The sequence below is a fragment of the Emys orbicularis genome, chromosome 1 (assembly GCF_028017835.1).
Source record: "Emys orbicularis isolate rEmyOrb1 chromosome 1, rEmyOrb1.hap1, whole genome shotgun sequence".
In the NCBI taxonomy this organism is placed as follows: Eukaryota; Metazoa; Chordata; order Testudines; family Emydidae; genus Emys; species Emys orbicularis.
In genome coordinates, this window is record NC_088683.1 from 286,053,014 (window position 1) to 286,125,102 (window position 72,089).

At 42.0% G+C, this 72,089-nt stretch overlaps 2 protein-coding genes across 3 annotated transcripts; both read left to right on the plus strand.

Moving 5' to 3' along the window:
* The first annotated feature begins 18,850 nt into the window (after positions 1 to 18,850).
* OBI1 (ORC ubiquitin ligase 1) lies at positions 18,851 to 53,498 on the plus strand. Its single transcript, XM_065423727.1, has 6 exons — positions 18,851 to 18,922; positions 35,918 to 36,053; positions 36,793 to 36,884; positions 39,084 to 39,332; positions 41,850 to 41,938; positions 51,944 to 53,498. The coding sequence occupies exons 1-6, from the start codon at positions 18,851 to 18,853 to the stop codon at positions 53,496 to 53,498; spliced, it is 2,193 nt and encodes a 730-aa protein (XP_065279799.1).
* Positions 53,499 to 64,751: 11,253 nt separating this feature from the next.
* POU4F1 (POU class 4 homeobox 1) lies at positions 64,752 to 66,706 on the plus strand. Of its 2 annotated transcripts, XM_065420496.1 has the most exons (3): positions 64,752 to 64,874; positions 65,693 to 65,963; positions 66,027 to 66,706. In XM_065420496.1, exons 1-3 carry the CDS (start codon positions 64,752 to 64,754, stop codon positions 66,704 to 66,706), a joined length of 1,074 nt encoding a protein of 357 aa, XP_065276568.1. The 2 variants fall into 2 exon arrangements, with proteins under 2 accessions (XP_065276568.1, XP_065276560.1); XM_065420488.1 differs by having other exon boundaries at positions 65,693 to 66,706.
* Positions 66,707 to 72,089: the final 5,383 nt, after the last annotated feature.

Below are 72,089 nucleotides of genomic sequence, written 5' to 3' on the forward strand. Positions count from 1 at the left end.
TTTTCATCTGCTATGATGCTACCTAAAGGGACATCTGGAGAAGGGCCCTAGAATCCTTTAATTGTGGGTCTGTTCTGGGACCAGTCCTATTCAACATATTCATAAATGATCTGGAAAAAGAGGTAAACAGTGAGGTGGCAAAATTTGCAGATGATACAATATTACTAACGATAGTTAAGACCCAGGCAGACTGCAAAGAGCTACAAAAGGATCTCTCAACACTGGGTGACTGGGCAACAAAATGGCAGATGAAATTTAATATTGATAAATGCAAAGTAATGCACATTGGAAAGCATAATCCCAACTATACATATAAAATGATGGGGTCTAAATTAGCTGTTACCACTCAAGAAAGAGATCTTGGAGTCATTGTGGATAGTTCTCTGAAAACATCCACTCAACGTGCAGCAGCAGTCAAAAAAGCTAACAGAATGCTGGGAATAATTAAGAAACAGATAGATAATAGGACAGAAAATATCATGTTGCCTCTATATAAATCCATGGTATGCCCACATCTTGAATACTGTGTGCAAATGTGGTCGCCCCATCTCAAAAAAGATATATTGGAATTGGAAAAGGTTCAGAAAAGGACAACAAAAATGATTAGGGGTATGGAATGGCTTCCGTATGAGGAGAGATTACTGAAACTGGGACTTTTCAGCTTGGAAAAGAGACGGCTAAGGGGATATATGATTGAGGTCTATAAAATCATGACTGGTGTAGAGAAAGTATATAAGGAAGTGTTGTTTACTTTGTCTCATAACACAAGAACTAGGGTCACCACATGAAATTAATAGGCAGCAGGTTTAAAACAAATAAAAGGATGTATTTCTTCACACAATGCACAGTCAACCTGTGAAACTCCTTGCCAGAGGATGTTGTGAAAGCCAAGACTATAACAGGGTCCAAAAAAGAACTACATAAATTCATGGAGGATAGGTCCATCAATGGCTGTTAGCCAGGATGCGCAGGGATGGTGTCCCTAACCTCTGTTTGCCAGAAGCTAGGAATGAGGGACAGGGGATGGATCACTTGATGATTATCTGTTCTGTTCATTCCCTTGGGGGCACCTGGCATTGGCCACTGTCAGAAGACAGGATACTGGGCTAGATGGACCTTTGGTCTGACCCAGTAGAGCTTATGTGTACAACTCCTGCTGTGCTTATTCTGTGAAGTACTTTTATGTATGATTTTCTTATTGAACTTTATCCATGAGAAATTCTTGGGCTAGGTCCCAGCAAGGAATCTGTTTCATTATTCCTGATACCTCTTTTCTTGGTCTTAAATAGGATACTGTATAATATGTCATACAGATATAATATGCCACATATGTGAATGTGTTAAATGCTACTGCTATGTGATAAATGATTTCATTGTACTTTTAACTCACTCGTGCCCAATCCATCTCCCACAGGATTTAATCAAATATTCCAAACTCCTGAGCAGCTTTAAGCAGCTGCTATTTATTTAAAATCAACTTGCCAGAAAAAGGTCTATTCTTTATCCCCCAAATATGGAATTTTTCCCCACATGACACCTGTGTAAGGCACAGCATGGGTAAAATTCTGCCCTGTACCAGTGACCAGTTTTCTGTGCATAAAATGTCAGGATTTTGAAGTCTGAAAATCTTTTAGACGTGTACAACTAAAACCAGAAGTTTTATACTATCAGAGATTCCCAACTTCCCAATGGGAAGCACGGTTCATGCTTCTAAGCTCAGGAATGGCATGAAACAACAAATTTAATTTCAGGAAATTTTACACCTAGAAAAACAATCTTAGGTGACTTTACAGGTGCTGGAATTCTAAAAATACTGCAAATAATATTGCTTACAACTCTTAAAACATTTCTAAAATAGTTTCTCTGTGGCACATACAGAATACATGATTGGCTTGTGTGGTACAAATGTTTTGTCAACACTTATTTGGGATGACCTTCATAGTTTGCTTGGGGCCTCATCACTCGTTAGTAATGTGCCCACTTTAAATGCACGCTGATAAACCTTTATACCATGCCATCACGTATTCTGTATACATCCGAGCTCTCAGCAATTTGGGCAGCCATAGCTATCAGCGTCAGCACCTGTTGCATGTTCGTTCACCATCAGCAATCTGACTTTTTGATGTTGTAACTTTATATAGTTCCATGATTTTAATCAAAGAAAGCACCATGTTATCAAAGGGATGCTTTTATCTTAATCGTTGATCTCTTAGACATAAATACGCAAATGTTAAGGCTCCTAGTAATACAGACTATTGTTTTTCAATGTATGGTAAAACCACAATGAAGTCATTGCAACAGACCTTAAACACTATACAGCTGATAGGCAGGTTACATTAGCGTCACCAGAACATAGTATAATTTCTGTTGGTTTAAATGCTGTGGAAGAGCTATACTGACATTGTGTGGACTGAATTCACTTTCCTTCTCATAATGCTTTTCAACTAACTTTAACATTTCCCTGTTATCAAACATACCCTAGTGCAGGGATCGGCAACCTTTGGCAGGCGGCCCATCAAGGAAATCTGCTGGTGGGCTGGGACGGTTTGTTTACCTGCAGCATCTGCAGGTTCAGCCGATCGCAGTTCCCACTTGCCACGGTTCATCTTTCCAGGCTAATGGGGGCTGCGGGAAGTGGCAGCCAGCACATCCCTGGGCCCACGCCACTTCCCACAGCTCCCATTGGCCTGGAGTGCAACATATAACTGCCTGTGAGGAAATCAGAGTGAAATCCAGACCCCATTGAAGTCAAATGGCAAATCCATAGTTTCAAAGCTCAGTGGAAATCTTTATATTAAATTCAGTGAGCTTTGGATTAGTCCCCAAGGACCCATTGCAGGAAAACACTTGCTTTGCTGGATTAGGGCCAACGACAGCGGCGTGTAAAACTAAAATTAATGTAATTTTTGTAATCACTTAATTAAATACAAGTTTTTGGACAGTTTCTTGGACATTCTCCAAACTGGACACTTCATCGCCCAATATAACCAACTAACAAAGGAACGGTGTACAATCTTGTAAATTGCGACTGTGGTGATAAGGGCCATATATTCACCTGGACAAACAGACAAATATGCATCTTTAAATCTATGAAATATATTGAAATAATATATGAAAGGCTGAAAAACAATTTATGACATTTTATGGCCTCGGACGGAAAGGTCAAATTTTCAAATCTGAGATTTTTTTCTGTACTTACCAGCCCATACTTAATGAGTATATGAAAATGTCAAGATTTTACTTCTTGGAAACAAACTAATTGTAACTATTAGTCAGTGTGTAATCTTTTTCCAAACACCTATCTATAGTAGATGTTGCACACACACCAACCTCACTTATTTAAAAAAAAATTGAAAACTAGAGGAATTGTATCATTTATAATATGTAGGTACTGTACATATGTTGGCATGTTAGCAAAATACAGTATCCATATTTATACTTATAAAGATAGATGTGGTCTCACAACCTGTCTATTAACATATGGTATCCATGGCACCAGTAGTGGTCATTTAATGCAACCCTTTGTCTTTGTAATTTCTGTTTTAACTTTTGTAAACAGTACCTAGTTGCTATGGCTGGATACTCTATATAAATAATTAAATAAATATATTAAACAATTTATATGAAGTCAAAAATCAGGAAATCCCCATTTCCCTATTTAAATCTGCTTGTGTGTACTTCATTACCTTACTTTATTAACTTGCCAATATAGGCACAGTATCTGCATACTCTACGAATGACCATTCCCCTCTTTTTAATAATATATCTATTTAAGTCTGTGCCAAAACTCAGACAAATAAACACAAATTGCAACATGATGGTATAGATCCTTTCTTTAAGTAACAGTCAAGCGAGGCCTGTGATTAAACTCACAAAGTTATTATTTTTTCTTTATATTAGAGTGGTGGCTAAAGGACCCAGACACATCATAGTCTCATTTTGCAAGGCTCTGTACTTATGCACTTCCTTAACACTGAGCTTGTGAGTAGTCCCATTGACTTTAATGGAATTACTCCTGAGCTTAAAGTGAAGCACGTGTATAAATCCTTGTAGAATTAGTAGCTAAAATAAAATAGCTATACTTTTATGGAATGTATAAACTACAGAATGCATCACTTACAAAAAGTGTGTTTGTATGCTGGACTTTACTCATCTAAGCACTACAGAGTCCTAATAAAAAGCAAACAGAATAATACTATACTCTTAACCCTTATTCTCAGTAGCATCAGTCAATGCAAGGAAAAGGCTATAGCTTATCTATATTTAATTATAAGCAAGGTTTCTCCGATTAATTAAATCATTAAATATGCAGATACATTTCATTGTATTAAATATTAGTTACCTTCTAGTATATTAAGGAGTAGAATATAAAGTATGGATTAAATAAAAAGAAACATTTCTTTGTGTATTTCTTGCACTGTACACAACCACTCACTTGTTTCCCAGGAAACAAAAAAGATTTGCAGATGTTCAGCATAAATCAGTGCATAGTCTGCAGAACAACTTGCAAAATTTTAATCTATATTTAATTTATTTAGGGATTGACCTATTATACTGTTTATTCCTGAATTTATAAAGGAATACATCAGATATCCTGTGTTGAAAGATGGTGTATCTATTAAAAGAAAACTCAATATTACTTTAGACAATGAGCCAAAAAAGGAAATTTTCACCAAAATAACTGCAAACTATTTTTGTAATGTGAGGGTCAACTGATCAATTTTTTTTTATGAAACTCCATCGGCTGAGAGGCGAAGAACTGCACAAACAAATTGTATGTCTATGCTCAAAATACAATGCTCTTCTTACAGCGAATTTCTATACTGCAAACTTTATTAAGAGCGAAAAAAAGAGGAAAATGAAGTCAGATGTCACTCAAGGAAATTACAGTTCTATGGAGGATAGTTTAGAGACAAGGCTTCGAGTTGCCATGCTGTGTTTTTCACAGCTGCCTACAGTTTTTGTCATTAATAATCAGTAAATAAGACCTGCAGGTGGGCATATAAGGCACCCTGAGCCAAGAAGCTGTAGCTAGGGCTTCTGTCTGTAAGATGGGTGGCCAGGCTCATTTGCACAACGCTGCTTATATTTCCATGCAAAAGTGCAACCATGCTTAGCATAGCTTCAGGGAAGCTGCCACAACACAGAGAATGCTAATTACTGTAACCAACTGGCAATGATGCATCCAAAATTAAATGGTCTGTGACTGAGCAGATGAACAATTTTTATAGCCCTAAGTTCAGGGAACATAGATATTTTGTCAAATTAACAGACCGTCTAGTGGGTCTCAATAGGTGAGTTGAAGTATTTTAAGAGACATGCCGTTTGGTTACCAATGTAGGTACAGTTCCCCTGCAGTTTTATGAAGGGGTCAAGCTGCAAATTCATAACTACAATGTTCATATTCGGTTATTATTAATTATTATTATTTGAATCTGCAACCTTGTCCCCACCCTATTCAACTGTCCATCTTCAGCGAAATTCCCACTGATACCAGCAGAAGTTTGAGTATGGAGGGCTGAATAAGTCCCATGGGGACTGACTCTGCGAGGTGCAGAGCACCTCCTGTGAGGTGCTGAGCACTCTCAGTTCCAAGTGAAATTATTGGACTTCTATTGAGGAGAACCTGACAAGATCAAGGCCCTTGGTTAGCTGAGTATAAATAGGTTTTGATAAGCTAATGCATGCAGAAGCCAAACATAATTGACAGAAGGCCCCGTTCTTTGCTGATCTCTAAACTGATCACATTTACAAAGATGGATCATCCATGCATTTGAGCATAGAAGTGTCCCTTATTTCAGCTTCCTGACACCCAATCTCATAACAATATGCACACAGAACAGCTGCTATTATTCTCCCTTTGCTTGCCAGAGCCTCTTTTCTTTTCAAAAAGTTGCATGGGGAAAAAAGGGGGGTGAGGGGGAATCATGGAATACAAACCACAACAAATCTGAATTTAAAAAAAATATTGCCTTTTGGAAAACATTTAGTGCCTTAACATAGAGGAAAAACTCCAAAAAGCTGTTTTACCGTCTGATGTGTGTTTCTTTTAAAAGATGCTATGTATTAGGTGATGCTTATGGGTGGGGTGGCAGAGCACCTTTTGCAGTAGGCCTCATTTCTGGATTTCAATCTCTGCAGAATTATAAATAAACACGATCCTGGCCACTTTTAAGAAGGGTTGCAACATGCACATCTTTGTCCTTCTCTTCCCAACTGATAAATGGCCTCATCCAAAGCCCATTGAAGTCTCCCATTGACTACGATGGACTTTAAATCAAATGCTATGTATATCATCGCAATCACTTGGTCTGGTGCAGAGTTAGGTTCCAATGCTGAAAAATGAACTAGGCAAGGGAGAAAGGAGGTCTAGTGGACAGGTCACTGGACTTGGACTCAGAAGACCAGAGTCCAATTCCGGGGTCAGCCACACACTTTATACAATACTAGACAAGTCATTTAATCTACCTACTTTCCACCTATAAAGTGAGTCTAATACTTCCATACTTGAAAGGGGAGTTGTAAGAATAAAATCCACTAACGAGTGTCAGGCACTCAGATATTACAGCGCCAAGGACCATATAAATACTTAGATCAGGGGCGGGCAAACTTTTTGGCCTGAGGGCCACATCGGGTTTCGTAAATTGTATGGAGGGCCGGTTAGGGGAGGGGATCGTGGCCCGGCCCCCACCTCCTACCTGCCCCCCCCCGGGACTCCTGCCCCATCCAACCCCCCCCCCATTCCCTGATGGCCCCTCTGGGACCCCTGCCCCATCCCCACACACCCCCACTCCCTGTCCCCTGACTGCCCCCGGACTCCTGCCTCCGCATCCAACCCCTCCTCTCATTCCTGACAGCCCCCTTGGGACTCCTTCCCCATCCAACCCCTCCTCTAATTCCTGATGCCCCCCCCCCGGGACCCTTGCCCCCATTCAACCCTGTTTCGCCCCCGACCACCATCCACACCCCCGCCCCCTGACCACCAACCCGAACTCCCCTGCCCTCTATCCAACCCCCACTCCGCTCCCTGCCCCCTTACCGCGCTGCCTGGAGCACCGGTGGCTGCTGGCGCTACAGCCACTGCCGCCACCATGCAGCACAGAGGACCAGGTCAGGCCGGGCTCTGCAGCTGCGCTGCCCCAGAAGCTCACAGCCCCGCCGCCCAGAGCATTGCGCCGGCGGCGGAGCGAGCGAGCTGAGGCTGTGGGGGAGGGGCCGGGGGCGAGCCTCCAGGGCCAGGAGCTCGGGGGCCGGGCAGGACGGGCCGTAGTTTGCCCACCCCGACTTAGATAAAGAGACAGAAGCAGACCCTGTGTCTATATGGAGCCCTAAACTCACCCACAGATGTCTTTGCAGGCCAGAGATTTAGTATGTACAGTGATACAAGTCCTGCACATACCTTATAGCTACATACATCCAGATTTACAATGAGCTAGCCAGTCTTACAAAAGCGCTCAGCATCCAGCAGCTCCCACTGAGAACAATTTCAGACAGAAAGCAAGTGGACAGTGTCTCTACCCACGTGGGCTTTTCCTTTGATGACGGTGAGTGAGTAATGCACTTTGAGTCTCTGACCTCCGGTCATCACACAGAATGGCCATTTGCTTTGAAATTAGCACTTTTTCTGATCAAATTCTCCATTAGCATTCCACAAGGCTTCTTTGATGGGTTAGTTGCAGGGGTATACACAATGTAAATGTTTGCCGCTGCATCATAACAGGATACAGATAAGAGAAAACAATGCAAGTAATGTCCCATTCGTTTTATGAAGTCTGAACACCAAATACACTCTTTTACCTTCAACAGTCAATTTGATTTATACTAACACACAAGCGAATTGGTCTGAATACACTCTGGCACGACCTGGTCTGCCAGCAGCACAAGCTGTGTCTTGTTAACTTAGGGATGGGGAAGATGCCTCTTTACATTTAACCATTGTAAGGGGAAATGCATGCACACACTCGAGGTTCCTTCCCTTTCATCATGCTTGTCTGTGCTCGGTTGATAGGACCGGCTAGACTGCAGTGAAGTCTTGAATAGGTCCTGGCTCATGGAATAGCTGGACCCTCTCACACATCTCTGCCTTCTTCCTCCTCCTCACTGTTCATGGCAGAAATCTCTGTCTTGGGCTCCTCCAAGGTGGTCTGCAATGTGCAGGTGGGGTTTCTGCCAAGGATGGCATGCAGCTCATTGTAAAAGTGACAGGTCTGTCGTTCAGAACTCATTTGATTGTTGGCCTTACGGTATGCCTGATGCAGTTTCTTCACTTTCATGCAGCACTGCTGCTGATCCCTTTGTTCCCCTTTGCCTGCATCCCCTGTGCAATGTTTTCAGAGATGTTCACATTTCTATGGCTTTGCTTGCACAGACTCTTCTCCCCGCAGGCCCAGGAGTTCCATCACCTCCAGTCTATTCCTGGCAGGCACCCATCTAGTGTATGGAGCCGGCATGACTGGTTGGGGAGTAGCACACAACAAGGAAGAGCAGCTAGGTGTGCTCACCAAGGTGGGCAATCAGGAAGAGGCATTTCAAAAATATGCAGGGTGTTTTAAGTAGGCAGTGGCTTCAAGTCTCCATGATCCCTGGGCAGTGGAGTTTACAACTGTGACCAGAACAGTCACTGTTGCGGGGAATGGGGCATTGAGGGACAACTGCTGGTGGACTGGTAGAGTCAACATAGGTCACACAACATCTACACTCCCACTGGGTCAACCTCTGTAGGTCAATCATGGCTCAATGCAATTCAGGGACGTGGTTTGACTGTGTAACCATAACGGGGCACTTATGGAGCCAAATTTTTGTGTAGACACATGCATAAGGTCGGCACAACCTAACTTTATAGTGTAGACCAAGTCATAGTATCTTCTACAGTTTTCACGCTAGACTGTCTCTCCCCTCTGCTGATTGGCTGTTTTTGCCAGCCTCTTGTCCTTTGTTTTTCCATCAAGCTAGTCCCCTTTCAGCCTAACCCCACTGGAAAGATTTAAATAACAACAACAAAAACATGGAACTAACATGATGTTTGCAAGCCACTGCTCTGTATGTTTCTACCATTTTGTCTGTCTTGTCTGTTCAGATCATAAGCTTTTTGGGACAGGGATTTTTTCTTATTCTATGTTTGTAGAGTGCCTAACACAATGGGGTCCTTATAATGATTAGCCCTTCGGTGCTACCATCATAAACACGAGTTAAAAATAGTCTGTAATGGATTTTTTTAATTTCACAAGTAACACATCTCTTAAAGCCCACCTTCTTCAAACCTGTCATCACCATGACACAGGATACACAGCTAACTGGAACTGGAGAAATGAGAGAACTAGCTAGTACTAATGCACAATAAGCATGGAGTCTAACATTACATATTAACTATTAAACGCCTTATAGGAGTGAGGGAGGGTTGTGTCTGTTTAATCCAGTATATTAACCATAGCAATTAAGAAGAAACACCATAGTACAAAATCCTGTGCTAAACAGTACCACACAGGAGGGTCAGGGGTCTGAAGTAGCAGAGCTCAGTGTCACAACAGGCGGATGGGAACTGGAATTAATTTGGGTCCATAGCTCCTTATATATCTTCAGGCCGAAGGCATGGTTCTGCAAGCCCCCAGTGGTCACTGCTTTCCAGAGATTTCTGACTCTGAGCTGAGCGTGAGGAGGTATACAGACAAAACTCTTTTACATTTTTAACATGAAATCAACTATAAAACCCTTCAGAAAGCTGCACAAATTGATATTAAATCAGGCCAATACAATCCATGTGCAGGCATAGAAGGCATAGACACATTTGCTTCATGAATTACAAATATAGAAAATGAATACATTCTATGTAGCTAAAAGTTACTGCAGTAAAGTTTATAATATAGCATATAAAGTACAGTGAATTAAAATAAGTGTAACCCTTCAAATGTTTAACTTTCATCATATAACCTAAACTAACAGTTTAATATGCAACTAAAGGTTTAATTCTCAGAGCTCCAGAAGGTCATCGGTCAGCTTCCACAAATGGCTGAGTTATCGACACAATACTTCAATGTGAAAACTCCAGTTGGGCTGTTTTGCAGGTGCCTGCAACAGAAAGCCCAGGAGAATTGGAGGCATCGTTTGAATAAGCCTCTCCATTGCTGCACAGCTTTTCTGCTTAGTCTTTTGTCTGCCAGAAAATCCATGTACGCAGTCAAGGTTACTCATTTTAGAGCAATAGTGAATAAACCTCTGCTTTTTTTTTTTTTTTTTTTAATTAACTCCTATCGAAACCCAGGATGGACAGACAGCTGGTTCACTTTTCTCAGTCAGGCACAATGAACTCAATAAATAGCACAATGCACATACCAGATCTCATTAGTATCCTTCTTATTTGGAGGGGATTTTTCTCATACTCAGATTAGGTGGAACCAAGGCACAGAATCCGATTCTAAGTCTGCCCGGTAGGAGGAGGGATGCTCTGAATTGATCTCTGATGCTTCCCCACCCCCGCCTCCCACCCACACACACTCCCATATAAGCAATACTGATACTCTCTGAGCATACTGTCTCTGATGCTTCACACACTCTCTCACACACAGTGATACCCCCTGCACATACTGTCTCTAATATATCAGGCCTAACCATTACAGGACTCCTTTCTTGAGACAGCATGAGGGACTAGTGCTGTTTGAGATTAAGCTGTACTCACAGTGGTGTTTAGGAAACAAACAAGTCTGAGCTCCACTATAGCAGTGGTCTTCCACTTTTTTGTTTTAAAAAATCAGGATTGCAGTTATGCTGACATGAGGAAGTTCCACAGAGACATTTGAGTAAAATGTATGGTAAGTGAATCGAATATTTGGTTTGGGGATTAAGACTCTGAAAATTAAGTTGGATCAAAGGACCTGGAACAGTGTTTTTCAATCTTAGAAACACAAATATTAATCAGAAAATGATTCATTCTCTGTATTACACCCACCAGTCCCAGTGAAAGTATGAAATGCTGTTGTGGGTCTATATGACTCCACTTTACATTTAAGGTGTGAGGGGCTCAAGGACATATTGTTGCGGACAATTTGAAACTGTAGCTTAGTTTTTCTGGACAGAGGTTTGTGTCAGAATAAATATGTCTTAATGTAAACAGTGGGTAACTGATCTTTATTTCAGGTAATGTAGGTGAGCCTAGGGATTTTTCAGAGATGCAGAAGATATAGTCACTGCCCAAGCGTGAATTGACTGTTCAAGTCAGATTTCATGGAATCATGATTTGGCAGTATCACATGCTTTTAGATTCATATAGATTAATAGAAATGAAGGCCAGAAGGGACCATTGTGATAATCTAGTCTGACCTTCTGTATAACACAGGCCATAGAACTTCCCCAAAATAATTCTTAGAGCAGATCTTTTAGAAAGACATCCAACTAGAGAGGAGCCAAACATACTGAATAAGGGGTCTCAGATCCTCCCCCATAGGTTTGTGGCTGGGACAGTAGCTGTATCCTCACCAGCCTGAAACAAAGCATGTGCTCTGCAACAGAAGGGATAGATAAGAGTCCAGGCTGATGAGTGTAGACCTCAGATCAGTTCCCCGCTATGTTCTTCAGTTGGCTTCTGTACCATCTCTTTTAAGGTTTATTAAATTAAATGAAAACCAAAAAAGAGAAGAAAGGGTTAATCAACAATGTGTGAGCTGATTTAAATACAATTGCTTGTGTTGCACTATCACTAAGAACCAGCAGGATGTGCTATCAGCTGGCAGTTTCACACTTTATGCTAAAATATCTCTTCTCCTTATTGAAGTATAATCTATGGATGAAATCACAAAATAGCTCAACTACCAGCTGTGAATTTAGGGCCCGACCCCTTACTTACATGAGTATGCCTTACAAATGCAAATATTGCATATGCAAGCAGTGGGATTATTCACATGACTCAGGGCTGCAGGCTGGGACCCTAAAGGTGTTCTCTGATAACTTCTTTCACCTAAGAATTGTGTGATGAGAGTGGCCTGCCGTTTCCCATGAAACAGGATCAGCCAGGTTATAGGCTTCGATTTCTGAACCTGATCAATCGGAGTAGTGGGCAAGCACCTCTCAGGATTGGGCCATAAATCTGCCAAAAGATGGCACAGGGCAGCGTGACTGCATCACTGACTAGCTACTCAAATTAATTTTAATAGAACTTTTACAAAATAATTCCAGCATAAACCACAATGTATGTGAGTGAGTGTAAATTAATAGAAAACTCTCTTTCAGGAATGAAAAATAAATGTAATCTGAGATCAATATTTATGAAGCTGTGATTAACTGACTGATGACCAAATGATTACAAACCTCTGTCTGAGACATCTACTCAAATGTATTAGCTTTGATGAAAAAAAATATTGAAAAAATACAAACTGGGTCAATGAAAGAGTGCATTCCTAATCAATTTTTAATAGCACTTAAGATTTTATGATTTTTTTAAACTTTCCTTTTAATAATTAATCCAAAAAATGAATCTAATTTAAACAAGGTGGTAGAAGGTGTTCTGTATCTGTTTGATGGTGTCCTTAATGAAGACATTCAATTAGGATTGGCTTTTTATTATAAATCTGTTTGGTTAGATGGAACATTCTGATTGGCTGATAGACTTTTGAGACCTGCTGAATAAGTGAGGTGAACCACACAGCGCGGCACAACTGTCTTGTTAAGATTCTGTGCTGCTAACTTCACCTTCCTGTAGCTCAAAAAAATGCACATGTTCTTCCTAGCTTTTGCAGAAGTTTTTTTGAGTGTCATGGTGCTTTGTCTTGTTCCTCAGTAAATCCCAAGGGACAGACCTTCAGCTGCTGAAAACTGTCAAAGCTTTATTGACTTCAGTGGAGCTCTGACAGTTTACACCAATTGAGGAGCTGTCCCTAAGAGCATGATGATTTCATGATAACCCTATATTTTCTGGGCTGGATTCTGATGCTCACACAGTGAACAGCACCTTACTCCACCAATAGTCCAATAATGGGATTACTTGCAGAGTAAGGCCCCAAACCTGCAATACATAAGCATGCAAGTCGTTTACTGAAGTCAAGTTAGTCTTTGTAGGATCAAGGCCTAAAGCATTATTCTGCATGAATAAAGGTATCAGAAACTGGCCCTCTTCTGTGTTGTATTGCCTATTACACCACGAAAAACTATAAGCAAGATCGTACTCCACCTGAAAAAGAAGAAAATAGGGGCAGATTTTGCCAACCTGACTCACACTGAGTATTACCTTATTCCATGATAGGGTGACCAGATAGCAAGGGTCAAAAATCAGGATGGTAGGGGAGGGTAAGAGGGTCCTGTTGAAGACAAAGTCCCTAATATTGGGACAGTCCTAATAAAATTGGGATGTCTGGTCACGCTATTCCATGAGTAGATCCATTTTCTTCAGTGGAACTATTTGCCTGTGAAATAATGGCAGAACCTGCCCCATCATTTGTAATTATTTCTGGAACTTCCTTTCCCCCAAATAAATAAGGATCTTACATCACTCCTTCTTTTAATGTAACATCTACATCTAGGGCAGGCTTTGACACACGCACAAAACCAGGTCTGAATAAAGGGAACTGACTTCTTGTCCCTCCACTTGTAGGGCTAGATTGAGTTCTGACACCCATACATAGTCCCACTGACTTCACTCATAATCCTGTACCTTTTATTACTCTTAAGATAAAATCTTATCTATAGCAAGAAAAATGAAAATACATCACAAGGACACAATCAAAATATCTAAAGACGGTCATAAAATGTAAGCCAATTTGGATTCTTTTCCCTACTTTTTTTTTCTTTTTCTTGCAGCATTGGGTGAAGCGCACCAATACTTACACAGTGTTGCCAACCCCAAGCATTATAAACTCCTGAGTCAGGCCCCTCAAAATCATGACATGTTCTTATTGTGGTCAGATGTTTGCTGTGTGTGTTCTCTCTGTGTGCTGTACTGACTCTGGCCAGATAGCTCGTACAGCAGTATCCGATCGAACTGCCCAATAACCACAGACTCGGTTCGTAGCAAAGGAACTTGATCAGGTTTATTGTTGACGAAGCATGGTATTGGTGCCTTGTACTTGCTACAAATACACTCAATGCATGTGTGCCCGTAACAATGGACGCAGCTCAGTTAGTGGCGGGACTTTCCACTATCCCCTCACGTGGCCAAAGACACTCCGTCTGAGATACCTCTTTATATACTGATACAAACAAGTAACATATTGCCCCTCTGATGTATCTAGGTGCCACCCTCTGACGTATCTGGGTGCCACCCATTGCCTTGTACCTGTTGGTTTAATCAAAACATCCCTATCCATCATGCTGTCATCGTGACCTTATCTTTAAGATGGGGCAGCATGTTCCTGTTATCTTTGGGGAATGTGCTAGTATCGAGGTGTTCTGGTACCACCTTTTTGGAATGTGTTTGCATATATATTCTTGTACTTAGCACTATTTAGGAATATGTGTTTCTGCAATATCAGCCCTGTTCTTGCCAGATTCTGTGAGCAGGGCCTGCCTATTGCTCACAACTTAACTTTGCTTTATAGCAGCAAAGCTTTGGCCCTTACTTTAGCCCAGGCCTCGGGCCTCATACCAGTCTCAGGCTCGCTTTCAACTATATTTATAAGATTTAAAATGTAATGCACTCATGGGTCTTTTTATTTGCCTGTTGGTGATCCAACACTTAGAGTTCATATTTTCAAGCTTTTCTCTATAGCCATAAAGGCTAGAAATGTATTTTTGTTTTTAAAAGGAAGCTGATACTCACAGGTAATAACGTGATCCCAGGAGCTAGGCCTTTAAGAAAAACACCAAAGAGTGTGAAACCCATGACCAAATCACAAGAGTTGGCAACACTAGACAACATGTTTATGAAGACAAAGGCAAATTCTGAAGTCTTGACTTTAGGCTTTCTGCTCACCTGTGTATCCTGTGTCCATGGAAGAGGAAGTTCCGCCTTCACAGACCTGGAAGAGGAGGGGACAGGAGGAATTGGGGCTGGGGAGACAGCTGGACTCCTCCCAATTCCCCCTGCCAAAAAAATTACCTGTGAAAGAGACTATCACAAATTACTAAATCAGATACATGCATGTCATGTTTGTATAGCCCCAGGCTTTATCCATCTGTGCTGCTTCCCCCGTCTAGGGTGACCAGACAGCAAGTGTGAAAAATCAGGACAGGGGTGGGGGGGGGGTAATAGGCACCTATATAAGACAAAGCCCCAATTATCGGGCACTCAATAACAGGTTTAAAAGTAGCCATTCTTCAACAAAAAAACTTCAAAATAGACTTCAAAGAGAAGCTGCAGAGCTAGAATTCATTTGCAAACTTAACACCATCAATTTGGGCTTGAATAGGGACTGGCTGGCTCACTACAAAAGCAATTTTCCCTCTCTTGGTATTGATACCTCCTCATCAATTATTGGGAGTGGACCACATCCACTCTGACTGAATTGGCCTTCAACATTGGTTCTCCATTTGTAAGGTAAATCCCTTCTCTTCATGTGCCAATATATATTTATGCCTGTACCTGTAATTTTCACTCCGAGCATCTGAAGAAGTGGGTTTTTCACCCACGAAAGCTTATGCCCTTATCTCTTATGAATCCACTTGAGATCTGCAGAGAATTTCCTACTTCTTCTGTGGGGGATAGGGTGGAGAACACGGACCCTCCCAATACCACCACCCATGGAAGAATTCCTGTGACTCCTCTGCACAAGAACAAAGAGAATGGAACCCTACTTAATCAAGTCAAATTCTGTCTGAGGGCAACATTTGTTTGGTTTTAGTGAAGAGTAAAAATGGAAAATGAATTGTCCTATGGTTTCCTTGTAGTTCTCCCTCCCCTCCCCTAAATCTGTGTTCCTATCCCTCCTTCTCCATCTCAAACTACCCTAATCTCTGCTAAAGATTAGCAGGTTTGCATTATCACTTAGTATTAATGACTTGTAGTATGAATATTTATCATGATAATTATTCTTATGTTATATACAAGTATGTCATTATTTCACTAATTTCTTATTGCACCTATCACAGTGGCTCAGGCACTTTCATTACAATAAATAAAATAAAATAAAAATAAATTAAAACACAAACCAGGTCCAATAAAAACATTTAATCAAATGCTAGCTGAAATAGAGGCACCTGCCATTCTCCCCTGAAGAGATAATGTTATCAACTCACTTTTATCTGTTTAAAAGCTTGATTTTTATTGGAAAGATATTTCCTATGGGCAATGGAACACTGATCATTCTTAAATATCTAGTTTTCTGTAATGCAAAGCTTTTAAACAAAAATGTGGGACTTACTACTCAGAAGAAGCATGCACTAGTGGAAAGAACAGCAGTGTAGGAGCCAGAAATTGCTGAGGTCTAATCCTAGCCTTATCAGTGACTCACTCTGGCCTTGAGCAAGTCACAGAACCCCTGTGTTCTCAATTTTCCCATCTGTAAAATGGGGTCAATAATCCCTCCCCACTTCACAGTGCTGTATTGAGGATAAATTATTTAATGATTCAGGTACTGACCAATGGTTATATTTTTAGTCAAGCTGGTTGAAACATTACGCATAAAAAGATTTTTTGTGTCAATGTGTGAAACTTTATTCAACATTTAAAGTTTTTGTGAAAAATTGCAGACTTTTGGAATGTTTTGGTTTTTGCAAAGAAGCGGGAAGCGGCGCGGGCTGAGGGATGTTAACAGATCTCTTATTTCGGATGTTATATTTAAAGCTGGTTTAACTGTAATAATAATCTTAGGTTTATACAGTCTGTGCTGTGATGATTATCAGAGTCTTTTCCCATTTTCTTCCAGGTCTTGGGTGTTCATGCCAGGGATAGCAGCAGTGTATTCTCCTAGAAGACAGCAACCTGCCTCAGTTAGTTATAATTAGAGACAGGCCTAGTCTAGAAAACCAGACTTCCCAAAATCTGGGGAAAGTTTACATCTAGATCTGAATGTTATGGCTTGGGCCCATCCCTCTAGTAATGGGCCCAAACCAGAACCCAAATCCAAGCAACCCTACTTCTGGGGAAAGTTGAGATTTTGATCTGAACTTTGTGATGTAGGCTGTTTTCTCTCTCTTTTGCAGAGTTGCTCTTACAGTGTTATCTGGTAGGGAATCTGTACTTTGGAGATTGTGGGCCACATCCTTGAATCCAGCTGTGCTGCACTTGGAGTAGAAACTGGTGGGGGAGGAATGTGACTCTAAAACACCCTTCTGCTCCTCTGATCCAGAGGCTGGCTGGGGGATTATCTCATCTTAATTTAGAGCACCCTGAAGTATGCTGGCATTAACAGTCCCATACATACCTTCAGATGCCATGGATCACAAGAAGCTCAAGCCACATTGCCAGTCCCTCCTCAAAGCACACCTTTTATATTAAAGCGGGGACCACAAATGGATGGTTTAGAACCACCTGCATTGACTTTGTGACACCTGGGGATTCCCTTTGGCCAGGAAAATTCCCAGTTAAAAAAGGTTTCTAGGAGATTTACACTGAGCATTGCAAATCAACCACAAATGGGGGTGGCAGGGGTATCAAAGATCTGGCCCTGTTCATTTCTCTAAGGTCTAGTCCTGCAGACACTTACTATTAGGCATAACAGTTTACTATTCTAAAGCCTGCTCTACACACAGTTTTTGTATTAGTATAACTATTTAAATTAGGGGCAGGGGTGATCTTTTTTTCAAAATAGCTATACCAGTACAAATTATAGTGTGGATGAAATTATAAAGATGCCATATTCCAGTAGAATTTATTCCCCTTTCCCATATGGGATTAGCTATACCAGTATAAAGCACCTTTACTTTAATAGCTATACTGGTGTAAAGCACCTGTATACTAACATAACTGTGTATACATTATGGGTGTGGGGGAAGAAGGGCTGTACTGCTTTAACTAAACTAAACTTTTGTGTGTACATAAGCCCTAAATTATCCCACTGATTATTCTTGGTGATGTTTGTCAGATCAGATCCTTAGACTGTAAACCCTTCAGGACAGGGATCATGTCTTCTTTTGTACCTTGTACAGAGCTGAGCACCCTCTGGGCAACTAATATTAATAACTAAAATAAAGAAAATAATAATAGTTGTTTATAATACTACTATACTAATAATAGTAATAACAATAATGCATTAAATAATAATAGAGTGAAACGGGTCCTACACTACATTGCTACACCATTTTAAACCCCAATTAATTGGCTATGATTTTCATTCTCCTTGATCTTAGTTGTTGCATCTTCTGAGAGTTATGGAAAGGTGGGGTAACTAACTTTTTCCAAAGGTTCCTTCTTCAACTCCCCTCAAGGAATAGGTTAAAACCAGACATTTTAGAGATAAATCCCCATACCACCACAGCAGAGTCCTGAAAGCTGGCCAGGAATGCGATTTATACTTGGGAGGGTGGAAGCCTCTCCACCTCACTGCCCTTCTGTGGGATTGGAAAGAGACTGCTGACTCGCTGTACATGTCTACTGCTCTGGCTTTCTATATAAGCCTGGGCCAGGGGGGCAAGATGCTGAGAGACTCCTGCACAGGCAGAGAGATCCCACAAGGAACAACAGAGGGAGGAGAAATGAATCCTCCCTAGAAGACAGCGAATGCTGGTGTATTAACAGGACGGGACAGCAGCAGCAACATGCAGCTGTGTACGCGCTACACTCAGGAGGCCCAAGCCCCCTGTTCCGCCTCTCTTCTCCTCCAGGGGAACATTTCAAAAGCGCGATTTCGGTTTCCTGTGTTGCGTTGCGGGTTGGACTCGCTGGCTTGCCGTACTCCGAGCTAGAGCGTGGGGGTCTGCCTCTCTTGCCGCTGCTGCTGGCTGGTGCCGCCGCCTGTGGAACTTCCGCGCTCGCGGGATTCGAAACGCCACAATGGCTCAGAACGTTCAGAATGTGACATTGTCTCTGACGCTGCCCATCACCTGCCACATTTGCTTGGGAAAGGTAATGGAGCTGCTGTTGCTGGGCAAAGCGAGCGGGGGTAGGGGAAGCCGGCTTGCACCTCCTCCCCCAAATGTGCTCGGGGGCTGGGGTGGGGGAGGCTCACCGCGGGGGGAGGTGCTGCTCTAAGGAGCCTGGCAACAAGTGCAGCCATGATCAGGGATTGGGCATGTGTCTGGATTTAGCGTTGTCCCTTTAAACAGGCTGCAGCTCCTAAAGTGGCTCCGGAGAGAGACAGAGGGGAAAAGTTGGGGATGGGTGCTTATGCCAAGGCGGGGAGGGATGACCGACCCACGCTGTGTGGTGTTTGCCGAGCCGGGATCGTGACTAGTGGCGTTTTATTGCTAGCAATTTTTATTGCCACCTTTCGGATTATGGGAAACGTGCGCTGCGCTTGTTAAAAAAATATTTCCAGCGCTGCGAGTTAACAGAGAGAGTGAGAGGGGAAATGGCCCTTCGGGTGAGTGGCCCTCCAGACACGGTTTATCCCTCCCCCTGAATGTGGATAAAAAGGCTTTTTCTTGCGAGTCTGTTAAGGTATTAGGACGCTTTAAAGTGGCGACTAATGTGTTCTTTGAGGCTGGGAAATGCATGTTAAAGAATGACTGTCTGGAACAAACATTTCAGGTGCTGGATGTGGAACAGAGTAGATCAAACAATGTGGAGCCAAATTCTAGTCCATGCAGCTGAAAAATGTTCCATTTTCCTAATTGAAGTTCTCTTGGGCCAGAATCTCTTCCCTTGGCCCTCGAGATTGGGGAGGGCTACTGCTGAAAGTTGGCATATTTCTTCAAGAACTCATTTTCATGACTGGTTGCTTTCCAAATTCACTTTTCTACTTCCTCTCCTCCACCCCAAAATAAATAAATAAAAGACTTCATGTAGAGAGACTAGCACTAGGGTAAGAAATGAATTAAAATAGTCTTTGTGCTCAGGACTCTGACACTAGTTGGTTAGTGGGGTCCCCTTCTCTAAATGACAATGATTTTTTTGCAAGGTGTCAGGAGGAGGAGATGTCTGACACACAAAGTAGGTACAGCATAGGGCAGGCATAGTCCTGAGCCACATGCAGCTCTTTTACAGTTAAAGTGTGGCTCATGGAGACCCCCTTCCCATTCTCCGCCTAGCAGCCAGGGGTGGGGGGAGCTTGGGACTTCTGCCCTGTGGCGAGACATTGGACTAGGTGCTTCTGCCCTGCAGGGAAGGGAGTCTAAAGAGCCTTAGCCCCGTGTGTGTGTGTGTGGGGGGGGACCTTGGTGCAGTTGCCCCGTGCCCTGGCAGGCACTGCCCCGTGGGACAGGTTGTGGCTCTTGAATGTCTGAAGATTATTGTATACAGCTCAGAGAGTCAGTAAGTTTGGACACTCCTGGCATAGGGGATGCCCAGACTCCAACTGCTCACACTTGTTAAGTGTCTCAATTCTGATCTGGAGAGAGAAGAGAGTAGTTCATTCAGTGTCCATGTTGGCTATTCATTTCTTGCCTTTTCTGCTGAGCCTCAACAAGGTCTTGTTGGTCTTATGGTCTTGCTTCTGATTCTATGGATACCTGCTTGCAATTAACTGGAGGAGACCATCAACAAATTTGTAGGCTGTGGTACGGAATGGCTTTTCTCCAAAATCTGCGCTTTGTTCTTTAGAACAGTGATTCTCAAACTTTTTTTTCCGTGGACCACTTGAAAATTGCTGAGAGTCTCGGAGGACCACTTAATGATCTTTCCAAATGTTGTTTGTACCATAAGCTAACTATTGTAAAGCGCTTTGGATAAAAGTGCTATATTAGGAAAAAAAATAATTATTTTTTTGTTCTACAAATAAAAGCACACAACTCATATTTTAATATTAGTAGTCTTACCTTTCTAATTCGATGGATGTGCCCTCTCTCCCCTGCCGCAGCAGCAGCCCCCGAGCTGGGGCTGGGAAGGGGGGGGGTCTTTCCCTCTCTCCCCTGCCGCAGCAGCAGCCCCCGAGCTGGGGCTGGGAAGGAGGGCAGGGGTCTCTCACCTGCCACAGAGCTGAGGCTGGGAAGGAGTGCTGTCTCAGGCAGCAGCTGCAGCCCTGGAGTTGGGGAAAGTCGCTTCTTTCTCTGGCCACCGCAGCCCTGCATGTCCCAAATTCCCCCCACTCCCTCTTCTCACCCCACTGCCCCCTCCCACGTACCCCTTATTCCCCCCCCCGACCACCACCTCACATGTGCGTCTTCTCCAGGGTCCAGGCACCTAATTAGTGGAGACTCGCCTGTGCAGCTCCACTAATTAGGTGGGTGGCCCTTCATTCTCTCGTGTGCGGCCGCCCAGGTGCTCACCTTAGAGGGAACTATCCGCGGACCACCTGAATGAAGCTTGCAGACCACTGGTGGTCCACGGACCACAGTGTGAGAACTCTGCTTTAGAATCTTTCCACAATACTTTAAGTTCAGTACATCTTACATCAAGATAAATGTGTTGACATTATAAATGGACCTGGTAGTAACTCCTGCGGTTGAGGATGTTCAGTTGTTTGTAACTTCATCAAACTTTAGCCATTTTGGGTGAAACTTTCCATACTAAATGTTTGCTCTTAGCTGAATTTTTCTGGAAAACTTTTTTCAACAAAAAACATTCAGAACCAAGAACAAGATTAAGGGGAAAATATGTTCTTTTGCTAATGTAGTACAAATTCTTACAGCTGTTTTTTTGTTGAAAAGTTCTTGTGCCTGCATGCTTTTGAGCATGTGCTTGAAATTTGGCAGGGAGTCATCCTGGAGTCAGAGAGGTGCCTTTTGCTGTCCCATGAAAATTGTGCAGGGTTTGGATGGTATGTGATAAATAAGACATGGAGCCACACATTCAGTGGTGAAGGTAAAATGAAATATTGAATGAATAGCTACTCATTAACTGAACGCCATCCGTTCTGTGCACGGAGTGAGCAGAAGTCCTGTGGGGAATAAATAGTGTGTGACCAAGTAATTAAAGATTGAATCATAATATATATGCACAGGGGGTGGGGTAAGAAATGAATTAAAATTGTACAGGTGACTTTAATTCTGGAATTTCATAAGTTTTGAATACCTGACATTGCAACCTTAATATTGTTTTAACCCGAATGTTATAGTATATTTAAGTTTTATTTTAACTGTGAGCTTTCTGGGTCATGGGCTGTCTCTTTGTTCTGTGTTTGTACAGTGCCTAGTACAATGGGGTCTTCGGACTAGGGCTCTGAGGTGCTACAGTTATACTGTAATATTGATAAAAAGAACAGGAGTACTTGTGGCACCTTAGAGACTAACAAATTTATTAGAGCATAAGCTTTCGTGGGCTACAACCCACTTCTTCGGATGCATATAGAGTGAAACATATATTGAGGAGATATATATACACACATACAGAGAGCATGAACAGGTGGGAGTTGTCTTACCAACTCTGAGAGGCCAATTAAGTAAGAGAAAAAAAACTTTTGAAGTGATAATCAAGATAGCTCAGTACAGACAGTTTGATAAGAAGCAAGTGTGAAAATACTTACAAGGGGAGATAGATTCAATGTTTGTAATGGCTCAGCCATTCCCAGTCCTTATTTAATCCTGAGCTGATTGTATCTAGTTTGCATATCAATTCCAGCTCAGCAGTCTCTCGTTGGAGTCTGTTTTTGAAGTTTTTCTGTTTTAAGATAGCCACCCGCAGGTCTGTCATAGAATGGCCAGACAGGTTAAAGTGTTCTTAAAACTACAATACCCACCTGCTGAAGTAAAAAAACAGATTGACAGAGCCAGACGAGTACCCAGAAGTCACCTCCTACAAGACAGGGCCAACAAAGAAAATAACAGAACACCACTAGCTGTCACCTTCAGCCCCCAACTAAAACCTCTCCAGCGCATCATCAGAGATCTACAACCTATCCTGAAAGATGATCCTTTACTCTCACAGATCTTGGGAGACAGACCTGTCCTCGCTTACAGACAACCCCCCAACCTAAAGCAAATACTCACCAGCAACCACACATCACTGAACAAAAACACTGACCCAGGAACCTATCCTTGTAACAAAGCCCGATGCCAACTCTGTCCACATATCTAGTCAAGTGACATCATCATAGGGCCTAATCACATCAGCCATACCATCAGGGGCTCGTTCACCTGCACATCTACCAATGTGATATATGCCATCATGTGCCAGCAATGCCCCTCTGCCATGTACATTGGCCAAACCGGACAGTCTCTACGCAAAAGAATTAATGGACACAAATCTGACATCAGGAATCATAATACTCAAAAACCAGTGGGAGAACACTTTAACCTGTCTGGCCATTCTATGACAGACCTGCGGGTGGCTATCTTAAAACAGAAAAACTTCAAAAACAGACTCCAAGGAGAGACTGCTGAGCTGGAATTGATATGCGAACTAGATACAATCAACTCAGGATTAAATAAGGACTGGGAATGGCTGAGCCATTACAAACATTGAATCTATCTCCCCTTGTAAGTATTTTCACACTTGCTTCTTATCAAACTGTCTGTACTGAGCTATCTTGATTATCACTTCAGAAGTTTTTTTTCTCTTACTTAATTGGCCTCTCAGAGTTGGTAAGATAACTCCCACCTGTTCATGCTCTCTGTATGTGTGTATATATATCTCCTCAATATGTTTCACTCTATATGCATCCGAAGAAGTGGGTTGTAGCCCACGAAAGCTTATGCTCTAATAAATTTGTTAGTCTCTAAGGTGCCACAAGTACTCCTGTTCTTTTTGCGGATACAGACTAACACGGCTGCTACTCTGAAACTTGTTTTTGATTGAGTTCTTCAGATTGGAGCCTCACTTGTGCCAATTGGTTATCAACTCTGGTGTTGCTAACACAAGAGGGGAATGCTGGGGGGACAATCCAAAGCTAAAGCACAAGGCAATTTGGTCAGTCGCTTTCATGCCATTTCACCAAGATCTCCTTCCCAATGGCTCTATAGTGGTCAGCCATTCTAACCTACTTTCCCACAAATTATATTAGCCCCAGAATCTGACTAATCCTCCTAACTGTCTAGCATATGTTCCTACATTTATGACAGACTGTATAGACTGAGTGCAGTTCAAAAGGCTTGTACTCTTGGTCTATATTCATGTCTGTATGAAACGATTAACTAGGGTAGACTTGTACTGCAGTGTTCTGCAATCTCAGTTAACAAACTTGTTCAGTTTCAAAGCTACTCTAGGACAGTCTTGATTGGAACCTGTTGCAAAACAAGGACACACACCGTAACTCTGTGAAAACCTTTAAAGTACATACACAAACATGTACACTTCCTACTAATTAGATATCCAGTTTCAGGAAGTGGTCAATTGATTTGGGTCATAATCCAAGGGAAAATCTGTGGGCCGCTTATCACCAGATCTTTGCTCCAACGTCAGCAGCTTTCAGCTCAGTTATTGTTCACAGCGGAAGTTAATGCTGCAAATGCAGGTGAAGCCAAGGACAGACACAACTATAGTTTTTTCCTCGCATACTAGCGGGCAACCCAAATTGCTGGAAAATAGAAAGAGACAGTTAAAGATGCATATCCAGCATAGTTACTTGATGTCACCAGAGGACTCCCAGGTGGCCAGCCCAGGATCTCAGTCATCTCCCTTCCAGGTGTTTTCAGCTTTCGGGCAGCAGTGTGCTGCAGGAGATGGCCATTTTCTCCCATTTCTGCTGGGTGTTTCAGCTTGGTTCCTCTTCTTGGAGATGCTGGTGTGGATCAATCAGATGTTGATCCAGGCCTCTGGACATTTTGAATCTTCGACAACCAAAATGAGAGGTATTCTCTCTCCCTGTATAGTTATCACCTTTTGAGTTCTTGCAGCTAGGACTAGACTTTCCCAGTCTCTTAGTGCAGCATATCTTCTCACACCAGCTTGTGTAAGACAAGTTAGGCCATAGCTGTTGCTACAACCATCTTGGGACATACTGTGAACACCAGCTAAATTGCTTCAGTCAGCAGCTTACCTCTGCAAATTGCTTTCCATGGGCCCCTCTGCCTGCTGTGCATCCTTTAGCCATCTTTGCAGTTATGCTTGCTCAAGTTGCAGTTTCTACATCTGTGTTCTGCTAGCTGCTAAAATGTTCAGTTTAAAGTTCATCTAGTTATACAAAGAGCCTCTATATTCTTTGCTCTTTTAATTTGTTTTAGCAGTCCATTGCATAATGCAAAATCACTGCAAGAACTGTTGTTTTCCAGCATGGCAGAACAGCTGTATAACTTTTCCATTTCTGTTCTTGTTTTAACAACAATGATGGGGCCTCTTTTATATGAATCAGTTGACGCTGTGCATTATTGATCAGTTACATTTCTGATTATTCCACTCTGTGATCAAATGTCTTTATAAACACAATTTTTGGTTTCAGTTCCTTTTATTTGCTCCCTCTTTCAGCACAGGTATATTTCACTGACTTGATAGTTTAAGCATGCTTGAGTGCAGATATTAGCCCTACTTGTTCACTTTGTCACTAAGCTTAGAAATCAGTATGATTGCAACCCCTTTTTCTCCCTAATAGGATTGCTCATGAGATTACAATATTTTGCCCAAACCTGTATCACTTATAGCCGACTTCCCTTTATGTGTATAACTTCTTTTAATCAGAATATTAGAGTCCATCAAGTTCCCTATTTTTCAATACTGCATCTGGCAACATCATATATTTTAATGTTTCGTATTCATGTTTTGTTCATTCAAAGACAGGGGGGGGGGGGGGGGGGGGATCTCCCCTCCCCTCCCCCCACCCCCATTGTCTCACCAGTATGTTCTTGTGAAAAGCTGCAGCAACTCTAAGTTTCCTCAGGCTATCTGACGAAATCATGCCTGTTAGACCTGGAGTTTTTTGTCTGATCCCTCTGTCCTGTCTCTTCTAAACAGCCTTGTTGCCTGCAAAATTCATAATGGTGACTCAGACTTTGGGGCCTTAATTGCTACACTGGTTTCAAAGTGACATGAATGTATGTGCACAGGATTAGAAACTTCCAGTTAGCTGTGCAAAAAGCCTGTCTAATAAGGTAATTAACAGACATTTTGCATGAAAGAATAGTAGGATCACCCATCTCTCTCAATCCTACCCAGATAAGCTATATTAAAAAAAAAAAAAAAAAAAAAAAAAAAAAATCATTGAACAGATTGAGGAACTGGACCTCTGCCCAACGAGGTTTAAGCCACAAGTTGTATTTGAATTATACATTTTAGCAATGTCTAATAGTGTTATACAAAAAATGTTTTTGGATAACAGATCTTGATATTGTAATAGAGCTTTTATTGTTGCGCATATGACTTTGTTTAGATATCAAAGTACTTCTAAAAAAACGCTGAAATGAAAGCAGTGTTAAATCAGGAGCACAATGCCCTAGACCGTACTAAAATGTAACTTGATGTTTTGCTTAAGATATTGTGATGTGAATGTTGACTCTTTCTAAGTGTGCTCCCACTTCAGGTTTTTGGTATCTTGAGGTCTTGAAATGAATCTTGCTATTTAGCTCTGTGTGTGTGTATGTATAATATAATATATATATATATATATATATTATTATTGTGCTCTACTGTTTTTAGTTTTCAGTCTTTGGTAGCTGTGCAACTGTTCTAAGGCTGCTTCTGAGGAGAAGGAATAGGGGTGTTGTCATAACTATAAAGGGAAGGGTAACAGCTCTCCTGTATACAGTACTAAAATCCCTCCTGGCCAGAGACTCCAAAATCCTTTTACCTGTAAAGGGTTAAGAAGCTCGGGTAACCTGGCTGACACCTGACCCAAAGGACCAATAAGGGGACAAGATACTTTCAAATCTTCGGGGGGGGGGGGAAGGCTTTTGTGTGTGCTCTTTGTTTTAAGGGGTTGTTCGCTCTTGGGACTGAGAGGGACCAGACATCAATCCAGGTTCTCCCCATCTTTCTAAACAAGTCTCTCTTATTTCAAACTTGTAAGTAAAAAGCCAGGCAAGGCGTCTTAGTTTTACTTTTTCTCAACTTGTAAATGTACCTTTTACTAGAGTGTTTATCTTTGTTTGCTGTACTTTGAACCTAAGACAGAGGGGGGTCCTCTGAGCTCTTTAAGTTTGATTACCCTGTAAAGTTATTTTCCATACTGATTTTACAGAGATGATTTTTACCTTTTTCTTTAATTAAAAGCCTTCTTTTTAAGAACCTGATTGATTTCTCCTTGTTTTAAGATCCAAGGAGTTTGGATCTGTATTCACCAGGGAATTGGTGAAAAGTTTCTAAAAGCTTCCCAGGGTAGGGAATGGTGGCAGCGGACCAGAACTAAGCTGGTAGTTAAGCTTAGAAGTCCTCATGCAGGCCCCTACATTTGTACCCTAAAGTTCAAAGTGGGGATACAGCCTTGACATGGTGGCAGAGCGGTGGGATTCGTTTTAAACCCAAAAGCCAGTAAGATTTTTTTTTTTCCTTCTAGCTGCTTAGAAAGCAGAGCTGAAGGTAGATGCATATCTTATCTCTCCTTGCCTGAAGGCAGAGGTGTTAAGTTTTTTTTAACAAGGGGCTTTGTTAAGAGAAGGGTTCAAAGTGAGCAAACTTTGACTGGTAAAGGCAATTTACAAGCTGAATTGTTTTTTTTTTTTTCTTTTTACATCCTCGTGAATAGCTAGTTAGAAAGTCTCTGTTAACTCAGCAGCAGCCAGAGCTGAGTACATCCCAGTTTCAGTCAACTGCAGAGGGGTGTGACCCAGCACAAGAAAACAGGAAAATGACTACCAAAGAAGAAAAAGCTAAAGAGGAGGCCCACAAAAGAGCTATGGAGCTGAAAGAAAAAGAGATGGAGGACCGAGAAAAAGAAAGGAAGCATGAACTGGAAGTAGCAAAGGCTAAGCCGGATACAACAGCCCATCCCAACAACCCCTCTCCAGGTACCACTTCCCATCCCAGAAAATTCCCCACCTACAAGGCAGGCGATGATACTGAGGCCTTCTTAGAAAATTTTGAAAGGGCCTGCCTTGGATACAGCATCGCTGCAGACCAGTACATGGTAGAGCTGAGGCCGCAGCTCAGTGGACCCTTAGCAGAGGTGGCGGCTGAAATGCCTAAGGAACACATGAACAGTTATGAACTTTTTAAAAACAAGGCCAGACTCAGAATGGGGCTAACACCCGAGCATGCCCGTCGGCGGTTCAGAGCCCTAAGGTGGAAACCAGATGTGTCATTTACCCGGCATGCCTACCACATTGACAAAAATTGTGATGCCTGGGTATCAGGAGCAAATGTTAAATCTCTGGAAGATCTGCTTTCCCTAGTAAAAATGGAGCAGTTTTTAGAGGGTGTTCCTGAGGAAATAGAAAGGTACATCCTAGATAGGAAGCCCAAAACTGTAACCGAGGCAGGGGAGATTGGAGCCAAATGGGTGGAGGTGACAGAAAAGAAAAAAGCTAGTAGCAGTTGGAGCGAATATCAGAAGGGGCAAGCCGAAACAAAACCTTATCACCGGGGACAACCCAAGGCCCCACCCACATCCCAAGGGAAACCCCAGACGCCTTCTCACCCCACCACACCAGTCTCCATCAACCAACATCGCCCCGGTGATACCTTAGCAGGGCGATGTTTTAAATGTAATGAACTGGGGCATATAAAGGCTCACTGCCCCAAGAACCCCAACCGATTACAGTTCATTACACCCCAATCACACCAAAGATCCCCAGACCCAGATGCCTCTCTCATACCCTCGGAGCGAAGGGAAACCTTGAGAGTGGGCGGAAAGAAGGTTATCGCTTGGAGGGACACTGGGGCACAAGTGTCAACTATCCACCAATCCCTAGTGGACCCCAAACTCATCAACCCGGAGGCTACAGTGACAATTCAACCCTTCGTGTCACAGTCTGTAACCTTGCCTACAGCCAAGTTGCATGTCCAGTACAAGGGCTGGTCAGGAATGTGGACTTTTGCAGTCTATGACAATTATCCCATTCCCACGCTGCTGGGGGAAGACTTGGCCAACCATGTGAAGCTACCCAAGAGGGTGGGAATAGTCACCCGCAGCCAGGCTAAGCAAGCTTTCACCCCCATCCCTGTTCCTGAGCCGTCCACCAGGGCCCCGTCTGTGTTACCAGAGACCCAAACAAAGGTGGTGGAACCGGATCCCCTGCCAACGACTGCAACAGCCGTAGTGGATCCAATCCCAGAGACCCAGCCAAAGCCAGTCCCGGAACTGGCAACGCAACCAGCACCAGAACCATTGCCAGCACTGAGTCCAGCGCTTGCAAACCCGTCTACAACTCCAATGCCAGAGGGCACCAGCGAGTCTAAACTGGTGGAAGCAGCAGATAACCCTACCCAAGAGGCTCAGCCAGAGCCTGAAATACCACATAGTGCACCAGCGGTTCACAGTCAATGGAAACAGCCCCAGCACCTGCATCGCTTCCAGAGGGACCAAGCCCCAGTCCACAGTCCAAGGAGGAACTGATGTCTCCAGCATCAAGGGAACAGTTCCAGGCCGAGCAGGAAGCAGATGACAGCCTTCAGAAAGCTTGGGCGGCGGCACGGAGCACCCCACCGCCTCTCAGCTCTTCTAACCGATCCCGGTTTGTTGTAGAAAAAGGACTTTTATACAAGGAGACTCTTTCTGGTGGGCACCAGGAAGACTGGCATCCTCAAAGACAGTTGGTAGTTCCCACTAAGTATCGGGTAAAGCTCTTGAGCTTAGCCCATGATCATCCCAGTGGCCATTCTGGGGTGAACAGAACCAAAGACCGGTTGGGGAAGTCCTTCCACTGGGAGGGAATGGGCAAGGACGTTGCTAATTATGTCCGGTCTTGTGAGGTGTGCCAACGAGTGGGAAAGCCCCAAGACCAGGTTAAAGCCCCTCTCCAGCCACTACCCATAATTGAGGTCCCATTTCAGCGAGTAGCTGTGGATATTCTGGGTCCTTTCCCAAAGAAGACACCCAGAGGAAAGCAGTACGTACTGACTTTCATGGATTTTGCTACCCGATGGCCGGAAGCTGTACCCTTAAGCAACACCAGGGCTAAAAGTGTGTGCCAGGCATTAGCAGACATTTTTGCCAGGGTAGGGTGGCCCTCCGACATCCTTACAGATTCGGGAACTAATTTCCTGGCAGGGAACATGAAAAACCTGTGGGAAGGTCATGGGGTGAATCACTTGGTTGCCACCCCTCATCACCATCAAACCAATGGTCTGGTGGAGAGGTTTAATGGAACTTTGGGGGCCATGATACGTAAATTCGTAAATGAACACTCCAATGATTGGGACCTAGTGTTGCAGCAGTTGCTTTTTGCCTACAGGGCTGTACCACATCCCAGTTTAGGGTTTTCACCATTTGAACTTGTGTATGGCCGCGAGGTTAAGGGGCCATTACAGTTGGTGAAGCAGCAATGGGAGGGGTTTACGCCTTCTCCAGGAACTAACATTCTAGACTTTGTAAGCAACCTACAAAGCACCCTCCGACACTCTTTAGCCCTTGCTAAAGAAAACCTAAAGGATGCTCAGGAAGAGCAAAAGGCCTGGTATGATAAACATTCCAGAGAACGGTCCTTCAAAGTAGGAGACCAAGTCATGGTCTTAAAGGCGCTCCAGGCCCATAAAATGGAAGCGTCGTGGGAAGGACCATTCACGGTCCAGGAGCGCCTAGGAGCTGTTAACTATCTCATAGCCTCCCCCACCTCCAACATAAAGCCTAAGGTATACCATGTTAATTCTCTTAAGCCCTTTTATTCCAGAGAACTAAACGTTTGCCAGTTTACAGCCCAGGAAACAGATGACGCGGAGTGGCCTGAAGGTGTCTACTACGAAGGAATGGTGGCGTGGAAGAGGTGAACCTCTCCACGACCCTGGGACGTCTGCAGCGACAGCAGATCAAGGAGCTGTGCACCAGCTTTGCACCGATTTTCTCAGCCACTCCAGGACGGACCGAACGGGCATACCACTCCGTTGACACAGGTAATGCTCACCCAATTAGAACCCCACCCTACCGGGAGTCACCTCATGCCCAAACTGCTATACAAAGGGAGATCCAGGACATGCTACAGATGGGTATAATCCGCCCCTCTACCAGTGCATGGGCATCTCCAGTGGTTCTAGTTCCCAAACCAGATGGGGAAATACGCTTTTGCGTGGACTACCATAAGCTAAATGCTGTAACTCGTCCTGACAACTATCCAATGCCACGCACAGATGAGCTATTGGAAAAATTGGGACATGCCCAATTCATCTCTACTTTAGACTTAACCAAAGGGTACTGGCAAGTACCACTAGATGAACCCGCTAAGGAAAGGTCCGCCTTCGTCACCCAGGCAGGGGTGTATGAATTCAATGTACTCCCTTTCGGGTTGCGAAATGCACCCGCCACCTTCCAAAGACTTGTAGATGGTCTCTTAGCGGGATTGGGAGAATCTGCAGTTGCCTACCTCGATGATGTGGCCATTTTTTCTGATTCATGGACAGAACACCTGGAGCACCTGGAAAAAGTCTTAGAGCGCATCCGACAGGCAGGACTAACTGTTAAGGCTAAAAAGTGTCAAATAGGCCAAAACAGAGTGACGTACCTGGGGCACCAGGTGGGTCAAGGAACTATAAATCCCCTACAGGCCAAAGTGGATGCTATCCAAAAGTGGCCGGTTCCAAAGTCAAAGAAACAGGTCCAATCCTTCTTAGGCTTGGCCGGATATTATAGGCGATTTGTACCACACTACAGCCAAATCGCCGCCCCGCTGACAGACCTAACCAGAAAGAAACAGCCAAATGCAGTTCAGTGGACTGATAAGTGTCAAAAGGCCTTTAACCAGCTTAAGGCAACACTCATGTCTGACCCTGTGCTAAGGGCCCCAGACTTTGACAAACCGTTCCTAGTAACCACAGATGCTTCCGAGCGAGGCGTGGGAGCAGTTTTAATGCAGGAAGGACCGGATCAAGAATTCCATCCTGTCGTGTTTCTCAGCAAGAAACTGTCTGAGAGGGAAAGCCACTGGTCAACCAGCGAAAAGGAATGCTACGCCATTGTGTACGCGCTGGAAAAGCTACGCCCATATGTTTGGGGACGGCGTTTCCAACTACAAACAGACCATGCTGCGCTACAGTGGCTTCATACCGCCAAGGGAAATAACAAAAAACTTCTTCGGTGGAGTTTAGCTCTCCAAGATTTTGATTTTGAAATACAACACATTTCGGGAGCTTCTAACAAAGTGGCTGATGCACTCTCCCAGGAAAGTTTCCCAGAGTTAACTGGTTAACAATTGTTCTTGGAATGAAACATATTGTTAGTTTTTATATAATCAGTAGTATGTCTAAAGGTACATGTGTCTTGTTAACTCTGTTTTCTCCTAGAACTCCAGGAAGAAATCACAGCCAGTGTGGAACCGAACGTCCAACACTATCTGTGATTTGGGGGGCGTGTCATAACTATAAAGGGAAGGGTAACAGCTCTCCTGTGTACAGTACTAAAATCCCTCCTGGCCAGAGACTCCAAAATCCTTTTACCTGTAAAGGGTTAAGAAGCTCGGGTAACCTGGCTGACACCTGACCCAAAGGACCAATAAGGGGACAAGATACTTTCAAATCTTGGGGGGGGGGGGAAGGCTTTTGTGTGTGCCCTTTGTTTTAAGGGGTTGTTCGCTCTTGGGACTGAGAGGGACCAGACATCAATCCAGGTTCTCCCCATCTTTCTAAACAAGTCTCTCATATTTCAAACTTGTAAGTAAAAAGGCAGGCAAGGCGTCTTAGTTTTACTTTATTTTCTCAACTTGTAAATGTACCTTTTACTAGAGTGTTTATCTTTGTTTGCTGTACTTTGAACCTAAGACAGAGGGGGGTCCTTTGAGCTCTTTAAGTTTGATTACCCTGTAAAGTTATTTTCCATACTGATTTTACAGAGATAATTTTTACCTTTTTCTTTAATTAAAAGCCTTCTTTTTAAGGACCTGATTGATTTCTCCTTGTTTTAAGATCCAAGGGGGTTTGGATCTGTTTTCACCAGGAGTTGGTGAAAGGAAGGAGGGGGGAAGGGTCAATTTCTCCTTGTTTAAGATCCAAGGAGTTTGGATCTGTATTCACCAGGGAATTGGTGAAAAGTTTCTAAAAGCTTCCCAGGGTAGGGAATGGTGGCAGCGGACCAGAACTAAGCTGGTAGTTAAGCTTAGAAGTCCTCATGCAGGCCCCTACATTTGTACCCTAAAGTTCAAAGTGGGGATACAGCCTTGACAGGTGTATTAACAGGAGTGTTGTATCTAAGGCCTGGTCCACACTACCCCCCCACTTCGGACTAAGGTACGCAAATTCAGCTACGTTATTAACGTAGCTGAATTCGAAGTACCTTAGTCCGAACTTACCGCGGGTCCAGACACTGCAGGCAGGCTCCCCCGTTGATGCCGCGTACTCCTCTCGCTGAGCTGGAGTACCGGCGTCGACGGCGAGCACTTCCGGGATCGATCCGGGATTGATTTATCGCGTCTAGACAAGACGCGATAAATCGATCCCAGAACATCGATTGCCTGCCGTCGGACCCGGAGGTAAGTGTAGACGTACCCTATGACACAGGAGGTAATTGTCCCACTCTACTTTGCACTGGTGGGGCTTCAGCTGGAGTACTGTGTCCAGTTCTGGGCAACACACTTGAGGAGAGATGTGGATAAATTAGAGAGAGTTCAGAGGAAAGCAACAAAAAATGGTTTAGATTAGAACATCTGACCTATGAGGAAAGTTTAAAAAAAAAAAAAAAAAAACAACTGGGCATATTTAATCTTGAGAAAAGAAGATTGAGGGAGGAACCTGTTAAATCTTCAAATATGTTAAGAGCTGTTATAAAGAAGACTGATCAATTGTTCTCCTTGACCACTGGAGCTAGGACAAGAAGTAATGGGCTTAATAGACAGAAAAAAAAAATTTAGGTTAGATATTAGGAAAAACTTTCTAACTGTAAGGGTAGTTAAGATCTGGAATAGGCTTCCAGGTTGGGGAATCCCCATTATAGGAGGTTTTTAAGAACAGGTTGGACAAACACCTGTCAGGGTTGGTCTAGGCTTATTTGGTCCTGCCTCAGTGCAGTGCGCTGGAAATGTTGTCCTCTTGCAGTCCTTGCCAGTCCTATGTTCTATAATTCTATGAAAGCAAAAAAAAAAAGCTACTCTTCTGGCTGATGTGTGGGGAAAATAAGGTAAGACTGTTCGTAAAGAGATGTACTAAGCAACCAGAGTACTTTAAGATTAAGATTCATGATTTTAGAACTTTTATTGTAACCAGGGAGTCATAGGGCTGGTTTAAATACAATCTGGAACCAAAATAACTAAATTAGTTTTAAGACACAAGGTGGGTTAGGCAATATCTTTTATTGGACCAACTTCGTTTGGTGAAAGAGGCAGGCTCTCAAGCTTCATAGAGCTCTTCTTCAGGCCTGGGCTAATAAATTGGTCCAATGAAAAATATTACCTCACCCATCTTGTCTCTCTAATATCCTGGGACCGACAACACTGTAAACAATGGAATAAATCAGTTGAACACTTCTTTGGTGCAAGTTTGTGTATGGATACTTCAATCACATAATTCAACTTGAAATAATTTAATTGAATAATGAGAATAAATTAGGTTAAATGTCAAAAGACCCTCTTAATCTGAAATCGGTGTCTACATTTTAAAGGTGTGAATTAAAATAATTTGATTATTTGGATTCCACTTTGTTCATAGTTTTTCAAGAGTGTCATTTTGGAAGTTCTTATTAACAATGTTAATCCTGTAATACAACAGGGACATGAGAGGTGAATTGGTGGATGGACTGACAGTAGTGGGGCTTGATTCTATTCCATCTGAGTCCATTGTTTTCAATTTGTGTAGGATTGAGTTTATAGGTATGATTACTACAAAACCCATCCAATATGGCTTTCAAATAAATTACTGGCTATCCTCTTTTTCTCTTTCTTTTCTTTTCTCCCCTCTCCCCCATTTCCATCTGTTATGGCTTCCTTCTTAATGCAGCCAAGGAAAAATCTTGAAAATGAACAGTTTTATTTAAAAAGGTATCATATTTCTGAAGTTCTTGTTTTGTTTGAACTTTGGTTTTAATTATTTCCTACCTGAGGCATTTTAGTACCTAAAGCAATATCTAGTGTTATTTGTCTATTTCCAAAGTAGATATTTTGGATGGAGATAGAGGGTGATTTTATTTTGTTTTTTTTGTGTTTGTACTGTTACGTGAGTTGAAAGTCTTCTTAGAAGCATAGGAATCAGAGCTGGGTTTAAGAGATTTGAGAGCATGAATTAATTTTCTGAAACATAGCCTCACTTTCTGTAACAGGTAAATATCGTAGTGAAGTGCAGAATCTTCCTTGCATAGTTGGTTTTGAATCCTGATGCCTGTTTGTTTCCAAACGGAATTTAAATTGAGAGAGTGTGAAATGTTTTTAGTAATATTTTCGAAACACTTATTACTGTAAACCTGGTACTTTGTTTTCCCTTCCAAAGCAACAAACATCTTGTTGAACTCGATACATTTGTGATCCAAGAATTTAAGTGAAAATTTTTACGTAAATGTTCATGTTGCATAAGCTTTCAGTTAGCCACCCTGTGCTGTTTTGCAGTGTATTGCACACCAGTATCACACCTTTAGAAAGAGAAATGGGTTAGTGATCTCTGGACCTACTAGTTGAAATCCCAGATGGGTAGATTTAGCTCCTCATCCTTCCAAAGTCTATTTCCAGACAGTGCAGGTGAGACCTTAATCCAAAATACTCCAGTGGCAGTTCTTGCAAGAACACGGGTTTGACTTGTGCCAAAAACCTTTCCTATACCCTCCGTTTGTGAATCCGTTGTTGCCTGTCTCTAGGTGATCCTTGACCTAGACGTGGCTCCATTTCAGTGGGACTATCTGTATATTAGTTTATGAAGTTCTTTGGGAGTCACTTTGAATGAAAGATACTGTACAATGTACATGAAATATGCCCTTTGATCCATTTTTACTGCTAAATCCAAATATCTCCTGAATGACAGTAGTAATGTATAATAGACAAAAACGAAATAAACTTAAAATAGCTTTAAAATATTTTACAATCTCTTTTTTGGAAAAAGGTCCGCCATCCGGTCATCTGTGTCAACAACCACGTGTTCTGCTCCATTTGTATTGATGTATGGTTGAAGAACAATAGTCAGTGTCCGGCTTGTAGGATTCCTATCACCCCTGACAATCCCTGCAAGGAGATTATAGGTAAGGGCCTGTTAGCCACTGAAATAATGTTCCAATATTTGCTCACAGATGAGACTCTTCCTTGGTGAAAATGTGTCCTAATGTTTTCCATACTGTTTCTTAGGCACGTTTGGAATAATCCTTTATAGATATGGGCCAACACGTTTTAAAACACAATGACTAAACGGGTGATCTGACTTTTCAATGTGCTTCTGTGGGCTTCATTAACTGTCAGTCTTTTGAAAGTGTTGGCCAGAGAGCATAATTGTTGGAAGTGGACAGAACCATTGTATATCCTGCCTATGTATTGCGACCCCCTAACCCAAGGAGAGAGCACCTAGCAGGAATGCCAACTAGTTCCATACAGAGGCTGACTAGATACTTTTTTTTTCTGAAAAATTATCCTGAAGTTGAGTCTGAGTTGCAAAATTTGAATGAGGGACCTGCACTTCCCAGAGTTTGGAAACGTTCTCATCTGGGTTTTTTGTTGAGACTCATCTCTACATGTTTAAATATTTAACAAGCGTACTTAATAAATTAAAGTAGGCTTGATTACTAACCCTCTCTCAAAATGAGCCATCTTTCTAGGTAATTGTAGGTTTGATTTCCCCTTCCCCAGTGGAATCTAGCAGTACAGTTTTCTTTAAAACAAAAATAGGAATCTAAAGTCAAATGGAGAAAAATGATGTATTTTACTAACTTTGGATTTGGACTGAAAAACAAACCCAGTAATAATGCTGTTTATCTTACATTGCTGTAGGAGGAACAAGTGAAAGTGAGCCTATATTTAGTCCTACAGTCAGAAAACATCTTCGTAAAACCAGACTTGAACTGCTCCACAAAGAATATGAGGTAACAGCAAAGATAACTTCCAGATGAACAGCTTTTAACCTTATCTTGTTATGTACAACTCTTCTCTTTAATTTCTACACTTTCTTTTTAAGAAAAGTTTCATTTTGAACACACACTAAAACTCAAATTTATCTCCTAATCTTATTTTGAGTTTGTGTGGATTTAAGATTAGGACATAATTTGAATTTGTGTGGATTCATCTCCTAATCGAGACTTCAAGGGGGGAGTTTCAGAAGAACTTGGCATTGGGGCTTACCCTGCTCCCACTGAAGTCAATAGGAGCTTTATTATTAACTTAGTGAGAGCAGAGTTTAGGCCAAGTACTTAAAAAAATCCTGCCCGTAGACTTTAGTCCCTTGCGCACGCACACACCTACCTACCTACCTACCTACCTTCATGTGACTTACAGTATTTTTAATGCATTATGGTTATCTTGTCTCTTCCTGCTGCTGCACCCAAACAAGCATGTCTGCGCCCAGAGGCGTAAGAAAGTGGGCTTCTTCTAAAGAAATCCGTCTGGACTATGAAAGAAAATCATTTCTTGGAGAAACACTGTCAACTTGCATTTTTTGACATGGACTAATTTTTTTTTTTAATGTACAGAGTTTTTCTAAAATGACAAAACACTCGGCAGATCTTTCTGCTCCCCTGCTGCATAAAAGACCTCCTGTGAACAGGGGAGAGTCGGCGGTTATGCCTGGGTCCATGCTTTCTCTGCCCTCCTCTGTTCATATGGTTGCCTGCTGCCTTCTCTTCAGATTTTGTGAGCCTGGTAGGAGCAGTGTAGAGATAAATGCTCCAAGTTCTAAACTCTTCCCTGAGACCTGTGGTGTTGTCCTAGTGAGGGAATAAGAGGAGGCAGAAACAGATGTGCTTCAGCTGCTCCCAAGGTCTTCGGAAGAGCCCTGCCAGGGGAACTCCGAGCAGTGGAGCGCTGCAACCTGATGGCACTCGACTACAAGCATTGGGTCCGGGTCAGGTGGGAAATCAGCTGGACCCTCTTGGGTCCGGTCAGCTCTACTTCTCCTGCCACTGGGGTCAGCGCAGGGGTGGCTGCATGCTGAGGAGCTGCAGTGCATCTCGCTCCCCAGCACAAATAGCACAGCAGGGACTGGCAGCCAGTAGGAGCAGGGTATGCAGCTGTTGCTGCGCTGACCCCAGGCAGGAAGCAGTGGCAGCTACTCAGGTTTGGGGGGGAAGAGTCAGAGGCAAGTTTGGTAAGAATATGACGTAACCTTCTCGGGTCGGGTGGGCTTGGGCCTGGGTCGGGCCTAAAAGTTAGGCCCGAGGAGACCTCTAGCCAAGAGATCCCTAATATGCCTGTCACATCACCCCCAAATGTCACTACACTTGAGAATTGAAGGGAATAAATCTCCAAAACTCAGTGAATAGTTTCTCTCTGTAAAACGTGGAGGATCCAATGCAGAAGATCAAGTGACTTTTTTTTTTTTTTTTTTTTTTCATTTCTGAATCAATGCAAGACCTAGGTTTTTATAAGTGTGTATTCTCCTGTAGTCTTACTTTCCACAGCAGTTTTGACCACACACATGCTTTCATGGCTTTTAGTATAGAGAGCACATGAACAGCTATTGCCAAGGTATCAGGCACAAATAGGCTTTCCCATAACCCTCTTCCTTCCCCCACCCCTCCAAGTGTTTGTTTTTGGCAGCTTATGGAAGTCTACATTCCCCCCCACCCCCCCTACATTCTTGTCTCCAAACATGCAGCTCAAGACCTTTTTCTATACCTTGGTCTTTCGTAAGATCTCTTCCCCATTTCTCATTCTTTAACAGCAGCAAATGAGGTAGCAGACTGTCCATGTGAGCACACTGTGTAGAGGCTGGCCCCTCAAAATGTGCACTCCAATGGATAACGCTTCACTGTGTAAAGTGTCCAGTCCACATATAGTCTTATGCGCTTGCTATATATAGTCAGAGGGAATTCCTCTGCCCATCGCTGAAATCCTAAGCTACACTCCAGAATGCAGCCTTCCAAAACCTGCCCGGAGGTCAATCCATTGGTGCACTTCGAAAAGTTCTGTAATAAATTCCTTGCAGGCAGGGCACCCATCCTAGTGTCCAGAGGATCTCTACATATAAAGCATTTAGAGAATTAAGTCCCGAGGTAATTGCTGTTAATTTTTATATCTTTTTCTGGTTTGTTGCATTCTTGTACTTCCTGGGTTTGTAACACTTTCAGGATGAAATAGAATCCTTGCAGAAAGAAGTGGAAGAGCTAAGAGGTAAAAACCTTAGCTTGGAAGCGCAGCTCAAAACGGTTCTGGATCCTGGGGCCTTGGGTCTGTGTAACACACATGAAGAAAGTCATCAGTCTACAGATGAGGCGAGCCGAGCTGGCCCAGAAACTGTAGAAGAATGGACCAAGAAACTTAAAGCTGCTAATGATCTATATGAGAAAGTGAAAGATGATGTGGAAAAGTTAAAGGAGGTAACAAATGTCTGCTTCTCTAATCACATAGCAGTGTAATTGTTTCATGTTATTCAAATGGGGTGAGGGTCAGTTTGACCTTTTGAGTACTTCATAGCTCCAAAAGGAAGAGAGAGAAAATAGTGACTATTGATGCTTTTGCTTGTTCTAGTCAATCTCGCATGTGACTTTCAACTTGTCTGTCATCCCATGGCTCAGTAATTGGATTATACTAGCACTTGTTTTCAGTATTGAGGACAAGAGTCTTCAGCTTGAAACAAATTATAGAATATATCTATTTTGCCAAAAACAGCCCAATTGCCTTAAACAGATTTTGCATTATTGCCCTCCTTGCTAGCTAATATTTTCGATGCAGTATGCTGAAACAGAGTAACTTGACCCTTTGATGTAAAGACCTGAAAAAGAGTTCTGTGTAGTTTGAATGCTCGTCTCATTCACCGACAACTTTTATTGGACCAACTTCTATGACTTCATCCACATTGGCCCTTTGACCTAAACTAGACAAGCATTAGCACGTTTAGGACCAAAAGATCCTATACTGGAGACTTGTAAATTTACTCTGCACTCCCTGCAGTATTTGGGACCTATTTTGTTGATGCTTTTTAGGTTTCTTGACTACAGCGTAAAGCAAAACTTGTGATTTGGAGGGGAAGAGAGACTAAAAACCAGATGAAAACAAACTTAAATATTGAAATCTTCTAAAACACACTCTCAAGGGCAAGGAGAATTGCCTAAAACAGTTTTTGAATAAGAATGAAATTTCAAAGTTAACTTGAAGGACAAATTGAGGAAACTTAACTTGTATTTATTAAAGCTGCTACCTTTTATTTCTTCTGTTTTTAATCTTGGATTGCCTCCTGGAAACTGAAGCTTTAGCATATTTAGGACATATCATTTTTTACAATATTAATACTAAGGATTTATACCTTCTAAATGCTACAAAGACTCCGAGGGCCAAATTCTACTGTTACACCAGTATAAATCCAGGACAGTTCCATTGCAGTTGATGGAGTTGTTCTGGATTTGCATCAGTGTAATTGAAAGCATATTTAATCCGAGACACATTCTGCTTTCAGTTACACTGTTGCAAATTTAGAACAACTCCATTAACGGCAATGGAACTGTCCTGGATTTATACTGGTGTAACACCAGAATTTGGCTCTCGGAGTCTTTGCAGTATTTAGAAGGTATAATTGCTTAGTATTAACATTGAAAGCAAACAAACAAAAAAGTAGCAGAGTCTGGTGCATAACACAAGGAACAGGGAAGAAGAAGGGCTTTGATCACAGAACTTTTTTTTTTTATTTTATTTTATTTTATTTGTTTGTTTATTTTTGAGGCTTTAAGTCACAATTTTAGCATTATATAAACTGTGTAAATACCTCCATTTAAGGCAGAGGTTCCCAAACTTGGTTTGTTCAGGATAAGCCCCTGGCGGGCCGTGAGACGCTTTGTTTACCTGAGCGTCCGCAGGTACAGCTGCTTGCAGATCCCAGTGGCCGCGGTTCGCTGTTCCTGGCCAATGGGAGCTGCGGGAAGCGTTGGCCTGGCCCACGTCACTTCCTGCAGCTCCCATTGGCCGGGGACGGCAAACCGCGGCCATACCAGCGGACACTCGGGTAAACAAAGTGTCTCGCGGCCCGCCAGGGGCTTACCCTGAACAAGCTGCGAACCAAGTTTGGGAACCCCGATTTAAGGTTATGAATCATAAGTCTGCAGGGTCCTCAGCGTTCTTTCCAATTTATCAAGATTGAGCAGTTTTCAAAGTGCAAGGAGTTTCTTCTCCCTGTTTTTAGGCCTTTGCATTAGTTGGAGACTTGAAGGGGGGGAAAAAAAAAAAGTAGTTGCTCTAAAAACATTGCAGCAGGAAAATTTCTCTTGACATGAAGTATCTTGTTAACAAGACCGTCCACTGAACTGAGAAGAAGAAATTGACCTCAATTCAAAGAGTGAGCGAGGCAGTAAATCAAGAGTCTTAAACTTAACATCATGGCAGCTATGCTGAAGGAAGACGGCAAGTAGTTTGTCATAAAGGATTTACGTCCATAGGATAACTAAGCTTTTATTTTTTTAGAATCAGAGTAATCTTACTCTAGTTTGGAGGGGAGAAAAGCTGTTCAACATTAGTTTTGCTGATACCTGCACATTGTAATGTTAATGTACTTAAAGTATTTAGTCATGTGAAAAAAAACATGGAATTGCCATTAGTACATCCCCTTAATGACTCTCTCTACTAACGAACATAGCTCTGTTTATTTCCCTAGATAGGAGCCTTGCAGTGTATTTTGGGGATATAAATAAAAAATGTCTGTTCTCTATTCAGTTTTGCGAACCATTTCCCAGGGTAATTTTTAAGTGGTGTCCCTGTCTGAGGGCTGTTTCCTAGCTGCAGTTTCCTAATGTTGTCTCTTTAAAAAGCGCAAACAGCTTGTCTTATAAATATTATAAGCCAGTTCTGTTTTACTCTATACTTAATTATTTTTTACCTTTTTTTTTTGTTTTTGTTTTTTTTGTTAGGCAAATAAGAAACTGAGACTGGAAAATGGTGGCCTTGTGAGAGAGAATTTGCGACTGAAGGCTGAAGTTGATAGTAGATCACCTCAAAAGTATGTAAACATTTTAAAAGTGACAATATTTTATTCATAGACCATTTTTAACTATTGTGGAGCCTTAGCTTAAAATTACGGTGATGTATTTAGTGTTGTGCATGTGGCTTGAATATGAATTTGGCGTTTCCCTGTGCACAGACCTGGGTGTCCACTTCAATTTTAGCAAATACATGTAATGTACAATCTCTGTAGTATCACCATTGCATTACCTGGGCGGTACTGTAGGACTCAATTTCAGCTTTCCTTTTCAAGAAATTTCACTTCTCTTTCAAGCTGGCATCAGACTCTCTTTGGCAGAGGGGGTGGGATGATTACCAAATGACCTGCAGCAACAGGTAGTTTCTCTTGTTTTTTATAGTGTGTGCCTGAGCTCCTTGTTCAGTCGAAACTTTCATTGACTTGTAGAGTTTTCTATGCGAGTAAACTGTGCAGGATTAGGCCTCTTAAATAGCAACTTGTCACTGACTTCCACTGTAAATTTACCATTTTAAACAATTAAAACTTTGAGGACAATGACATCAAAAGGCAGAGACTGTCATGCTGACTGCGCTTCTCTGCTGAGGTGTCTGTCCCATGCTCATCACGGACGCACTACAGGAAGCGTTTCTTCCAGTTCTGATTTCTTTAAGTCAGATTCTCACAGGTTTGACACCAGTGTAACTCCATTGACTACGGTGAAGCTATTCCTGATTTCATGTTCAGGGTAACTAAGAATCAGGCCCAACACTTCCTTTCCTTTCCTGGCTTTGTGGTGTTACAGGAGAGTGAGCTGGTTCCCATTCTGGCTCACACATCGGCTAAATTATTCACCAGGATGAAATCCTCCTCTAGGTGGAGAGCCAGCACAAAGCCTATATGTCACTAAAACCCGAGAATGGAACTTCTGCTTGCACAAAAGTGAATTTTGGCCAAAAGTCTGATGATGTGTGGGACGCAGAACACAGTTTGTGTGGTGGGCTTTTATTTTTAGGGAGGGGGTCTCTCTTTCTGCAGTTCCCCTCTTTATCCCCAAAGATCTCAAGATGAGTTTGCAGGGTTGGTAGTTAGTTGCAACTAAAAATTATGGTTTTCTGAGCAAATCCTGGAGAAATAATTGAGATTATAAACACTGAACCCCACAATGCAACATTAGGGGTTCTTTTCTTTGTTTTTGTATCCAGTACAGTGATTTATCTGAGCAATTACTTTCAGTGTGTACATAGATTTTTGTATGCAGAATCCTCAGAAAACAGTAAGGAATGTGGGAAGCCAGCTATTGTTGTCTGTAATGGTGTCTCATTCCAATCCAAACTAAACATCTGTTTGAATCTATTCCTAATCTAGAAGTATTACTGTTGTTTCTCTTTAAATCGCACTTTTTAGTGAGCTGACGGAAGCAGAGCATGGAACTTAAATGATTAGTTTATGCAGTTAATACCCTTATCGTTAATTTGCCTACAAAAAGATTTGTCAGTACTCATAGTTGCATTATCCCAAAGTAGAGGTCACCTTGTGTATCTCTCACTAGTGAGAGTTTATCTAAATATTGCACCGCAAGTCATCTCCTTTGCTGAAAACTTAAGCACGTCGAAACATTGATGGCAGCTGCATTGAAGATCTTTTTTGGAAAGATCCATTTATAATATTGACTTTGTGCTTGTAACTTTATGGGAAAACACAACCTGCCTCTTTGTTGGTTAATATAAAGCATTTCTTGTAGTGATATTATTAACTTCCTTTTTTGCAACTCACAAGCCCTGCTGAGGAATCTTATTTAATGGCCTTAAAAAGAGTCAACTGGTAGCTCCACTGGGATCTAAAAGTATTCTTGGGAGAAATTCATCTTGATAATATTTACTTTTTACCCAAAGCGAGAGATGGAGCTGGCCTATCTACCCAGAGTATTCTGTATTTTATGATTTAGTTAGATTCAAATTTGTTTTAACCAGCTCTATATTGGCTTATTAGGTATCCTCAGCCCTGAATATTTAATTCCTTCTCCTGCCAGATAAAATTCCAGTCTGAGAAGCTTTCGGTAGCATCCAGAATATAGTGGCATTAATGCTTTTTTTTTTTTTTTTTTTTTCCATCCATTTTAATCTCATGGTTTATCTTGCCATTTATTTTTAAAATTTTGGGCACTGTAATTTCTGAACTTTGCATAAAAAATACTATTTTGTTTAACTCTAAAACAAATTTTGTTCACTGTTTCCTAAATATATATAAACAAAACCTGGAAATATTTTAATTATTATAAACAAAACCAAAACTGCTTTGAGTCTTTTTAAGGTGAATTGGATTGGTTTCCCACAGAGCAATCATGAAATTACATCTGTAATGTGGCAGGAAGAGTCTTGATATGTCCTGTAGAAAAATCAAAATTGTTCATTGTTGTTTGAATTGGCATTCCAACTTCTCTAAACAAATTTTACTGAGAACTTCAAAATAATCTTTGCTCTGGCTAACTTGGGTAAAGATAGAAACTCGTGTCAGCAGTGGACTTATTTATTTATTTTCAAAACTGATAGGAATTTGGAACTTCAAATACGGCAAGATTGTCCTTTATTGCAATAGATTCTCTACCCCTGCAGCATCCTCTCCCCCCTCCCTTCCCCCAAAAAAGTTGGAAAAGGAAACACTGTTTTCCTAGTTCAGTTGCTGGAGAACCAAGTGGCCTTGTGAATGAGTGGAAGGCCCCTAGTAAAAGGAAGTATGACAGGTTGCAGTATGCACAGTATACAGTAGAGAACACATGTCCTTTCTATGGTTTCAAAACTGGACTCCCATCTCTGACTTTTACAGCAAGAGTGCTCTTGGGACAGTACTCTGAGACCAACTGCTGTCCGCTTCCAGGAAAGACACCCTTCTTCAACCGCCCTGAGAACAGATAAGTCCAGTATAATTATCTCCTGAGCTTCTGTGTTGTGGGACAAAATTCTGAGGAAAATTTCAGCATTCTAGGTGCAAAAGTTTTAATCTCCAGCAGCTGAGTCAGGACTTGCAAACCATATGGTCAGTTTTGTGGGATGCCTCAGAAGACCTCATCCTTCTTGCCTTGTGATACTCGCCATCCTTGGATGCAAACTGACTTTGTTACTTAATTTTTTGGAGAGGCTTTGAACACAGTTGTTTGGCCTCTCCAACCCTCTTAGACCAAAAAGGAGGTTCTTTTCAAATGAAGTCCAGGTAGTTCTTGGAATCCAGCAAGCAGCCTTTTTTTGCTTCTTTCTGGATTCTGTTCAAATCCTACTTCTACAACTCAGAAATAAACAATACCACTTCACGCAACAAATAGGGCTTAGCCATCCTTCGTGGCCTAAAGGAGACCAACACTTCTCTTTTGTGTTAGGGATTGATCATGAGGGGAAGAGGCGTGTGTATGTTATGTGGTTGCCTGCAGAAGATGAAAGGGGATACTTTCCAATGTTATGTCAATATGTTGATTTTTGCTCAAGTTCAGTGTGTAAAAATGTACAAGCACGTATTTCTGTTCCAAGTTAGATGGACTAGAGTTTGAACACTGCTCTTCCAGACTTTCCGCTGTGAACCATCAGTGTCTGTTAATGGAAAACAATGAATGATAGGCTCTACCCCAAACGTTCCTCACTGGGGCAAGGTTCCAACATCTGTGCAACTACTCTTGCTTCAGATTTCATAAAGCCACATGCTTGATGGCTCTTGTTTCTTGGCCTGTCCTTGATCCTAGTGGTCTTCTCCAGGCTAAGCAACCCAGAGGAGGAGGGGATCCACTTGGGAATCACTTCCTGGATGATCCCATCAGGGCTCTGTCCTTCCAGGAGACTGTCTGTCTGCGAAACTTGCAGGATGTTGCTGATGTTTCAGCATCACAGTTGCTTGTTGAAGCTGGACAAAATTTCACTGGTTCCCACACCAAATTTTGCCTCACTTCAGGGCTGTTTTCCTAATCCACCAACCTAGACCTGCTGGAGGAGAGGTACCACGTTTAATTTCCCCTCTTCATCTCCAGACCAACAGTTTCCATCTTTCAATTCTTCAGATTATTCAGGCACAGTTATTGGGCTTGCCGAAACTCCAGACCTCTGGAGAACTGCACTTCCATGTTTGAGAACCATTAAGAAGAGTCCAGGCACCTGCTCACCTGGCAGCTTCATCCATTCCTTGTCATGGTGGCTGTTGGAAATATAATCTCCTAGATGTTGAAATTCCTTTTCGGAACCCTCTGTGATGAGGGGTAGCAAAAGTCTAAATTCCTTATAGACTGTTACCATGTTTCCTTCTCATCAGTTAGTCATTCATACCCGAGCTACATATGTCACTTTTTAAAAATCTTTCCTTGTATATCAGTCCCTCTAGCCTCCAGTATTTTGTTATAGTTCTTACCAGAGCTTCCTCCAATTTCTCAACATCATCTTGCTATGTTCCAAAAACGGTTGTATCTATGTCCTATAGAGACAGTTAACTCCCTGCTCCACGATTGGCCTACCCATGTATGCAGCCCAGACTTGCATTGGCTTTTTTTTGTTTGTTTCCTTATTGCACTGCATGCAATTCTTATTTACTGTCCACTATTAAAAAGCCAGTGCAAGCGTCATTTGGTGTCATTGTTTTCCAGGTACCTCCTGTCCACTGAATATCTTTGTTCTATGTGCATGGGGTTTTTTTCCCCCAGGCTGAATCTTCTTTTAAAAAAAAAAAAAAAAATCCTGTTTTCTGCCTGTTTTAAATGAGTCCTTTAGTATTTCTCTTGCAGCTGGTGTTGTGCTGCTACATACAACATGATACCTGCTGGAACATTCGTACCTACATACAGGGTCAGAACGGCAATCTCAGAAGTTGTAATAAATTTCTCCTGGACATCATTAGGGATCACTTTATTATAATATCCATATCAACACAGTGGGCAGAGAGACTCCCAAGTATGGTCCTTGCTTCAGCCATTCACAACGTGGATGTATTGCTGCTTTTGGTCACTGGGACCTGTACGCTGCTGTTGCTTGTTACCTTATCTTTCCCGAGTTCTAATTTTTTTTTCTCCTTCCTGCTTGCTGATTCCCAGTAGTCATCCACACTGATGGAATATCAGTGCATGAAAATGAGACCACTTCCTTTCCTATCTGCAAACACTCATTTTGCTAATACACTTCTAATATGCTCAACCCCCATACTGAAGATCCTCCCTAAAAAGTGAACATTCTTGTTTGTTGTTCAGCTTCGAACCTTGGACTCTCCTCTGGGAAAGGGAAATTCCTGTCCCCGTTCCCCAGTCCTCTTAAAGCAGTGTCCAAAAATATTCAGCCAGAGCTGGTGTAGCTTAATCTTTTAAGGACGATATTCGCTCTGTAACCAGCAAGAGAGGTTTCAGGAGGTAGTAATTAGACTAATTTACCTTTGAAGAAGAACATTTGGCCCATTTTTTCACATTTATGTATTAAAACGTCACAACACAGCTATTAAGAACTAATTGGTGCAGAGCACTAACCTTGCTTTCACTAGCCTCCATGCCACTTGGTCCTGTGATGCTCTAAGAAGTCTTATTCTTTCAAACGTAGCATCCCCTTTCCTCTCATTCTGTATCTTTCATGTTCATCCCACTTTCCATTGCCTGCCCCCCTCGCTCACTTCCTGGTACACCCTGTCTTCTGTTGGTCTTGTGCTGTTTAGCCCCTTTTGTCACCCATATTCTATTTTTTTCCCCACCCTGGATCCCAGTGTCTCCCTGCTTACTTCTCCCTCCTTTTCCTTCTCTTCCTCTCTTCCAGGGACAGAAGAGGAGCTGCTGCTGTCTAGAGCTGTGGCGGTGTAGCCTTCTATCTTTGGGGAGGAGGTGCTGCTGCTGAGAGGAGGAGGAGGATAGTGTTGCATCTCTTTGTGCTCTGCACCCCCTCCCCCCATACCTGCTTCCTGCCACAGAGCAGCTCTTCCCCTCTCTCCTGCCCCTCACCCTCTGTAACTAGAGGACAGTTTAGCAGAGGAGCTGCCTCACCTACATGCAGAGAGTTCACAGGAGCCCAATTGAGCCTCTTCTCCTCTCATCCCCCCCTCCTCCCCCCAATGAATCAGTCCATGGACCCCCTCAAAATCTAGGAGCCCACAGGCTTCAGAGGCCCTGATAGCTAGCCCCTGAACAGCTGCTAAGATAATAATTCCAGGGTGGTTTAAGTCTATTGTCTTGGGCTTTGCAGGGTTTTGTAACATATACACCACATCCCCTCCCTCACTCCACACCCTGTGGGAGATCCCTGTGTTTCATGGGAGTATATACTAGAGGGCTGTGGGACTAGTTGCTATTTTGATCTTGAATTCCTGGCTTGTCACCTCGAAATCAAAACCTCCATGTTATTTTAGTGCTTTGTATATGGTTAAAATACAAAGGGCTTGTTTGCTTTAGTAGTTTATTATACTTACTCTGTTGTATAAGTTTAAACTATGCACGTACAGAGCTGAGGGCATAATTTCGCTTGCAGAACAATTATTACTGAGGTGATGTGGGAAGGAAAGAATCTCAGCTGAGTTTGCTGAGCTGGTAGTTAGAAGCATAAATTTATTGACTTGAAACTAAACAGACTTGATCTGGAGTTAGTGATAGACAATAAACATGAGTCCGAACTGCCTTTAGTTTTACATTGTCACTTTTCTGAGTGAGAACACACTTTTGAATCTCACTTTGATTTAAATATGACAGGGCTATTGAAGTACAACTTGCAGTAATATCTGCAAAGGAATGTCAGTTCTTGTTACTCAACAGAAATACTTACAGCTGGTAACTTTTTGCAGAGGCAGATGAGAAACTGGCTGTTTAACTGCTCATTGCCAGCTTTGACTTGCAATATTTTTTGTTGATAAAACTCGACTGAAGAGAGAACTTGAGAGAGGGAGTGACTTTATATATTTCTGTTGTGTGGGGCCATGCGTATGGACCTCATTAGGCTGGCAGCCTTCTGCGCTTGCTGGGGGTGAAAGGATGAATTTGAGACACAAGAATAGACTAGATACAAGCTTCCTTTATATATTACTGTTGGATTTTTTTAACATTGAAAATATTGGAGACAGAGTCTCTCAACAAGCATTATTAAGTACTTGCCCCAAAACATTCACATTGCATATCTGCAGTTCTGTTGATGGGCTTCTCATGATATCCACAAGCTGGAAAGTAATTCTCCTGAAAGTGTTCGAACCTATCTATGTTCTTGGCACGCTGACTTGGAGCTCAGATGTCAGACTGTTTTTTGTTTGTTTTTGTTTTTTAATTTTCAGATCACAACTTTCTTATTAAGACAGTCCAATGTGTGGACAGTCACTATAACTACATAGAACTTTTCCTGGCCATCGAGTAATTTACTTAAATATTTGAACTAATATGGCTGGCTGGGGGAGAAAAAATAGTATGGAAGCCTTGAAAATTTGGATTTTAAATGCACACAAGCCTCAAAGTAGGGATAGAAAGTTGCTCTACTACTTTGATGCTTCATTGCGGGTGTAACTATTTGTAGGTGGTCTGTATGATGCTCCTTTTTCTAAAAACACAAATTCCCAGACACGTCTCCCTACAACAATTAACATATTAGCAATACTGCTTGCTTTTGAATGACAAACTTCATTTTTTCCTGAGGCACGTGTTCTAAAACTTGCACTTGAGACTACAATGCTTCCTCTTGGTAAGCAAATTTTGAGGTTGTCACTAATGCTATTTGCATTAAATAAACATATTACACAGTTTTTCCATTAAAAAAATTGCCAGGTATGCATATAAATGTAAAACATGTTTAATTTCTATGTTAAAGTGTCTGTTACAACAATCTCTGGAAAATTTTGCTTACTCTGCATAAGCAATTTTCATTTCTCTCTAGTGATTACACTTAGCTTTTAAGCTAATCATGACTTTAGAGAGAGAGAGTGTGTGTGTGTGTGTGTGTGTGTGTGTGTGTGTGTGTGTGTTGCCATATCAGATGAGACTGCATCTACTGTGCTAGCTTATACAGTGGCCTATACCAAAGTCTTCAGAGGAAGCAAAAATAAATACAGCACAGTACCCCTGGCCTGGGAAGCAGGGAAAAATCTCCTGTGCTCCTTGCAGTGCTCAGATAACTCACTATGGCATATTTGATTTATCTCTATTTGAGTTTTGAAATTAAGGGGAAAAACAAGCCTAGATATGTTGACATATTGTATTTAATGGAACATAGTGAACTTTAAATCTAGTCTGTTTAAAAAAAAAAAAAAAAAAAATGAGTGAAAAGTGGCATCGGATACTCCACCTATCTGAGTACTCTGCCAACATATGTGGATTTAGAATCCGTGTTATTTCTTTTTAAAAACATTTTCCCCTCCCATACTGCTACATATGAAAGACCCACATCATCGGGAAGAACTGACTAACTATACAGGGAAAATGGTGAAACTGACTATACACAAAGTAAACCAAATTCAGATATTGTGTTATTCTAGGTTGATTGTCTCCCTTTAAACACATGTAATAGCGAAGTTATTCCTTATTTACAAAGCAATGCATGGCTAAGTATGGAAAGCTTGTCTTGTACTGGTTTACCACTTCGAGCTGAAAATGAGATTTGTAGCCAATTCCGTAGGTGGGTGTAAATCACTGTTTCCTCCCTCTTGTAGCACCAATGAGGTTGATGCTGTATCCAACTTCTTCAGGAGTTTTGAGCACCCCAAGCTTCCATTGGCTTCGGCTGTAATTGTTAGCGTACACCACCTCTGGAAAATCAGTCAGCTGGTGTTCAGGGATCAGAATTCAAGAATCAAAATCTGACTCAGTCATTTGCTGGCAACACACATGTTGCTCTGTAGCAATGCCTCTGGCTGTTTCAGAGATGATATTCACAGACTGGGGATGAACCTGCATTCAGACCTCATTGGCCTGAGGGTTGTGATAAGTAGGGCTGGGAAACAAAAGTTTGGGGATGGGAAAGAGGTTCCTTATATGCACAGAGGCTCCAAAGAGGACCTTATATGCACAGTCTCTGTGCCTGGTAATAGTTTCTTGTAAGAGTGAATGTAAATCAGTGCTTGTGCATAGGGGGAAAAGCAAACAGCCCAGCATAAATAGATGATGTGGTTTTAAAGTGGCTGCAGGTTTTTCCCTCCTCATAATATCCGAACTTAATTTGTTTTCTTTCTGTAAATTAAAAGTCTCAGATGGAGCAGGAGATTCCCTCATGTCTACCTGTCAGAGGCAGGTTAGAATTGGGTAGGCATATAGATGACCTTCCCTAAAGTAAGAGTGTGTGTGTGTGTGTGTGTGTGTGTGTAGAGGTATCTACACTTTCTTCTGTAACTTTGCAAATTAAAATATGCTCTAGCTAGAAATTGTGCGAACGTATTATGTGCAACTCTTGCAATCACAAATGCCAGTTTTATATATTGGAATCCAGGAAGTGTAATTAGATTGACATTACAATGGTAAAACCTATAAAATCAGGTAGCACTGAACTAAGTTAAAGTACATGTGAAGCCCAAGGAGAGGCTAAGATGAATGTAATTGAAATGGTCCAAATAAGTATTTTAATCCACCTCTAAGGATTGTTGCAATTTCTGAATTTCATATTGGCATTTTATATTTGACAAGGTGACATTGTGTAAGAAATGTATTGTAAAACTCTGCTGTACTGTAGGAAAATGATTGAATGTAAATATTTCAAGATGTGGGCCACCATTCAAATGTTCCCATAAATCTTTGCCATTGTTTTAGGGGATAATTCTTCATGCATATTTGAGTTGAATTGATAGATCCAGCCCCTGGAAGGGTAATCTTCTGCTTGTTATTGCTTCACTATAACTTTGAGTGGTAGATGTGTTTCATGTATTCACCTCCACCTATACAATATGATTTTTTTTCATTACTAGCCGGTAACTACAATCCTGAATGGGACTATATTTTTACTTTCAAATTAACATGGTGTGTGTTGACAGTATTGTCTCTTCTTGAAACTAGATTAGGAAATTTATTTGTCAAGGTTTGAAAAAACGTAGAACAAATCAATTCTTTCAACTTAACATTTTCTCTCTTCACATTTCTTGCAGGTTTGGTAGGTTTACGGCAGCTGCGCTTCAGTCCAAAGTAGAGCAGTGTGAACGTGAAACGAACCGTCTGAAAAAAGCACTGGAAAGAAGTGACAAGTACATAGAAGAACTGGAGGGTCAGCTTACGCAGCTGAAAGGATCAAGTGGAGAAACCCAAAATGTGAGTACTGTTAGTGAGAGAGCACTTTTCACAGATAATAAAGGAAGTGAAAGCAGTGAAGAAGACATTGCATCATTGAAAAGCCAAGTAGAAAGACTAGAGAAAAAGACTTTAACTACCAGCCAAAGTCCTGACAATCTTGAGCAATTGTCAGGTAATGGACTCTTAGATAGCGATGGCGCTTGCTCAAACTCTGCTAGTCAAGACAGTTCAAATGGGCCAGTCACACGCAGTCGTCCGACAAACAAAGAACTATTTTCAGGGTGTCAGGAAGTTCTCCTGGATATAGCTGCTACAAATATGGATGCCTGCTTAGAACCACAGTGGGATAAAGGTGAGGATTGTGCACCATATAAAGATGAAGAACTTTATGAGCTTCCAGCACCATGTACACCTTCTTTGTCTCTCAGTTGCCTCCAGTTGAACACCCCTGATATCAAAGAGAGTCCTCTCGTAAAACAAGAGAGTACGGGGAAGCCATCTGCCTTTCTAAGGAAACTGGAGTTTGATGATTTTTGTGACACTTCAGATGATTGCAACAAAGATTCTCCAGAACATAGTGCAAGCCCCTGCAACAGCCAGAAGAAGGTGACTTGTTTTACTTCAGCAAAGCCAGTGTTTTGGAATAGCTGCTCAACAAACTATGCTGAGAACTTAGATTTTGAAGGTTCAGAGCAAAATGCAATTACTAGTCATTCAGGAGAGCCATCGGCAAAGTCCAGCGATAAGCATGAACTTCTTTTATCTAAAAGATTACATACTATCCGCTCTTCAGAAATGAACCGCACAAGAACGTCCAGTGAAGCATCCATGGATGCTGCTTACCTTGATAAAATTTCTGAGCTGGACTCCATGATGTCCGAATCTGACAATAGCAAGAGTCCCTACTACAACTTTAAGTCCTCTGAGCTTGAGAATCCTTCAAAGTCAACACAGTGTTCTGAACTCCTGAATGAATCCGATAAGAAGCTGGAAGAAAGGAACAAACAAAACAGTGTAAAATGTCCTGAATCAAGTGAGCAATTGGTAGATTGGAAACCTGCTACATTTTCAATCCTCTCTCCATCTGGACTAGAGATGAATGAACACTTCCCATTGTTTTCAGGCCAAAATTCAGAAACTAGCGAAATCAAACCTCAGAACTGTTTATTTCAAAGAGAGTTTTCCCAAAGTTTTCTTTTCAGTAACTCGCAAAGGCTATTTGAAGAACAAAAGTTGGGTTCCTCTATTTTTAAGGTGTCATCTGAGATTCATAATCTTCACAACCAACTTCAGTCTCCTTGGGCTTCTTCCTTTATTCCTGAAAAGAAACATAAGAGTGTCAATCAGTCGACCAAAAGAAAAATTCAAAGCAGCCTTTCTAGTGCTAGTCCCTCAAAAACTACTAAAAACTAACTCTTGTTGAATTGAAGTTAGTAGTCTTAGTGCCAACATGGGAACATTTAAAAATGCCCAAGTGAACTTAATTTCTGGTGAGTTCCATGTGACCTGATTCTGTCTCTTTTGAAACCTGAATGTTCTCTCAGCACCTCAATTGTTTCACTTAGAGAAGAACCATTCAGAGCTTTCTTCTTTGATAGAAGGTTTTGTTTTGTAAATTCTTACTTTTTTTTTTTTTTTTTAATTGTCAGGTTATGTGAAGTTCTCTTTGAGCAGCAGTTATGTCCTCCTTGAATATGACCAATTTTAAATGTTCTTGTTAAACCAGCCCTTTATATGGGAAAGAACTTGCTTTTAAAAGTTTAATTTCCTATGCTACACGGTAATGGTAATTCTTGTAACGCTGCTACTGGTAATAATTGTTCACTTGCCATAAAACACTGTAAATTCTTGTTGTAAAACTTTACTTCCTGAGGAAACTGCTACTGCTGCTTAGACCTATTTGCATGGCACTATTCTATACTGAAACTGTAGTTAAAGTGTGTATATAATGTAGCAGCCTCTCTCGTTTCAGTGTTTCAGCATTTCAGTTAGAAAACCTCTCATCTTCCTTAAGACTGAAAACATGGCTTTTTTTTTTTTTTTTTTTTTGAAGTTAAGCACAATTTTTAATTTAGTTTCCACAAAGCATTGTTATTCAGAACATGTTCAGTACGCCTGTGTAGACCATAAAAATGGGTTTGTATGCTAATGACTTGTTTACCTAATGTGCACTGAACATTTTACATTAATACTGTACTGTTTTACATTAATACTGCATGCTTTTCTATGTGAATTGAATAAAAGATGTCATAAGCACTATAATCTTTGATGTTGCCTCAGATATTGGACTAGCACAGGAAGAACTGGAAAAGTTTCCTTTTTTTTATAATTTTGAAAACTGTAAAACTTTTTTATAAGACTTAGGTTACAATTTTTGAATAAATTCACATTATCTTCCCTCTCCCTGTTGGATGCGTTGCCATTCTGGTGTCAGCGTCAATGCAGTTGGTGGAAATCGGTTTCAGCCTTTCTGGAGGTGACTTTTCCGTTAAGTACTGAATAGGTCAACATAATCTGATTTGCTACAGAAAGGAGACCAATTAAGCAGCAAAGCAAGATTGGTCTCTTTGCATTACGATGTACTTTATTGTGTTTAAAATTAAATATGCTTTTTATCTTAGACATGGAATTGTCATTCTAAACGGACCCCATGATGGCATTTCTTACAAATGGGCAGATCATGTCTATCGATGGATCAAGGACAAGAAATCCATAAACTGTCTTTAGCCCACCTGATTAGAGGGATATACAGCTGGAAACTCTTTGGACTAACACTATAATAAAAATATTGTAGTTCTGTCAACAATTGGACCTAGAATATATTTTGCATTTTCTATGAATATGTTCAGCAACAAGTGTGGCTTTATTTCTGTACAAATATCTGTTCCAAAATGGTCACCAATGCCACAAACACAATATCCCAGCCGCAACTACAAGCCCCAGTACCAGACACCAACCTATTCCATAGCACCTCTTACTGTAGCTGATGCTGGGTCAATCCTCCAAGAAAAGGAATGTTGGTCAATGTACAATCTTAATTTATACCGTTCAAAAATTAAGGGGCCATCCTGTTCTGGACACTAATTCAGGCTGTCCCTAGTTAATTAGGTAAATCACAGGATTACTTTGTGTTAGCACTTTCTTCAGAGACCATTATTTACCTTCTGTTTAAAATAACATTGCACTGATAGTAAATCATGCAAGCACACATGCAATTGCCAAATGCTGGGGTTAACTTTTATTTTGATTCTTTGTAGTTGTATGACCAAGCTCTTGGGTCTTTGAAATGTAAATTTTGCATGTTTTACACTTCATAATCATTGTTTGTTTTACACCATGTCATTTTTAACTTTCATTGATAGGGTTAAGTTACAACATGAATGGTTGCTGGTGTCTTATCTAAATTCAAGTCAGAATATATGAAAATATTATATTTATTGTGTGGGTAATCCTGGTGATTTTTAAGCAGCATTTTTGATAGACATGGTTTAGTTTTAGTCACGCAAATGGAAAAGACGTTAAGAACTAAAAAAAGCGGTAAATGGGCAAAGGTTTAAACTTGTATCCCTTTTTGTCTTCTCCACCTCAGCCCCTTATACTCTTCAAACTGAAGTACATGCTTAACTTTTATGCACTTAGTAGTCCTAGGGTATGTCTGCAGTGCAATTAAACTCCCACTGCTGGCCCCTGTTTAACTGTGATGTAGACATTTGCGCTCAGGATGGAGCCTGGGCTCAGCTTGTCTCTCTCACCAATAGAGGTTGGTCCAATAAAAGATATTACTTCACCCTCCTTGTCTCTGTAAAACACCTAACACACTTAAGGGTGCTATATGGATGGCAGGAGATAGATCACTTGCTCATTACCTGTTAGGTTCACTCCCTCTGGGGCACCTGGCATTGGCCACTGTCGGTAGACAGGATACTGGGCTAGATGGACCTTTGGTCTGACCCAGTACGGCTGTTCTTATGTTATGTTCTTATATCAATAAATAGTAATATGTAAGCCACTCCTTTTGATTTAAAGTTTACAGAAAGGATTGGTGACATGTACAGCCTATACATTAAATCACATATGGTGAAACAACTTTTTCAATAGTAAAAAAAAAAACATAAAATGTGTTAGTTGTTTATAGGTTTTGTATTCTTCAGGCTTTTTTTTATTGCTCCTCTCATCCAATCTTTGGCTATATTTAATGTTTTTCACAAATAAATGTATTTAAATACAAGTTAATCTTTGTTAAACTGTTCTTACATAACTATATGTAAGAACATGTAGTGTCTCTCTCTTTTACAAGATCTGATACAAATTAAACTGTTGTAGGCTTTGATCTAATAACAAGAAATAGACAGCCAGCCTGAAGCTTACTAAGAAAATATTCTTTCTCAAGTTCTACACAGTTTTTTCTAAGTCAGGCGAGGTCCTGCTCAAACAAGCTCCATTAAAATATTTAATTCTGCTGTGTACAACAGCGGTCAGTAAATAGGCAGTTATAAGTAAACTTACTATGTGGGTTAGCTTATTGCACAAGATATGTAACTTCCCTTTTCCTCTCCTGGTGTATAGACCATACATGGCAATATGGTCTTCAGTGAAGAGGTGACCAGAGAGCCTCATTAGCACCAATCCTTTCCCTAGTCAACATAAGGAGAAACCTACTTCCTCCCTCTTTGTTCAAAAGTGAATGCCACCTGTACCCTAAGGGAACCTGGTTTTACTGCTACTCATCACTAAATCAAAGCTGTACATTGACTCCTGCCATTAACTATGTCCTGCTACTGAGGGAAGCTCTCTCCAAGGTTTTTTTTCTTTTTTTTGTTTTTTTGTTTTGTTTAATTTTGCAAGTGTTTGGCTTATAAAATAAGATTCTTTAAAAGAATTTGTACCAGTCACAGTAGTAGATTTAAAGATGGTGTTGGCTGGGGGTGAGAGTTGCCCAACTGGCTTCTTAACATTAGGATCAAAAGTGCAGCCCTCAAATATCTGCTATGTTCCCAGAAGCACTTTAGAACACCTGCACCGATGATCTTAGTGAAGCCTTGCAGGGTGTGGTGTGTTAGAAACTTGGTGACCTAAGCTACTCATGTAGGGCTGTGACTTCAATGTAAAATAAAAACAGAGAACTTCACGGGCAAGGTTCCAACTCTCCTTCTCTTGGCCTACATACTGTTATAGGCCTGTGCAAAAGAGTGAGTACACTAATATACAGTACAAGTGATGTAATTCAAACGGTTGGTTTAATAAATTTTAGTTTTCCCTCTGCTGTTGTGGTGGTTGTATCAAGCCCTTCACTTGAATACATTTTACAGATAGCTCTTCAGATGAAGAGTTTTAGTGATGGGAGTGGAGAAAGAGCTAGGAAAGACCTGTGTGTGTGAGAGAGGGTTGGGTAGGGTGGAAAAGGGAGGGGGTAGGGAGAGAGGTGCTGGAAGAGAGGTGCTGGAAGAGAGCAACCCCAGAGAAGCAAATTAAGTTTGAGAATTATTTTTAGGATTCTGGTATCTCCTACTTTAACAGGTTGCGTTCACATGGTTGTGTGCCTAGCAAATACCAGAATGCTTAGGGAGCGCAGCAGATTTTATATATATAAATAGGACAATCAAATGTCAATTGTAATAACTTCCTATTAGCTTAAGATGAGGGCAGTGTTTCCCTTTTTTTGCATAACACCTGGGCTAGAATGAAGAGAGAGGAGTCTGGTTCACTTTTATTTCTAGTCAGTTTCATTTTTACACACATCTTAGTGCCTCAGTCTGGGTTACAGCCCCGCAAGAAATTAGTTTAGATTTTTTAATTCCCTTAGAACTGCAAGGCCAAAAGCTTTGGTAATATTTTCCAATGAGCTTAAATTGTGTAAAAGCATAATTTTAAATAAGCCCTTTTAAATGTGCCCCCAAAATTACAGGGGTGTTTCTTTTGAAAGAACTAACCGGGATCAAAGGTGAGTGGAGGTAGGGCCAAATCTCTCTGTCTTTTTAATAGTATTCCCCCTTTCCGTGTGTACTATCCCTGGTATTTAGTTTCCCCCTTCAAAACAGGACATTTGGACAGATGGAAGAAAGAAAATATCCATTTGGATAGGGGTAGGATCTTTCCGCTTAGTGTGTTCTGCCCCAGTTTATGCAAAGCTGGGCTAGCTGTAGCCTTGGACTAGTCTGGAGTCGATTATTTCATCAGCACTCAGGCAAAGAGGAAGGAGTTCCTTTATTTTCCATCCCCATCCCCAAATCAACAATGTCACAAGCCAGCCCAGCTGTCTACACCGTATAGTCCCGCCATGTCTAGGTTTGGGCTGAAAGTTACACTCTTCACCCCTTGTATTTCCAGTAAACTTCCCTCTCTGGTGCTTTCACTGACTCAATGAGACCTCAGTTCTTTCGCCTCTGGTCCCCATCCCTTCCCAGCCTCATGAGCAGCACAGAAACCCTTTTTTTTTTTTTAAACTGCTAACAAAACCTGGTGATTAAGACACGAAACTAACAAAGAGTTTTTCTTCCACCTTAACCTTGCACACAAACCTTTAACAAATTAATTAATCCTAATGAATTAACACTTCATTTATTTAAACGCGCTCCAGTTCATGAATTAAATTTTCATGCAGTGATTAAAGGCTGTTAAAATATGCATGATTTCGTTAAAATTTTATAATAAATCAGGGCAATGTGTTACATGACAAGGCAACTATTTCCCAGCCCCTCGGAACGTGCTTTGATTTGTGCAGAGACTGGGAGGCGAGCGCATCGCTCTGTATTTTGGCAATTGAACAGATCTCAGAGCGCCTTTAGATTTAACTTCTGATCGACCTTCTCCCCCTCTACAAGCCCCTCTCTGAGTCGTTTCTTATGTAAAGAAACCAGTAGCTAAGGGATAGACACGGTGGGGATGCTGTAAGGCAGCGCAACCTAAGGGAGATGAAGCAGACAGTGTTCAATTGTCTGTTTGCATTATATATGTCTACGTAATATATATATATAAAAAAAATCAGAAATACATTGACCGATGGTTCTTACATGATGCTGAAGCGTAATGTGATCTGGAGGCTTTTATGCTGCAGGCCCTTCCCGGTGTGCTTTTTAATTAGCGTATATCACTTTAAAATAGTAACCAGAAACTTTACCAGAGACAGCTAGAACGGCAGTATTTTCTACTAGACCCAGAACTAGCTCCTCCAGCCCCGTTGTTCTCCCGAAAAGGGACGTTCTGAATTACCTTGGGACCTAACTCACAATCAAGAGTTTCAATTTTTAATATGACAACATTCTACACTTTGGCTGCAAAAGCAATTATTGCAGCTTGTACATCAGTAATTAGCAGGTCTTTGCTGATGTAAGGAAAGTCCTCATTAGGACATGGAAATACTTTTTGTGCATTCACCCATAGGGCTTTTTTCCCCCCCAAGGTAGGTTAGTTTAATCATCTAAAGGGAGAATAGCTTTTATATTAAATGGGATATTGACTTTCAGTAAACCTTACCAAATAACACAGGTACCCTAGGCTTTCTTTTAGTGCTACCACCAACACGCAGGGAAATTTTAGGGTAGAGCAAATCGAGCAAATAAAAAGTCAATCTAATTCTTGAAGTAAAACTACATCAGAAATTAATACAGGCTGCTCTATAAACCCCTAAATGACTTTTTTTCAAAGTCAGAATATATAGCAAAGTATGATGAGACGTAAGAGCTTAATATCCCAAGCTTTAGTATATTCATCTTTTGGGAATCCTAAAAAGGGAAATCAAATACAATGGGTTACAGTAATTAATTTATAAATCGTTTTACTGTGGGAATAAGGGATTTACTTTATTAGCTCTCGGGATAGGCAGTGCAGTCAATTAAGGAAATCTGCCTATTTCTTACATTTGAAACAGGAGAAAACTACCGGAGACAAGTAAATGCATAGATAGATAGATATAGATAGATAGATATGCGTCGAGTATGTTTGCCCATAAAAGTGGAACTACAGCATGGTCATATCTCCAATGAACTCATGCTCGGAGCTTGCAAGTTTATTACCATCAGTATTCATGAGAATGGAAGTACCCACTAGGAATAGGAATAACAGCGAATATTAAAATAAAATAAAAGATACTGCCAGGCCCGTGAGATGTCCATACCTCTGCGATCTGAGAGAGAGAGAGACTGACTGACTTTTTGTGTGGACAGTTATGTATATTTGCAGGAGTAGCCTGGGGCTATATTGGTGACTGTCAGAGAAACTGGAAAACGAAGAAGAGAAAGAGGTGCACTGAGGACTGAGCAACAACTCAACCTAGACGTATTTGTTCACAAAGCCAGCAGAGAGAGGAGTGAAATCTGAAGTGCATAACGCCACAGTTCACTGGATCCTGCGCCCATTGAAAAAAATGGGAGTTTTGCCATTTATCTCAGTGGAAGCAGGATCGGGCTCATTTTAGGCTTTCTCTTTTTAAAAGTATCTGAGGGACCGAAAGAGGATTGTGGTTTAAAACCATCCCTTTGAAACGTGCTCTCTTTCTCCCCTACCTCCACCCCCGCCCCACTCTTCACAAAAGTGTCCAGAGGCTTGATTTATCTTTTGATTCAGCCATTTGTTTTATTATTATACCCGAGGAGCCACGGAGACAAATAATTGCTGAGACTAAAACAAATGTGAAAGTCTCGCCTCTCTCTACCTTCCACTCCCGGTCTTGGCCTCTGTTAGGAAGAGATCAGAGAAGAAAGAGTTGATTGAGTCTTAAACTTTGAAACTAAGTTCAATGCCTGAAGACTCCAACGTAATAAAAAGAAGGGTAGGACAAAAAGCTGGCCACAGAACATTATCCAAACCCGTGTTACCGAATGTACATTAGCAGGCAGGGCCGGGGGATAAGCCCTAAATTCAATTGTCTTTTACAGATTCTGGAACTATCAACCTGAGTAATGGGGCATGAGGCAGCATGGGGTCCCGTATCAACGGGGAACTGTCCAGCACAAAAAAGCTCCTGAAAAACATGATGTCAAGTACCTGCGAGATCTTCGCTCATAACACACTCCCCACCTACTGCATGGGATTTTTGCACAATAAATATGCCCAAGACTATTTGTAACAAACGAGTGCACTATAACTAGCCTGCAATGCATCTACAGCCAGGTAGAAGTTGTACTTCCACTGGTGCTTGCCAATCTGAGTAAACCAACAGGACATACTGTCCATTTCCCCCGTTCCTGCGCTAGGTTGTTACCGCTCCAGGAAGACCTGTAACAGGAAGAACGGAAACTATTGGCTTCGAACAGATGTTACGTGTGCTGGTAGAAACAGTAGTTCCAAAGCCAGTCCTAACACTAAAACCCTTAATAATATTCCTCTGGGGCTAAATCTCAGAGTGAGATGATGAAGTTGCAGGAAGAAAGAGTCAAGGCTGAGCTTTCCGAAGTAAAGGGAAAAAATGGACCAAAAGGAACATGAGTTGCTGGTCCACCTGGTAAACTTTAAAGCAAAAGCTGCCCCACATCAACGTGTCCTGTATGCCTTTTCACCCAGGGCAGATATGCCCAAGGCTATATTCTCTACTTATAACTGTGAATAAATGTATTGGTTTGTGGCAACCCAAGTTGGCCTGTCTATAATGCAGGCGCCATCTAGAAGTGGTGCAATCGCTACCCTATGTCAGTATTTCCCAACCAGCCAAAACCGAAGAGTGATATTATTAATAATACTACGGGCCTTCTGACTAATGGTCGAACGCTCACGGAAGGCTGCTGTAGAGGTAAGAAGTTAAGGATTTACAATCAGGAGCCCAGAATCCGTGGTGTGATGAGCAGCCGCAGAATTGGTAGCCAAAGAGAAAAGAGAGAGAAGAGTGCGTGACTCTGGCTCACGTACAGATTTCATTATTTCTAGTGCACTCTCTCCTGGTATGCCAGTTCCTAACGGCCACCACCACCTTCCTCTAGGCACAGGTTCTCTTCTTTCTCCCGCACGCCCTTAAAAAAGCCACTGTAGGTGATGAGTATAAGAAATAGAACTACTAAACACGTGTGGGCCAAACATCTAGCTCTGTTTGTCACTAATGAGCTATCTGGAGAACATGCTATATATCTTGGCTTGCGAGAAGGGGAAAAAGAAAGTCCATGGAATAATCCATAGACAAAACATGTCCTTTTCTCCTTCTTTTATCATCACTTGAACAATCTTCATTTACACTGAGAGTTTCCTCTACCGATGTACACTGGTGAGTTTACTTGGCCAGCGTTCTGGCTAACCAGATAAATTTGTCCAGCTCTGAGTGTCTCCATCTTCAGCGTCAGGTGAGAAGCCCATTGTCTTTATGTGGCTGATTGGTTTACCGTTATATCTATTCTATTAGCAAAGGAATGTGGGTTGTTTTGCATCAGGCTCCAGCACGCATTTTCCATACGCGTCTCACTTCAAAACAATGTATCAAATGCACCATTTCCCCATTTGCTGATCTTCAATTTACAAAACATGGCAGCTCAAAAAGCTAGGGTAAATCATGAATTGTTAATAAAAGCATGTTAGTTATTATATTGTTCCTCTTAAACAATGTTTCCGATACAAGTTTCCCCCCTTAAAACCAGAATGTGCCAGTTTCTAGTTCATCCCCCTCCTAGATAAAGTTGCATTCAGCAATCCCTGGGGACACAATAATGGATGGAGACCGGCTCTCTCTCGCACAAGTAATTGAACATCTTTCTTTCTTTCTTTCTTTCTTTCTTTCTTTCTTTCTTTCTTTCTTTCTTTCTTTCTTTCTTTCTTTCTTTCTTTCTTTCTTCTGGGGCTGGATGAGAAACTGGAGAAAGCCCTATGATGACAAATGTGGACTTTACTTGGGATTTTAATATGTACTCTGTGTGTGTGTTTGAGGGGGGTATATGTATATGCATAGTATACGAATATGTATATATGTACATAGACGAATCTCAGTGCATGAGAGATACAGCTATTCCTGCACTCTTTAAGGGTGACACATGGCAGATCGGTTATCAGATCACTGCATCAAACAAACACCGGGCTGCTTTTTCCTGGTGCCTGTCTTAGCACTCCTGGAGCAGACGTGATAACATCTGGGCTATCACCCAGGGTTATCATTAGAGTGCCCCAATGGACTGGCTTCACCTGTGTTGTTCCCTTCGGATTCAAATTAATCCCAGTTGTTGATCATAAAAGTGAGAGACAAATTTACAGGTTGGTTAATTAAAGGGTTTGGCTGCCACCCGTTTTAACTACATATAGTTAACTTAAGAATTCCACTCTAAAAAAGATCGGGCCATAACCCAAAATATTAGTCATCAATATATTTGCGAATCATTATTCTATTCTTTTTTCCTAACCGTTTCATTTAAATGCAACAATAAAACTGGGGAGAAACACGGACAAAAAAGAATTTCAACAATGTTATTTTCCAGCCTCTTCCTCCTTTTCCTTTCTGCAGTAGTGTCTATGAAGGCGATTCAGACTAGTTTCCCTGTGTTCTCTCTTCATAAAAAGAACCAAACTACCCGTAGTTTTAAAAATAAAAAGGCTTTGTGATTATTTTATGCTTCAAGTCATGCCGGAGTGAGAGGTGGGTTTTCACACGATTAAAGAAGAGAGATTTTACAGGCTGCAAAAAAGGAAATGCACAATTTCATTTCAACAGTGTTTCCCATGTAGAAAGCACATGCTTCTTGTGGGCTAAGTGGCTGTCACTAGCGGTGCCTGACACAATAATATTTGCAACAAAACTAGATGGGGAGAAATGAAATTATATGGAAATCAATAGACACTGACTGCTTCAAACCAATGTCTGTCACAATGATTATTCTCAAGGAGCTTATTTAGAATTCTTAAAAGTAACAGGCTTACGCTGGAAAACTGTCACTTTCTGTGACAGTCCTCAACACAGAGACACACACGTCTCTCTGAAGGACTACACAGGAGCACAGGAAATGAACATCTCTTTCGCTAGAATCCAGTTATTATTTTAAATAATGATAACTATATGTAATTAGACACCATGTACAAGCCAAGTACAAAATCAGATCTGTACATTAAAGGTACCAGCACCTAAGCATGCACAAACTCAGAGACAGCTATAGAGACATGCACACTGCATTGTATTACATGTAAGATCTGGGCATGTATACATGTACGTATATTATACGCGGATGGACATGCAGGCACATAATACATAGATGCGCACGTTGTTGTCTCTGTGTCCGATTAGAAAGGCGAGCAATGCGCATGTGTTGCAGCTACAGGTGTAGCACCTGCACTGTCCTTTCTGGTGGTCATTATAAGAGCAGCTCTCAAACTCCGGCACCGGCTAGACGTGCAAACGCGCAAGGAGATGCAACAAGGCGCAGGGAGGGAGAGAGCGGGAGGGGGGAGGAGGAGGCAGGGGGAGACAGCTGATGTCTATCAAAGCTGTAGCTCCAAGCTCTCGCGAGAGTCTGCGGGGCCGTAGCCACGAGATGTGGGGCTCAGGTGTAAGCAGAGCGCATCTCAGCCCAGCGCTAGGATAGAGCAGACAGATAAGTGAGACCGAGAGGGCTGGAGGGAGTCTCACTGTGCGGTCAAAGGGAGCTCCAAGAAACAGCGGCACCAGCAGTGGGATCTGCCGCTGCACCCTCATCCCGGAGAGCGCCCGGAGAGCACTTTTCCCCTTACTTCAGGAGTGTTTGTGGATTTACATGCCAAGCCTTCAAGATGATGTCCATGAACAGCAAACAGCCGCATTTTGCCATGCACCCCACCCTACCTGAACACAAGTACCCCTCGCTGCACTCCAGCTCGGAAGCAATAAGAAGAGCCTGTCTACCAACTCCACCGGTAAGGGGCAAGCCGCTGCATCTCTCTCTCTCTCTCTCGCTCTCTCTCGCTCTCTCGCTCTCCCCTGTATACTGCATGTATGTGCATTAATAAAAAAACCGCTGCGAGGCACATTTTGACAAGCGGCGCTTAATGTTTTTTTCATGTCCTCCTCTGCAATCATCTGAGCGCCTGTGATCTTTTTTGAAAGCGGTGTTCACACGAGTCTCCGACTTCCTCCACTTTCGGTATTAATTTTTATGACTCGGCCTCTGAAAGGAATGTTCTTTATGCGCGCTGGTGTTTGACACAATTCCCCAGCTGAGAGTTACATATCCATTTCTTCTTCTCCTTTCTTTTCTTTTTCTTTGCCCCCCGCTCCTCTCTTTCACTTTCCCCCGCTTTCTGGTTCCCTCCTCTCCCTGCTCCCTCCTTTGCTGCTCTCCTCCACTCCTTGCCCTGCTTCCTGCTCTCTTTCTTCCCACCTTCCTCCTCTCTTTATTTTCTCTTCCACTCCTTGCTCTCTCCCTTGTATTCGCCCCTCTCTCGGCTCCCCCATTCCCTCGCTCCCCCTCTCCTTTGGCTCCCCTGTGATTCTCTCTTCTCCCTCCCTCCCTGGCTTGCTCCCCCCTTTCCGTTCCCTCCTGCCCTGTCTCCCCCACTATATCCCCCCATCTGCCCCTGCTTACCCCATCTCCACTTTACTCTCTTCTCTCTGCCCCAATTCTCCTCGCCTCTCTCCCCGGCGTTTGCCCTTTTATTACCCCCCTCCCGCGTCTCTCTCCCACCCCACTCTCCTTTCTGCCCCCCTATGCTCCCCCCCTTTGTGTCGATTGCAGTTGCAGAGCAATATCTTCGCCAGCCTGGATGAGACCCTGCTGGCCCGGGCCGAGGCTCTGGCGGCCGTCGACATCGCCGTGTCCCAGGGCAAGAGCCACCCGTTCAAGCCGGACGCCACCTACCACACCATGAACAGCGTGCCGTGCACCTCCACCTCCACCGTGCCGCTGGCGCACCACCACCACCACCACCACCATCACCACCAGGCGCTGGAGCCCGGGGACCTGCTGGACCACATCACCTCCCCGTCGCTGGCGCTCATGGCCGGCGGCGGGGGGCACGAAGGGGCCGGCGGGGGCGGCGGCGGCGGAGGAGGAGGGGGAGGCGGCGGAGGCGGCGGCGGGGGGGGCTTGATCTCCACCTCGGCCCATCCCCACTCGCACATGCACGGCCTGGGCCACCTGTCGCACCCGGCCGCCATGAACATGCCCTCGGGCCTGCCCCACCCGGGGCTGGTGGCCGCTCACCACGGCGCGGCGGGGCAGGTGGCCTCGGCGGTGGTGGGGGCGGCCGGCCTGGCCTCCATCTGCGACTCGGACACGGACCCCCGCGAGCTGGAGGCCTTCGCCGAGCGCTTCAAGCAGCGGCGGATCAAGCTGGGCGTGACCCAGGCCGACGTGGGCTCGGCCCTGGCCAACCTGAAGATCCCCGGCGTGGGCTCGCTGAGCCAGAGCACCATCTGCCGCTTCGAGTCGCTCACCCTGTCCCACAACAACATGATCGCGCTCAAGCCCATCCTGCAGGCCTGGCTGGAGGAGGCCGAGGGCGCCCAGCGCGAGAAAATGAACAAGCCCGAGCTCTTCAACGGGGGCGAGAAGAAGCGCAAGCGGACTTCCATCGCCGCCCCGGAGAAGCGCTCCCTGGAGGCGTACTTCGCCGTGCAGCCCCGGCCCTCCTCCGAGAAGATCGCCGCCATCGCCGAGAAATTGGACCTGAAAAAGAACGTAGTGCGGGTTTGGTTTTGCAACCAGAGACAGAAGCAAAAAAGGATGAAATTTTCCGCCACCTACTAAACAAGCCAACAAAACCAACGCGCCAAGTTTCCATCCCTTGGAGTGTGGGCGAAGGGAGGGGACCGAGGGGGGAGCTGTAGGGGGGCTGGGAGTGAAGGGAGGGAGATTGGGGGGGTGCGAGTGGGAGGGGAGATTGTGGAAGGGGCGAGGGGGCTGGAGGAGCCAGTGGACTTCTTGTTTGACCAGAGACACTCTCAAAATCTCCTGGGGACCAAGGAACAATGTAGGGGAGAGAAAAAAACAACAACAAACTTCTAAAGGGAAAGAAACGAGAACAACAACAAGAAGAGCAAAAGTAAATGCTCTAGAAATCCATGGGGGGCACTTCTGCAGGCTGATCGCCCCCTTTACAGGAAGAGAGAGCGAGAACAACTCAAGCGTAAACACACAGAGACACACACAAAACTTACAAATAAATACATTTAAAAAACCCCTGAGTCACCAATTTTAAAAGGAAAAAAACACAACCCCAGAAGGTGAAACTATTGGTGATGATGCTCATTGTTTTTGTTTGGGTCTCTTTTTGTTCTTTTGTTTTTAACTATGTTTTAATGAGGCTTCGTGATGGTTCTTTTCTGTGTTACTGGGGGTTTCGAAAGGGATGTTTTTGCAGTTCCCAGTTCGGTTCGGATGCCTTGGGGGGTGAGCGGGGAGGGGGAGAGATTCTGACCCTTGTTTCATTAACACTAGCTAGCTAAGAGCAGAGAGTGAATGCTCAGTCACAGGCTTTATACTCCGGGAAATTTTCCCTTTATTCTGCCCTCCCTCTGCTAGGGAAGCCAACCATTTTTATAACTAGCTATATAAAAAGTTACTTGCCCCTTTGTTCCTTTCCCTCCCTGTGTGTGCTTTGTGTTTATATCTAGAGAGAGATCCATATCTCTATAGAGATACATCTAGCTAGAGATACAATGCATACGTTAGCTGTTATACTGCCCTGGCTGCCCTGTTAACGTTAGAAGAAAACATGCTCTGAGTCATTAAGTCTCGGGGTTAAATGTGTCCTTCCCCTCTGGCATCTCTTCCAAATCTGTTGGAGAGGTTTAGAGGATTGCGGTGGTAGAAGGTTTCCTGTTAGTAACAGGGTTTATTTTACATAAGTAGGTAAGCGAAATCACCAATGTAAAGAGGCAGGATTTGAAACGACATTTATTTCTGCGGGGTCTGCATGTTGAGGGGGAAAACATTTGGGTTTAAAAATCGTTTATTGTATATAATAAACGTTAGGTAGAGGAATTGTTTTGTATGGTTACATTTGCACTATCACAGTCTCCCAAATTGGAAAGCAAAGCAATTATTCCGTATTATTAAAGATAAAGGTGCATTATATCTCGGGGATGGGGGGGGGGGAGAGGGGAGGGGGAATGGCCAGAGCTCGTTGGATAAAATACCAGCTGTGTGCAAAAGACATTCACTGGGTCTGGTGTTATTGGAAAGGCTTTAAAAACAAGGCATTTCTGAAAAGAAAACGCCCTGCTGTTTAAAACAAACAAACAAAGACTGAAATCATGCATGACCTAAAAAAGGCACAGAAAGATCCGTGATAAGGTCTCGCTATTATTTATTTATTTATTTATTTGATTATTTATTTAATTATTTTGTGTATCATTGTTTGCAGCGCAAACATTCTATGCATTTTGAAACTGAGCACTAAAAATAGAGTAGCTTCTGGTAGAACCTTTTGTGGATGGTGTAATTTCACAGTTTACTGCCTGTTTTCACCGAAAACACAAACATTCTTGTCACGTTCTTGTATTTAGATTTTTTAAAAAAGGAAGATGATTGTAAATATTTTCGTTAATGCAACACACACATACACAAAAAATGGTTACAAACTGCAACCACGTGTGGATCCTGAAATGTCTCACTGAATTATCTGCCTGTCCATGTATGTTTGCTGAGCTTTCTCCTTGGTTGTGTCTTTACTATATTACTTTTATTTCTTTCAGAAATATTTCTGTAACACAAAATACAACAGGGAGATAAGTCCCAGCACACTTACAAATAAAACAAACATGAAAACAGAATAGTTTATATTGGGTGCATCTTTTTTGTTTGTTTGTTTGTTTATTTCTGAGGCACGGCTGATAAATTCAAGGTATAGCCGTTAGACAAATACTAATTCTACCAAAAAATAAAAATAGTGAGAGATGTATTTTTCTGCTAAATTCAGAAATCATTACTTTGAGATAGCTCTTATGTGAAAATCGGTGCTCTGAATAAAATTAACTATATATTAGCTGCGTGTGTTTCTTGAAGTTTATTCTATAACTGCAGAAAATATAAATCAAAGTAAAATTAAAAAGGACTTCTGAAGTATTTCTTTTCAGTTTGCTGGAAAGGATTATGCACCGACAAAATATGTGTAAAGAAAAAAAAAAGCTTGGTGCTTTCAGGTTTATATGTTGTTCTGACTGGCCTAATTGCACTTAATTATGTAACAAAATATTTTATTTTTATTTTGTGTTAATAAATATGAAAATCATAAACTGATCTCTCCTGACGTTGTAAATGCAATTGTTCATTAGGAACGTATAGGATGCCACCTACTGCTTCAAGTGATCAAAGAACCTCTTTCTTTTCTGATGACCTGTGACTAGATCAGATGCCAAATGTAAAAAGTTACTTAATAGCTGGGATTATTTCTTCTGTAGACATATTTTAGCCAAATCTTTTTAATTTTGCCGGTAAATCTGTGAATCAAGACACTTAACGTGATGTTCAGTAAAGAATAAAACGTTCAAAAAGCTGTGATTTTAAGCAACTGTTGATGTTAAAAACAAAAGCACTAAAGGTATTTTTAAAAAAAATAGATCTCCTCCACCGGAAATTGACTTGTTTCTGTGTTATTAACTTGAAATGTCATCAGAATTTTTAATAAATGCATTTGTAAAAAAATATTATTTTATAGAAAAGTATTACCGGATCATTTTTGGCGAGTCAGGAATGAACAAATAAAATAAATTACAAACTTTTTTTTAATCTTCCCCAAAACTGAAATGTTAGAGGACAACACGTTTGTATTATACAACAATGACCAATGTATGTATTGAAAAGTAAAGAAGTTTGTTTTGTATTAAGTACAATCCTTATCGAGTACAAAGAAAATACTATGTTAATAAAACAGATAATGAAAAATAAAAAAAGAACAGCTTTGCAGAGTTTCCTATTTTTTATGGTAGGAAACTGTGCAAAACCAGAATGCTCTGCTTTCTGTTGAATGGATCTGAACATTTCACGGCAGAATCCCAAGTACCAATGAGGCCTTTTTAACCAACTCACTGAAAATAGCTCCGGGGGTGGAGGGAAACAGGTCACAAGGATCGTTTAAACTTTTGCTTCTTAAAAAGGCTGAAGAGGGCGAAAATTCATTCCAATATATTGTCAATAAATATGTAATCGCCTGAGCGGGGAATTCAACTTTGTTCCTAAAAAGTTAGAATTACTCTCCATGCTGGAAAATGTTGCGGATCTATTCTAGAATATACAACCTAATATCTTCAGAACTTCTATCCAGTTCAGAACCTGTGGCCCCTGCCGTGGAAGGGTGAGGAAACTTTGGTACCGTAGTCTCTTTCGTTTCATATTTTCCACATTTGCTATATCTTGTCGATTTCCTGGTCTGATTTCCCAGCCACCTCCTTAAAACCCAGACTGACTTCTGGAATTTCTGTTTAACACTTGTTCTCCAATTGCTTTCAACTTAGATTAGACCATCATAAATGAATAATAGACATCCGCTGCCATGATAGTATTGATTTTTACTCTCCTGTGATATTAAGACTAATTCGGTCCTGGTTCAACAAGTAAAAGGCTCCCCAGAAGGAGAATGAAGTTTCCTACAGCACTGTTTTTATGGTCTATACCCCCCCCCCTTCGCCCCCACGCATTCCCTCTTCCCTCCAAACAGAGACAGATTTGTCGAAAGATAATTATTTTAACTCTGACGGACTTGATCGCATAAAGCTGATACTACTGCTGCTGCCCTCTGTTATTCCGACTTTTCCCAAACGATTTTAAATCCCTCCAGTTATTTAGGTCTTGCTTTGCAGCCGATGTCTTTTTAAAGCTTTTATTATATTTACCTGCTGATTCAAAAAGAGGAGAAAAGCTTAATTGACTTTAAAATATCAGCAGCAGAATTCCAATTCGCATGGGAACCTATTTCCACCTGCGAGACAAGCATATTATTATCAGTAATTATGTTATTTAATAGTTGATAAAATATTAGAGCTCACTGCTGCCTAGGCCCCTTCTCCATCCTCAGTATAAATGGGCCCTATGCCAGAAGAGCGATGGGTCTGCAGAGCAGTTTTCGATCACGTGCACTACAAAAGGATGGCTGCAAATACAATTACAGAGCCGCCTTTAATAATTCATGGGCTGAGATTTAGAAAATTAATAAAATGAATTATAACAAGAGGCTAATTAAAAACTTTAGTAATTGTTGTCAAGACAGCTTGATGGGACGCGTGCTGCACAACCCCCCCCCTGCTTTTGGAAAACATTGTTCTTTGAAAACCTAGAATGTGAAACAGACTTGGTTTGCAGGAAGAGTCGTTTTGATTTTTTCTATGGTTGTAGATCATTTCTACTGGAATCTGATTCGAGTGTGAAAAAAAGGCAATCAGGTATCTATAACACGGCAAATCAAAAAGTTCCACAGTGTAAAGTTAACCTAAAAGAGGAGCTCACAAATTAATATTTGATTGAGCAAACAGACAACAACAACAACATAACGCAAGTGTTTCTACACGGGCAGAGAGTGTTTCTACACGCCTGCAGCTAGTCACCTAGAGATCTGTTGGCTTTGCACCATTCGGATAAAGAAAGGATTTTGACACAAAGGGCTGGTCCCTAACCAGGCAACCCCCTATCAGTTACGGTCTGTAATATGCCTGGTCTGAGAGTTTTAAGTGTGTATCTTGTACACAACCATTCCATCCCGCCAGACTTTGGTCTGAGTAAGGGCTGCAGGATAAGCCGGACGTAGTATGAAGCATTTGATTTATACACCTCCAAAGTCAGTGAAAGTCAGTGTTAAGATTCCACCTCAACCTTAACTTGCCCTTTGTGATTAGGCACTGCAGGGGATCTAATGTTGCTTCACTGATAACAATACCGAGGCAAACGGGGCCAGCTTTGATCTTGGTGTAACTCAGGCGAAAGCGATGGAACTACACCAGGAATTCATTTGGCCCAAGCAGGCCACTAATGGCTATATACCTGTCTTTGACTGACATCAATTTGCTTTTGCTAGTTTAAACAGGACTTTAACCTTGGTTTAACACGGACCTGAGTTTTAATTTCCTTTGTTTTTGTTTACGGGTGGGAAGAAACTATAGAAGCAGCAGCTCACTTGAAGCGTACAAGAGGCACTCTT

Excerpts from the sequence above, each read along its gene's own strand:
- POU4F1 (XM_065420488.1), top strand. The coding sequence starts at position 64,752 with ATGATGTCCATGAACAGCAAACAGCCGCATTTTGCCATGCACCCCACC. Across the intron at positions 64,875-65,692 it reads CCTGTCTACCAACTCCACCG|TTGCAGAGCAATATCTTCGC; the intron begins GTAAGGGGCAAG and ends TGTCGATTGCAG.
- OBI1 (XM_065423727.1), top strand. The coding sequence starts at position 18,851 with ATGGCTCAGAACGTTCAGAATGTGACATTGTCTCTGACGCTGCCCATC. Across the intron at positions 18,923-35,917 it reads GCCACATTTGCTTGGGAAAG|GTCCGCCATCCGGTCATCTG; the intron begins GTAATGGAGCTG and ends TTTTGGAAAAAG. Across the intron at positions 41,939-51,943 it reads GATAGTAGATCACCTCAAAA|GTTTGGTAGGTTTACGGCAG; the intron begins GTATGTAAACAT and ends CATTTCTTGCAG.